Source organism: Callospermophilus lateralis, chromosome X (assembly GCF_048772815.1).
Source record: "Callospermophilus lateralis isolate mCalLat2 chromosome X, mCalLat2.hap1, whole genome shotgun sequence".
In the NCBI taxonomy this organism is placed as follows: Eukaryota; Metazoa; Chordata; class Mammalia; order Rodentia; family Sciuridae; genus Callospermophilus; species Callospermophilus lateralis.
The window spans coordinates 35,374,067-35,443,776 of NC_135325.1; the positions used below are offsets into that span (position 1 = coordinate 35,374,067).

Below are 69,710 nucleotides of genomic sequence, written 5' to 3' on the forward strand. Positions count from 1 at the left end.
TTCTGCTGTCATTTATTTAAAAAATCAATTAAAAAAATTTAAAAAGGTTCATAATCTGGCTGGGCGGGCACTCGCCTGGCATGTTCAAGGCCCTGGGTTTGATCCTCAACACCACATAAAAATAAATAAATATAGGTATTATGCCCAACTATAACTAAAAAAAAAAAAGATAATCTTTAAAAAACAGTTCATAATCTTTAAGATATAGTTATGAAGCTGGTTTTGCCTCTCAGTGGTAAAGTGCTTAGCACTTGCCTAATATATGAAAGACCCTGGGTTCCATCCTCAGCACCAAAAAACAAAGAAGGGGAAAAAAAGTGGGGGAGGGGGAACGATACTCATCCGGGAAGATAACAATTTATTTTGTAGTAAAAATATCCAGGACTAGTAAGCTGTTCGCCCAGTAAAAGGCTTGCAAAGCAGCCTCCACCTCATCCCAGATCATGTGTCCCTCCTTTGGGACTGAGGAAACTTTGCCCTTCAGGGGCTGAGGAAGAGGCAGATGTAGCAGATGCTAGCAGTCCCCACCCTGAGGATCCCCCACATCCAAGCTCTCCCTGGAAGAAGAAGCTGAGGAGTAAGAATGAGAAAGAAGAGAAGAAAAATGCTGAGAGCCATAGCCGAGTCGGAATGACGCATGGCATTTTGGCCAGAAGTAATGGTTGAGAGGCGAGCCATTAAGATGATGCTGGATTGATTCAATGGTATATTAGACCTTTACTGTCCGGTTTAGGATGGCTCTTGCTGCGTTGGTTGCCCGCTACTTTGGAGTTCCCCTTGAGTTCTCGCTGGGGTTCTGAGAGAGTGAGTGCGTGCGCAGCCCAGGGGAGGGATTTCCGGTGTGTGTGGTGTCCCGGGAGAATGGTGTCCCGGGAGAAGGCCGCGTGTGGGGTTCGAGGGAGTGCGGAGAATAAAGGAGTTCCTGTTTTGAACCTATAAGGCTGTGTGGCGGCTGGGTTATTTTGTGCCCAGCCAGACTGCGGCAGAAAAAGGTGTTTGAGGAAGTGAACAAGCACCTCCAAGATCTCTCATCCTCTCTGAGCCCCAAGTAGCACCAGGGCCAAGGCCACCAGAGCCAAGATGATGAGGTGGTCATAGTGGAGGGGCCTGTGCTTCCAGAGAGCCCCTGGCTCTTCCCATTCAAAATCTGGTCGGGGTGGGGGGCTGGGGTTGTGGATCAGTGGCAGAGTGCTTGCCTCACACCTGTGAGGCACTGTGTTTGATCCTCAGCACCACATAAAGATAGATAAACAAAATAAAAAATATTTTTAAAAAAATCCGGTGCTGGGCTGACCTGATCAGATTTGCATATCAGAATGACTGTGTGGTGCTAGCAAGTTCTTCAGAGGCCACAGAGACATCCCAACAGCTCTGTCTCAGGGTGCAGAGGAAAGAGAAACACCAGATGCTGGAGATCTCCTTGTCTCAAGATTCTCCTCTCAAGACCCTCATGTTACACTATGAGGAGGCCATGGGACTCTCTGGACACAAGCTGTCTTTCTTCTTTGATGGGACAAAGCTTTCAGGCAAGGAGCTGCCAGCTGATTTGGGCATGGAATCTGGGGACCTCATTGAGGTCTGGGGTTGAAACCCTGTTTGGATGCCTAGCCAAGACTTGGGGACAACATTTCCTGCTTTTTTGCCCTATCAGGGTTAGCAGAAGCTGAGGTAAAACTTATTTTTAAGCTGAGGCAAAACCAAAGAGTGACCTTTGACTCCATCTCCTGTTGACCCTGGTCTCAAGCTATTAGCTGCTTGGTTAGTTGTGTAGGGTTGTTGCTGCCCTGGGTGGCCTGTGGCTCAATGATAGGTCCTGCTGAATTTTGCAGCCCCTCAGGACATGGAGAAGGTGTCTCCCCATTCCCACCCTCTCACTTTCATCGCCTGTCTGTTACTCAAAATGTCCTGTGAACTCTTGCTCATATTCAAAAGTGAGTTGAAATATATGAGGGTTGGCTTATAGGTTTCCAGGCCTGGGACATGAGGCCTTACATCACATCAAGGACCAATAGTGGCCTTATCCTCATATGGGTGCTGGGAATGCAGTTTGCTGGAGGCACATTCTCTGGAATGGCTCTGTGGTGGGAAGGGAACTAAATGAGCAAGTGCATCTGGGCTGCAGCTTAAGCCTTGGCACACAAGGGGAATACTCTCCAAGAATGAAGGTACTAGAGTCTCATCCATGGCATCACCTCTCCCCAGGATCCTTTAGAGCCACCTTTCTGGTACATACTTCCTGGTGCACACATTGAAGGCATAACTGAACACAGCCATTTTATTTGGGATGTTGGGATTACGGTCCCATGCAAGATTCTCTGGTTTTGTGGTGTTTTTGCCTTTCTTCACACCATCCTGTCCCATTGGCACCCTGTTTGTTTATTGTATATCTTTGAATATCAGTGTATCCTTATAAGATACAGTGTTTTAGGAGTGAATATGCTTTTAATTTATGTGTGAGATTGTTGTGCAATAGATTTCACTCAATATATGTGAAGCTGTAGCCCTCTGCTCATTCTAGATCTGTCGTTGCTCTAAGCTGCCACATGGTACCCCATAGTGGCATAGACTGCATTTTACTCACACATTGCCATAAGTGGTAGACACCTGGGTGTCCCCAACTCCTCGGCACCACATTCCAGGCTACAATAAACATCCTTTTCAGTGTCCCTTCTGTGCTTGTGTGAACAGTTCTCTAGCATACATATGCAGGATGGGATTGCAGGTCACACAGGTTAATTTCTCTGGCTTTCCAGATTTTTCTTTAGAATGGAGAGTGACTCTCCCACTTGAGGCTTCCTTCCTCTTCATCCTTACCAGCACTTGGTACTGCCCAACTTTCTGATTTTTGCCAGTCTGTCCAAGGGGCATTTGTGTTTAATGTATTCCCATTTGATCACCAATAATTTGGGGGATTTTGTCGTATGCCTGTTGGCCTTGCTGGTTGCTCTATGAATTGCTCCTTTTCCCACAGGGCTTCCTTTTTGTGTGTTGTGTTTGTTCATTTTGAGGAGTCCCTTATATATTTCTGGGCAATTGTAAATATCTTGGAATGGCACTTTTTAAATCTAGGGGATCCTTCACCAAATACTTAAGGGGCTGGAGTAGTAGCTCAATTGGTAGAGTGCTTGTCTTGCAGGCACGAGGCCCTGGGTTCAATCACCAGTACCACAAAAATAAATAAATAAATAAATAAATAAATAAAATTAGTTAAGATATTTTCATTTTCTTGTTAGCTCATTTCTTTTCCTTTCACATTGAGGCCGATGAGTTCAGCTTGGTTCAGCTAGGACACTCTGGTATACTGGCTGGCCACTGTTCTGAGTGGTCAAGTGCTGGTTCTCACTGGTTAATGCCAGGCTCTACTGGTTGGTAAAGATTGAACATCACCTTTAAACTATTTGATATGTACCTTTGTATGTGAGACCAAGTTTTATTTTTTATCATATAATGAGCCATTTTTCTCAGCTTTGTCTGCTAAAAAAGCCATTACTAGAACTTGGGATATAGCTCAGTTGGTAGAATGCTTGCCTTGTATGCACAAGGCTCTGAGTTTGACCTCCAGCACCCCCCCCAACACACACAAAAAGCTATTATCCTTTCACTGATATGTGGTGTATTTTTTTCAAAAGTATGTCAGCTCCTTAAAAATGTTTTAGTTGGAATGTGGCGTTCCTTTGAATTTTATAACATGCAAATAATCCATGATATGTTATAGCTCTCCATTTTTTTGCAGAAATTTTGTATCCATTAATGTTTTAACATATTAAAATTATGTATTTCTTGGCTGGGGTTGTGGCTCAATGGTAGGTAGAGTGCTTGCCTAGCATGTGTCTAGCACTGGGTTCAATTCTCAGCATCACATATAAATAAATTTTAAAAAATCCATTCACAACTAAAAAAATATATTTTAAAAAAATACAAATTCTAACTTTACTCCATTGTACAATTATTTACATTATTTATCATAATAACTTTTAGTAGAGATTATTTTTTTCAGTGCTGGGAATTGAACCAGAGATTTGTACATCCCAAGCAAGAGCTCTGCCCTAGTAGAGAATTTATTAACATAATTGCAAATGTAGTTAGTGATACATATAAATATAAACATACACATAGGTAACAAGTCTAAAAGTTCTGACTACACTTTCAAAACATGAGCCCAGTGAGGTGGCCCACATCTGTAATTCCAGTGACTCTGGAGGCTGAAGTGGGAGGATTACAAAATTGCTAGCCCTGGGCACATTAGTGAGGCTTTGTCTCAAAAGAAAAAAATAAAAAGGACTGGTAGAGTACCCTGGTTTCCATCCCCAGTACCACAAACAACAAGAAAATACTTAATGTTAAAGAGTCTAGTTTCATGCGAAAAGATCTTCTTTGACCTTAGAATTAAGGACTTCCCTTTTTATTTCATCATGCTTCTAATGAAGGATATCTTTTTTCTTTTCTTTTCTTTCTTTCTTTCTTTTTTTTTTTTTTTTTTTTTTTTTTGGTACCAAGGATTGCACTCAGGGACACTTAAAAAAGGGGATGGGGATATGGTTTAGTGGTTAAGTGCCCCTTGGTTCAATCTCCTGTACAAAAGAAAGAAAGAAAGGTGGTTATGTTCCCTCTGAAAGGAAATGGGAGAAATTTTGGTTGCAGGAAAATAAAATTTAACTAAACATATACAAAAGGGTTCCCATAATTTTCTTATTAATTTCTGAAAGTACAAAGCTTTTATAATCTGTTTTTTTAACCTCTTGTCATTTCAGACATAAGCACATGTCATTTTCCAGCTTGGTATGTCTGTGAACTTACTGTATGAGATCTTTTCGTTAAACAGAAGTCATAATTTTTTGTTTGTTTTTAGGTGCATAATAGGAACAAAAAACAGAAATCATGAATTTTTTGCAATATTGGCAATTGAACAGAGTGTCCTCCTGTATGCTAGGTAAGTAAGCACTCTATCAATGTTCCCAGCCCACAAATCATAAATTTTGATGCATTGTCACCCACATTCTTTTTTTTTTTTTTTGGTACCAGGAATTGAATTCAGGTGTACTCAACCCTGAGCCACATCCCCATCCCTATTTTGTATTTTATTTAGAGACAGGGCCTCACTGCTTAGCACCTCACCATTGCTGAGGCTGGCTTTGAACTCAGGATCCTCCTGCCTCAGCCTCCTGAACCACTGGGATTACAGGTGTGTGCCACCATACCTGGCTTGTCACGGACATTCTTTTTGTGATTGCTGCTTTTAAAGTTTTGTTTGAGCCAGGCATGGTGACACATGCCTGTAATCCCAGAGGCCCCAGAGGCTAAGGCAGGAGAATTCTAAGTTCAAAGCCAGTCTTAGCAATTTACTGAGACCCTATCTCAAAAAATAAAAAATAAAACATTGTGGGGATGTGTCTCAGTGGTTAACTACCAAGAAAAAAAAAAGTTTTGTCTGAGAACTTCTTCCCCATTCTTAGATTACATAATATATTTTAGTCTATTGATTTGTATTTTTGTCCTTTTATATGAAGGGTACTTTTGGGGGAGAGGGAGGGTACCTGAGATTGAACTCAGGGATGGTTAACAACTGAGCCACATCCCGTGTCCCTGTTTTTGTATTTTTTTTAGACACAGGGTCTCACTGAGTTGCTTTGCCCCTTGCTTTGCTGAAGCTGGCTTTGAACTCTTGATCTTCTTATCTCAATCTCCTGAGCCACTGGGACTACAGGCATGTGCCACCACGCCTGGCTTACATTAAGGTCTTTAACTGACCTGGAGTTGTTTGTATATTATGTGAGGTAGGAATCAGCTTATTTCCCTCTACTTTTCCTAACATCTACCTTTTTAAAAAAATATTTTTTTTTAGTTGTAGATGGTCACAATATCTTTATTTATTTATTTTTATGTGGTGCCGAGTTTTGGAGCAAGGCAAGTGATCTACCACTGAGCTATAACCCAAATCCCAACATCTGCCTTTTTGATCCTGTAACATAAAGTAAAAAATCTACCTTTTTTCATAATTGAGTTAGCTATTCACATACCTTCATTCTTTTATGTACATGTATTTTTTTGTTCTTCACTTTAAACAAACTACACTTTAATAAGTGACATTTCAAAGATTTGTGTATAAAATATTAATGTAGTTGTATAAAATATTAATATATATACTCTTCCTATAATAGTCATAAAATATATACATCCACAGGAAATAAGAATTTAGTATAGATTTCTTATATCTGATTAATCATTACAGATAGTAAACAACAATCCATGTGTATGTTTATTCATTCAAAAATATTTATCTCCTAGTATGATTTGGGAATACAGCAATAATTACAACAGGCAAACATCTCTTCCCTTCCTAGCCATCCCTGTAAGAATTGTCACTGATGGGCTGGGGCTGGGGCTGGCTCAGCAATAGAGCATTTGCCTGGCATGTATGAGGCACTGGGTTTGATTCTCAGCACCATGTGTAAATAAATAAAGGTCTATCAACAACTAAAAACAATTAAAAAAAAAAGAATTGTCACTGAGGAAAATAATCTCTTTTAATTATTAGTGATATTTCCATTATAGCTTCCTGAGAAAAGTATTGTCATGAATGTATACACAGAACATTTCATTAGTCATAACAAGAAGTTGGAGACTTTATCTCTAAATATCCAGATAATAAACATTTAAAAAAATTTTTTTGGTTGTTGATGAACCTTTATTTATTTAATAATTTATATGTAGTGCTGAGAGTCAAACCCAGTGCTTTGCACATGCTAGGCAAGCACTCTGCCACTGAGTTACTGCCCCAGACCCCTACTAAACATTTTCTTAAGCTTTATAGGCCCTCTCCTTTTTTAAAATGGGCACAATATCTTTATTTTGTTTATTTATTTTTATGTGGTGCTGAGGATCGAACCCAGGGTCTCACAAGTGTGAGGGAGCACTCTACCACTGAGCCATAACCCCAGCCCCTAGGCCCTCTCTTTTCTGTTGAAACTACTCAACTTTGTTTTGTAGGATGAAAATAGCTATATACTGTCTTTGGATGGATGAACATGACTGTTTTCCAATATAAATTTATTTATGTATTTATTTATTTTTCCCTTTTTTATTTTTTAATTTCAAATTAATTAATTAATTAATTTTAATTAGATATATATGACAGTAGAATGCATTTTGATTCATCATATACAATTGCAGCACAACTTTTCATTTCTCTGGTTGTACACGATGTAGCATTGCACTATATATGTAGTCATACATGTACCTAGGGTAATGGTATTCATCTCATTCCATCTTTTCTGCCCTCATATCCCCTCCTGTCCCCTCCCTCCCCTTTGCCCAATCAAAGTTCCTCCATTTTTCCCATGCCCCCCATTATGGATCAGAATCCACTTATCAGAGAGAACATTTGGCCTTTGGTTTCTTGGGATTGACTTATTTCACTTATTAGACTTATATTCTCCAACTGGATGCATTTACCTGCAAATGCCATAATTTTATTCTTTTTTTATTGCTGTGTAATATTCAACCGTGTGTGTATATACCACAGTTTCTTTATCCATTCATCTATTGAAGGGCATTTAGGTTGGTTCCACAATTTAGCTATTGTGAATTGAGCTGCTATAAACAATGATGTGGCTGCATTACTATAGTATGCTAATTTTAAGTCCTTTGTGTATAGACTAAGGAGTGTGATAGCTGGGTTAAATGGTAGTTTTATGTATATATTTATGTAATTATTGAGATCTAAATAATCTACATAAAGTGCAACATTTTTTTTTTTTGTACCAGAGATTTAACCCAGGGATGTTTAACCACTGGGTAGCATTCCCAATGCTTTTTAATTTTTTTGTTTGATACAGGGTCTATTTTTTTGGGGGCGGGGGAAGTTACCAGGGATTGAACTCAGGGGCACTCAATCATTGAGCCACATCCCCAGCCCTATTTTGTATTTTATTTAGAGACAGGCTCTCACTGAATTGCTTAGGTTCTTGCTGACTTGCTGAGGCTGGCTTTGAACCTGTGGACCTCCTGCCTTAGCCTCCCAAGTCACTGGGATTATAGGTATATGCTACTGTGCCCAGATAAAGTTCAACATTTTAAAGTATGCAATATTATGGTTTTTAGCATATTTATGAAGTTGTACAGCTATCACCAGTATCTAACCAGAACATTTTCATCATCCCAAAACAACCCTGCGCTCATCAGCAGTCATTCTTCATTGAATTTCCCTCCCCTACCAAATCCTGGCAACCACTAATCAAATTTCTATCTCTGTGCATTTGGTTATTCTGGACATTTCACATAAATAGAATCATGCCATGTGTGGCTTTTTGTGTTTTCCTCCTCCTCCTCCTCCTCTTCCTCCTCCTCCTCCTCCTCCTCTTCCCCCTCCTCCTCCTCCTCCTTCTTTTTTGTACCAGAGATTGAACTCAGGGGCACTTGACCACTGAGCCACATCCCCAGCCCTATTTTGTATTTTATTTAGAGATACAGTCTCACTGAGTTGCTTAGCACCTCGCTTTTTGCTGAGGCCGGCTTTGAACACTCTAACCTCCTGCCTCAGCCTCTTGAACTGCTGGGATTACAGGCATATGCCACGGCACCTGACTGTGTTTGTCTTCTTTAAGTATGTTGCCAAGGACCATCCATGTTGTAGCATGTTTTTGTAATACTTGGAATTGAATTCAGGGTCTTAAGCATGCTAGGCATGAACTCTACTACTGAGCTACATCCCCAGCCCTTTTTGCTATTTTGTTTTAAGACAGTGTCTAAGTTGCTAAGACTCCCCTAGAACTTATGATTCTCCTGCCTCAGGCTCACAAGTTGCTGAAATTACAGACATGTGCCATTGTGCCCAGCCTCATTTTTTTCCATTTATTAATTCATGGATATTTGGGTTGTTTCCACTTTTTGGCTATTATTTATAGTGGTGCTTTGAACATCATGTAAAAACTTTTGTGTGGACTCATATATATTTTAAAATAAATTTTATTGACCTTAAAATATTCAGCAAACATTTAAATTGAGCATGTATTGAAGTTATATATTAATTTGAAAAGAAATTAAATCTTCATAATGTTATCAGGCACAGTTTTGTGTACCTATAGTTTTAGCTACTTGGGAGGCTGAAACAAGAAGAGTCCTTGAATTTGGGGCCAGCCTGGATAGCATATCATGACCTTGTCTCAAAATCTTTTTTTTTTTTTTTTTTTTGGTCCTAGGGATTAAACATAGGTATGCTTAACCACTGAGCCACATCCCCAGCCATTTTTATTTATTTATTTTTAAAAATTTGCCACAGGGTCTTTTTAAGTTGCTTAGGGCCTAGATAAGTTTCTGAGGCTGGCTTTGAAATTGCAATTCTCCTGACTCAGCCTCCGATTTGCTGGGATTATATATTCATATAGCAACATGCCCAGCCTCAATTTTTTTTCATAATATTTAATAGTCTTGAAATGTGTCTTCATTTATTCATATAATGTTTTATACATTTCAATGGAGTTTTAACCTTTTCTTCAGAGAGGATTATTTAGACTAGTTTTCGGTTGTTATATGACAATATTAACACAAATCCTAAAGCTTTAAACAACCTTTTTGGCTAGGATTTGGCTCAGTGGTAGAGTACTAGCATGCTGAAGGCCCTGGGTTATATCATCAGCATCACAAAATATACAGTACATACAACAAACATCTCAGTTTTTGTGGTCAGGAACCAAGGTATGAGTTAGCTGGATTTTCTGCTCAGGGTCTCAAAAGCTGAAATCAAGATGTTAACTAGGGCTCCTGTGTCATCTGAGGCTTGACTTGGGGAAGGATCCACTTAGAAGCAGCATTCAGTTTCTTGCAGTAATAGAATTGAGGGCTTCAGTCTAGGTGGATGTCAGCTGGAGGCCATCTCAGCTCCTAGAGGCCAGCCTCTAGTCTTTGCTATTCAGGTTTCCCGTAGTGGCCATGTGCTTTATCAAAGCCAGCAAGGGAGTATAAGTCCCCTTATTTTAACCTTATTTTTAATTTTATTTTTTTATTTTTTTATTTTTTTGGTATGGGGGATTGAACTCAGGGTTGCTTAACCACTGAGCCACATCCCCGGCCCTATTTTGTATTTTATTTAGAGACAGGGTCTCACTGAGTTGCTTAGTGCCTCGCAGTTGCTGAGGCTAGCTTTGAACTTTCGGTCCTCCTGTCTCAGCCTCCCAAGCCTCTGGGATTACAGGCTTGCACCACCACACACAGTCAGGGCCAGTAGTCTAGAGGAACATCTAATCCTTTCTTGATTTTTTAAATTTAATTTAATTTTACTTTTTTGTGGTGCTGGGGATTGAACCCAGGGCCTTGTGCATGCAAGGCAAGCACTCTACCAACTGAGCTATAATCCAGCCCTCAACCTTATTTTTAAATATAATCACCTCCATGTGAGCACATACAGTTAGTCACAATTGGTCATGCAAAGACATGATCACCAGAAGGTGGTGAGCATGGGAGCCACCATAAGTGTTTGTCCATTATACCATTCCTAGGTGTATAATCATCAGCTCCATAAAGGGATGTGGATAAGGATTTTCATTGTCTGTTGTTTGTGATACCCAAGACATGAAGACATGAATACAGAATCAATGGATTAGATAAATGTTCAATCATATGGCCACATCTTTCTCTTCTTTATTTATAATTTAAGCCATGTCATCATATTTTGTCTTAATTCCCAAACAAAAATATATTTATTGTTTTATCTAATTCTAACATTCATTGTAACATTCTTTTCAGAAAACAAAGCATAAAGGAGAAAATACAAATCATTGATTATCTCCCCACCCAGAAATAACTACTGCCAATATTCTCAACATTTTTTCTTATGGAATATACATATATTTTATTAAAATCTTATTTCCTTTTTAAAAAATGTTTTTAGGTGTCAATGGATCTTTTATTTAATTAATTAATTTTTATATGCAGTGCTGAGGATTGAACCCAGGGCCTCACAAATGCCAGGCAAGTGCTTACCACTGAGCCACAACTCCAGCCCTCATTTCTATTTTGTGCTGAGGATTGAACCCAGAGACTTGCACATGCTAACTAAGCACATGCCCCAACACTGAGCTAAACCCCCAGCCCCTGATGTATCATTTAAGTGGCTTGAAATTCTTTCTGAAACAATATATGGACACAAATTTATGTAGGCATCTATTTATAGAAAAACAAGCATATACTGACAGTAAATTAAGACAGAGGCAGGAGGATGTTGGAGAGATGAATACAGAAAATAGCCAGCTAAGGAGAGACAGATGGGGAGAGGAAGACAGCAATGGGAGCGTAAAGACAGAAAGAAATGCAGAGAGCCATGGAGAATTAAAAAAAAAATAACTGGTGAAGCGACAGGAAGAGGATGGAAAGGAGCATTTCTTGAGCTCCTACTGAATATCATTCTTATTAAACCTTAAAAGTCATCCTAATATTGGATTCACTAGAAACACTCTTATTGCAAGTCAGGGCTGAGCATGGAGAACTGAGCTGTCCAGGGTCACTCCACCTGGATGGAACCCATCTCTTTGTAAAAGGCCTGGCTCACAGGAGACAGCTCATAGCTGTTTACCCAGTAAACAAAATCCATCTCCCCAAGAAGGCAGAGGTGGGGACCAGCCCCCATTTCACTCCACTGAGTTAATTTTCCCTGTCTGCTAAGTCAACAGCATGGTCTGTTGCCCTAGCAACTGCCCTCCAACTGCCATGGTAACCGCCAGCACAGGCTCCAGCTCTCCACCTTGCCCCTTGGGTATTTCCATGGCGATGTGCGGGATACAGAAGCTGCCAGAGCCCTGAGAATGCGCGTGCGTAGAGTGTCAGGACCGGGTGGGCAGGAGGGGGCCTGGATCTTGGGCGTGCGCAGTCGCAGAGCACCGCAGCTGTGCCCCATTGCCCGGCGCTGCGCACTTGCCAGCCAGTTCGCCCGTCCGGAGCCCGGCTCGCAGGGGCAGCATGGCGGGGTCGCCACTGCTCCGCGGGCCGCGGGCCGGGGGCGTCGGCCTTTTGGTGCTGCTGCTGCTGGGCCTTCTTCTGTTGCCCCCCGCGCTTTGCGCGCGGCCGGTAAAGGTGCGACCCCAGTCCGGAGCGGGGTGGGGGTGGGGAGAAGGATGCTGCGGGCGATGGTCAGTGCCACATTCACATCCTTACTTGAGCCAGCTCTAGGGATGTGAGGAGATCGTCAAGGGTGGTCCAGGCTCCAGCCGCTGGTACATGGGAAGGCCAGGCTGATACACTAGAGACCAGATTGGGTCTCTGCGTGTGCGGGTGGCATTTTCCTGGGCTCTAGCAGCCGCGCCCTGCCCATCCCACCGCATAACAGGCCAGGCCTTGTGTTGTCCCGCCCTCAGAATGTGGCACTGGCATGCCACTAGGGAGAATTCTGGCAGGGTGTGCACGTATCGGCATGTCTGCATGAGATGTGATGACAGTGATGTGGGGGTGTTTTAATATGTGAATGTGTGTCCTTGGGTTTGACAGCTTCTGAGGATCCTGCTAAGTTGCGTGATTGTGTAGCATGTGTGATACTGGAATTGCTTCTGAGACTTTTTTTGTGGGTGTGTGGACCTGATTGCTTTCTCATTGACACCGTGTGTGTATGTATTTGTGATTCCTTATGTGTGATGGCATGGCTTATGGGCGTGGCTTTCTGTGTGCTTGAGTGTGTCTGCATGATTTTGTTATTTCAGAGGAGTGGGTCCTGCCTCTTGGTGTGCACATTCCATCTTGGTTCTATTGGATCGAGTGCCTGAGATTTTGTAGTGATGTTCGTGAGGCTGTTTCTTTCTGCTTCGTGGAGCTGTGTCATTGCGGAGAGAGGAGCCATGATGTCTCTGCTGCTTTGTGTCTTTAAGGGTGGTGCATGTCCTTGCACCTGTGTGGCTTGGAGAGTGTAACTGCATGAGCAAATGTAGATGTGAATGTGTGCTGTAATTTACATGTGGATGTAGCAGTGTTGGGTTGCAAATGTGACACCTCAAGGGTTGTCAGTTCATGGGGGGTGGGGGAGACTGTGATTACTGGTGAGTAATTCCCCTGGGGCTGAGGGGTGGTGGGCACCAACCAAGAGCTCTTGCAGCAGCTTCATCCTCTAGCTCTTTATGTCTGAATAAGGATGGAAGATTTTTAATATTTTTAATATTTTATATTCAACAATATAGCTAACATATATGTAAAATTGTAAAGAAAAATGATAAAATAACCCATTGCATACCAAGGACACAGCTTAAGAAATAGAGTATGACCAATAATAGAAGCCCCTATGTGTCCCTCCCCTGGTGTCTTTATCCCCCTCATTCATTATCATGTATTTTCTGTTCATTGATTCCTCATCACATATGTATATATCTCTAAACAATTTATTTTTTGGTTTTTCCTGCTTTGGTACATCATAAAAATGGAATAAAACTGGGCACCTGCCTCCTGGTAGTCACTAGGGGTCACTAGGAAGTCCTTGCATGCCTTGTATTCTCAGACAGTCTGCAGTGGGATTCTGGAACTTGCCTTTTTATTTTTTCTTTATTTTCTTTTTCTTTTTGGGTGCTAGGGGATTGAACTCAAGGCCTTGCACATGCTAGGCAAGCAGTATACCACTGAGCTACACCCCCAGCCAAAACTTGCCTCTTTAAAAAGTTGGCTCTACTTTGGTGGTGAGATTCATTGGTATCGAGGTGTGTAGTTGTAATCCACTTAGTTTTATTGCTGCATAATATTATATCCTATCATGCATCTATATGCATTCTCAATAAGTCCGTGGACAATTGAGTTGTTTCCAGGTCTTTTATTTCTCCTCCCTTTCCCCTCCCCCCTCTGAGGATTAAGCCCAGGGGAGCTCCACCACTGAGCAACATACCCAGCCCCCCCTTTTTTCTTTTTCTTTGTTCTACTATACCCAGCCCTTTTTGTTTTTTATTTTGAAATAGAATCTCACTAAGTTGCCTAGTCTCCACATTTATGCTATTACAAAGTGCTGTTGTCATCTTTCACAAACCCATGTCCAATAGTATTATGTGCAAAATGGGTCATAGCATATACACTTCTTTTTTGACGTTGCCAAATTGCTCTTCAAAATTATTTTGCCAATTTAATTCCCACTAGAAAAGTATGAGATCCGATCTCCAGCCGCCCCAAGGCAAGTTCTGAGAGTCAGGAAGGCAGAACTGGGAATGGGTCGAGGGGTCTGTGGTGGTCTTAAGTGTGTCTAGAGATATATGGTAGGTCTCTTGTGGCCTTGGAGGTGTTTGGGTATTTGGGAGGACTCGTGGCTTGGTGGATATTTAAGGGTCCACGGAGCCCCCATCCCACCCCCGGGTGGAAGTCCCAGGCCTGATGGACGCTAAACAATATCTTCTCCCCAATTCATCTTCCTGCAGGAGCCCCGCAGCCTGAGTGCAGCGTCGCCGCCGATGACTGAGGCTGGCACTCCCCGCCGCTTCCGTCGGTCCGTGCCCCGAGGAGAGGCGGCGGGTGCGGTGCAGGAGCTGGCGCGGGCGCTGGCGCACCTGCTGGAAGCGGAGCGTCAGGAGCGGGCTAGGGCCGAGGCCCAGGAGGCTGAGGATCAGCAGGCGCGAGTTCTGGCGCAGCTGCTGCGCGTCTGGGGCTCTCCCCGTTCCTCTGACCCCCCACTCGGCCTGGACGACGACCCCGACGCGCCCGCCGCGCAGCTTGCCCGCGCTTTGCTTCGCGCTCGCCTTGACCCTGCCGCCCTCGCAGCCCAGCTTGTCCCCGCGCCGGCACCCGCCGCTGCATTTCGTCCCCGGCCTCCAGTCTATGACGACGGCCCCACTGGCCCGGATGCCGAGGACACTGGAGAGGAGACACCTGACGTGGACCCGGAGCTACTGAGGTGCTGGGCAAAGGGAGGATTGGGATGGTCATCAGCCTCTTGGGAGAGCGGGGACTAGGAACTGTGGGGCCGCTTCATCCCGTGGAGGCGAGAACATCGAAATCCTGGGGATGGGCAAGGGTTCTGGTGTCCTAGGAGGGAGAACTGAGATCCTGAATGTGGGGCACAGATTGAATGGTAGGTTGACTTCGGGTCCTGGGGAGAGACCCTGATCGCCCGCTTTCTGCCAGAAGAGGGAGGCGGGAAGTCATAGTTTCTGGTACAGGAGGGGAGGACCTCTTGTCTCCTGAAAGCTCTGGGCTGGGGACCCTTGGGTGAGGAGGGATCTGGCAGTCTGAGGTTACAGGGTCCCGCTGTCCGGGATCCTGGCCACAGCAGTGACGATTGCGGACACAGGCTCACTGCATTCCTCTTGGTCCTTAAGGTACTTGCTGGGGCGGATCCTCACTGGAAGCCCAGAGCCCGAGGCTGCGGCTGCTGTCCCGCGCCGCCTCCGCCGTGCGGCAGACCAGGATCTGGGCCCAGAGGCGCCGCCTGAGGGTGTACTGGGGGCACTGCTGCGCGTGAAACGCCTGGAGAACCCCCAGCCCCAGGCGCCTGCGCGCCGCCTCCTGCCACCCTGAGCTCAGCCCACAACCTGTGTCTTGGAACCCAGGAGTGCCCCAGCCACCTGGACACAGGACTCACCCTGCCAGCACGTTGAGAGCAGCTTACTCCTCCAACCCCGAGATCCCCACCCTGGCCCTACAATAAACAGGATCTGAAGCAGTTGTTTTGTCTGTGACTGGCAGTTGCTAGGGGCTTCCCCCAGACAGGGCAGAGGGAAAGAGTTTTCCCTGGGTCCTGCACTTTAGAGATACTGCCTACTCAGTCTGTGCTTCTATGCACTGAACAGTGGCAGTGTATATACAAAGATGGTTTTCATGTGCATTGTTTGCACTGAGGTGCAATCAATGTACCCAAAGCAGGGCCTGGTACACAGAGGGCTCCCCCAAATTTCTTTTTTTTGGGGTACCAGGGATTGAACCCAGGGGCATTTAACCACTGAGCCACATCCCCAGCCCTTTTTTATATTTCACCTAGAGACAGGGTCTCACTGAGTTCCTTAAGTTGCTGAGCCTGGGTTTGAATTGATGATCCTCCTGTCTCAGCCAACCAAGCTGCTGGGATTACAGGCATGCGTCACCATGCCTGGCCTTCCCAAAATTTCTTGAATGAAAGAATTCCCATAATTCAAGTATCATTCTACCCAGTCTCACTCCCACCCACATAACACTTGGCATGGAAGCAGCTTTGAAACCTGAGAACATTTTAATTTTGCACAAAAATTTCTCAATTTGACATAACATAGCCAACATTAGAAACCCCCGTGTTGCCAAAAAAAACCCCCTCACCAAATGAAAGTTAAAGTGTGTCCATCTATGCCCATTACACCAACAGTGTCCATGATACTAGTTGATAGGGGGTGTCTCATATCAAAGGAATCATCACCCTGGCCTGTGGGAGAAGCCATCTTTCCAGACCTATATCTTCAGGCCACAGAGCAGCCACAGCTGCACATGGCCTTCTGGTGCCGGGACTTCTCCTCACGTGACACTGCCATGGCCTTCTGGACCCTTTGGATCTCTTGGATGAGCAGGGAAAAGGCTTCCTCCACACCTTGCCGGGTCTTAGCTGAGGTCTCCACGAATGGGGCCCCCCAGGTTTGAGCCAGGGCTACAGCAGCAGCATGAGCATCTCCAGTGGTGGTCACAAGGTCACACTTGTTGCCCACCAGGACTAGGGGCTGGGGGTGGCGAGGACTCCAGGTGGCCCATATCTGCTGCAGCTGGGTCAGAGATGAAGGATCATCGAGAGCAAAGACACCTAGCACGCCATCACCAACTGCCAAGCACTGGTCACGCAGGGCTCTGTGAGTTTCCTGCCCTGCAGTGTCTAGCACATTCAGAATATAGGCCCCACGGTCCAGGGCCACCTCCTTCCAGTAGGAATCTTGGATGGTGGGGTCGTGGTCTTCCACAAAGCACTGGTGGGTCATCTGGATGGTCAATGCACTCTTGCCTACGCCACTTGCACCCACCACCACCGCCTTATACTCAGGCAGTCGCTTGCCAACACCCTTGCGGTGTGACCAAGCCTCTCGACTCTCCTTTGAGCTGGGGTTCCATGTGCCCAGGCCCAGGTCAAAGACATCAGGCTTTGTTGGCAGTTCCATGCCCCAAAACAGGCAGCTCAGGGAAGAGAGAACAGCAGGCTCTGTCAAGTTGGAAGAAAGACAACAAGGGATATGAGGCACTGGGATATCTGGGTGTCACTGAATCAACATTTGGAGTGCCTACTGTGTGCTGATTACTTCCTAATATGCATACATTATTTATGTTGGTCTCCCCCCTTCTTTCTCAGAGAGAACCTCTGTGAAGGAAATATTTTTCCTTTTCTTTTGGGGGTGCTAGGATCAATCTCATGGCTTCACCTAGTACTGGGTTAACTCCTTAGTGCCAAGGCAGAATTTTCCAAACAGCTTTACTGAGGTACAATCTACATCCTGTGAAGTTCCCCCAGTTAAAATGTATAGTTCAATGGATTTATCATACTCACAGAATTGTGTGAAGTTTAGAACATTTTTGTTACCCAGAAAAGAATTTCCATACCCATCAACAGTCCCTACCCATTGCAGAGGGGGGGCAGGATTTTGTTTATTTGGGGTACCATTGAACCCCACCCCAGGTCAACACCTGTCAGGCAGTAGTCTGCTCGGAATATCCCCATCCTCAAGTGGTTTATGTTCTAAAAGGGCATTATTATCTAAAAGAGAATAAACCAAATAAGTGAGGGAAGTATGTAGCCTACTAACCATTTTCTTTAGAATTTTAGTCTTATTCTACATTGCTGTCTATAATTTCACACTGTTGTCTGACAACAATAAGATAAATAAGTAAAAAAAAAAAAAGTAAAATGTATTTCAGTAGTAGGTGATCACCATGCTGAAGGTACTGGATTAATGTTAGGCATTTTTATTATTATTCAATGTCCCATTGTCTAACTAATGGATTTTCCTCTATGTGAGGCACTGTGAAAAGGCACAGAACAAAACAACACCCAACTCCTGGCCCAGGGAGCATTAGACTCTAGCTGTGCAAGGCAATAAACATGATAAATAAGGAAACTGTCTTGCATATTAGAGGGGGATAGGCACACAGCAGGTGCTCAATTTGTGTTCCTATTAATAGCAAATCACCATTAACTCATTGAATGAACCTCCACTTCCGGTTTGGGAAGCTCCCTCAAAATGCACCATGATGGCTATTACCACAATTTTCTCTAAAAATCCGGGCAGAGTTTGGGGACGGTTGCTCCACGTTTCCCTGGGAGTTTTAGTGGAGTTCAGGATTTGGAGGGCGAGATGGGGGAGGGATGCAGAACGCCGAGAAAATGGTCGCTTGGAAGTGCTTGCACAGAAAGGGAGGGGGGCAGGATGAGAAAAACAAGTAGAAAATGGAGCTTTGGGGGTTCACACTGGGAAAAGAAAGAGGGAGAAAACCCATGAGGACAGATCGAGGGGAGGGAAGTAAACAGCAGCAGTGGGGAGGCTGGAGATGGTGGCAGTACCAGTGCAGGTAGGGAGGAGACGTCGGGTTTTGGTTTACTCTTGGGATGGAACTGACTTGTTTTTTACTTTTTCTTTCTTTCTTTCTTTCTTTTTTTTTTTTTTTGGTGCTGGGGATTGACCCCAGGGCCTTGTGCACTTGAGGCAAGCACTCTATCAACTGAGCTAAATGCCCAATCTGGAACTGACTTTCTTTTCTTTCTTTTTTTTTTTTTTAGAAAATTCAGAATTTATTTATGCATAGGGCCTATCTCCATCACACCCAAACAAAGATGTATTGTCCACTGAAAACCTCATTTGCCTTCAGTCCCTCCATCTATGACATTCTTGGAAGTTCAAAACAGTCAACCGTCTGGACCTGTGTGAGTGTGTGTGTGTGTGATATATATATATATATATATATATATATATATATATATATATATATATATATATATATATATATAAATTATATATATAATAGGTATGTGGTGGAACTGACTTTCTTAAGAGATTTAAAGGCAGGGGATCAGGCAAGGACGTCTCCGTCTCCAAGACTGGGGCCTGAGAAGCTGGAAATCTGGGGGTGCCACGGCCAGTGGTGGGGGAAGTGTGAGAAGAGCTTCTCCCTCTTAGAGATAGCGCTGGTGGCTTCGGTACTGACCCCTAAGTGCGACACTCAGTAGAGGCAGGGTGAGCCCAGAAGTGCCCACACTCATCTAGTCTTCGCGATGGGGGGAGGTCGAGCTTAGGGGTCACCCTACCCATCAAATCGATGAGGAAAAGAGAACTCATAGAAGGGAAGGGACAGGAACTGACCCCAGGTCACACAGACCCATGAGAGGTGCTACAGAATGGGTTTTCAGCCTTTGGCTTAAGTAACAGAGCCACTTGCAGTGGGGAATGCCATCGGAGTGTCCCCAAAGGGTCCTTGAGACCCTTGGAGCCACCTGCTTTGAGCTGCTCAGAAGCGCCGCCTGGCCTCGCCTTGCCTTGCTGCCCTAGGAGGGTGAGTGGAGGGGCTGTGCGTACTGGGTGAGGGAGACTGCTGGGGTACCAGGGCCCCCTTGCAGGACTAACCTGGACAACTAGCCCAACCATGCACTTTCCTTACTTCCTTCCTCCGAGTGAGGCGAGGTACAAAGCCCTGAGCAGGGACAGATGAGCCTAAAACTTTTTCCTCCCCGCATCTCTATTTTGGGCTCAGCTTGCACGGTGGCGCCCAGGTGCTCCCTTTCGTCCTATGCAGAGAAGAGGTCCTTGCTTTTGCAGCGCCAGAACCGGCACCCAGCGCCGGGAGCAAGAAGCTCACTCCCCCAGGAAAAAGAACCGCGGACCGGGAAGGGTCCCCTTTAACCTAGCGCTGGAAGACTCCAGCCCAGGCCAGAGTGAGGCTGTGGGTGGAGGCACAGACGGACGGACAGACGGCCGACTCACCTGTGTCCCGGAGAAGCGATGTGCAGGGAAGCTGCAAGCGGATCTGACAGGATGGTCTGGGGGCCAGGCTCCCAGACCCCCAGCAGCGAAGGGGCGGGGGCAGTGGGCATGCGCAGCTGCCCTCTCTCGACCCCCCTCCCACCCGCCCTCAACCCCTGCACCGCCCCCACTGCTGTGGCCACTGCCTGGGTCAAACCTCGGGCACCTGACACCTGGGCGTGAAGGCGGTTCTCCAGGGGTATGATGCGGGAGGCCAGGCCTCTCCAGGTCACCCCCACCCGCCACCACCACCACCACCACCAAGGGTCCCACCTCTCCATGGCCTCGCCTCCGTTTGGGATGAGTCTGTGTGTGCAGGGGAATGCCAGAGGTTGACCCTGAAGGTGGGATTTTGTATTTCTTTGGAGCCAGGTAGTCTGTGAAGTGGCTTTTTGGTAGCTCTGGAGGGGGCTGGGTCCTTCCCCCAAGGGAAAGACTTGTAGGGAAGGGGTTATTCTGTCTGGGTAGAAAGAACCCGATTTGAGATGGATGTGCAAGTTATAAATTTCCTAGACTCCCTTGCAGCTATGGCAATCATAAAACACAGTTCTGACCAATGAGATTGGTTTTGGGGATGGCATCCATTAATATTCTTACAAGGGTGTCGGCCCAAGCTGCTTGTCCTTGTTCTTGCTCTTTCCTCTTCTTTTTGCCTAATGGGCCTCTGGTGGTCATCTTGGGATCAGAAGATGACCATGAAGAGATGTCTAGAATCCTTGGCTAAAGCAATTCTTACCTTGGGTCAATGGCATACTTTCTGCCAGGGTGCTACCCATGACTACCACATCCAGTTAAACAGGAACCCATCCCCACACCCACCAATTAGACCAGTTAGACAGATGGGGAAACCTTGACTTGGTGAAGATACATCCTGAGAGTTATCTTCTCAACTGAAGGCATGGCTGGGACTGGCTGCGAGGCCTCTATTTCTAAGGCAGGCACCCATTTTCTCCTGTATTTAACCTCCAGTGGAGCCAGTCAAGTGTCTCCTCTATTTTATTTTTTTTGGGGGGAGCACTGGGGATTGAACCCAGGGGCTCTTTACCACTGAGCTACATCCCTAGCCATTTCTTTATTTCTTTTTTCTTTTTTGAAACAAACAAGTTGCTTAGGGGTTTGCTAAATTGCTGAGGCTGGCCTTCAACTTGTCATCGTCCTGTCTCAACCTCCTGAGTCACTGGGATTAAAGTTGTGCATCTTCAATTAGATTTCCTGGGGGCAATCAATGGCCAGGGGGTTGACTTGATGAAGACCCACTCCCTCATTACCCAATCCTTCATTACCATCAACCCTGCTGGCTAGGGATGTGGGGTTCTCAACATACTCAAAATTAAAAGGCTTTCTCCATGTTTTGTAATAACTTGCATTTTATTAAATATGCAATCCTGCCATAACTGCCACTTGCCCCCCCTCCAATGTTATCCTTTTGATTTCAGCTCTCTCGTGGAGCTGCTGAGCTGCCCCTCTCTCCTGGGGTAGAGTAGTGGTGCCCCTCAAATAGGCAGCAGGCAGGGGCAGGTCCATGACTGATCATCACAGTCCTCTTAAAAGTATTTAGTACATTTAAATAAGCACCCTTGGGCAACTTTCAAAGGATATTCAGGGTATGGCAGAGTAAGAGGCCACCCTCATCCAGGGTAAGGGGTGCAAAGAACTAAGGCTGGTCTGTCTTGGGCCTCAGAAAGGAGAGAAAAGGGAGCACATTCTGGGATTTAGTGTGGGTGGGGCATGTTCTCCCCAAACTTATATTGGTGGATGATGTTCTTCACATCTAGGAGAGCCTGAGGAGGAGGCAAGAACAGGGTAGGTGAGAGGAGTGAGGACAGTTCTACCTTAGCCAAGAGGTTGCCCTACTCCATCCCTCAACCACCCCCACCCCTAGACTATCTCATAGTCCCCATATCATACTAAATAATCAGGACGCAGCCTTTGGTAGGAGCTGCATTCTCTCTTTACCCAATCACAGAAGGGGATAGGGATGGGTTGGGGGGCAAGTATGTGTCAGGGGTTAAAGGGTCTGCCCAGGACCTACCTGGTGGTGGACATAGGCCTGACAGGGGTAACACCAGGTAGACAAATCAGTGTAGCTGAGGACCAGTGGGTGTCCAGAGGCTTCATGGTGTCGGACCATATGAGCATTGATGTAACGGCTGCAGTAAACCTAAGGTTGGAAAGTAAGTGTCAGGTGGGGCTCAGCACTCACATGCAGTTTGCTCCAAGGCCAACCTGCACCCAATTCCCTTCCTCTGGTCCATACCTGATAGCAAGACAGACACACCCAGTTTTCCTCGAGTGTCCCACAGTCCTCACAAGGTTGGGTTACATCCAGGCCTGCTACAGGAATGGGGCATACTGCCACCAAATGGGGACACCAGGACAGTGGTGTCACAGCATAAAATATGGCCTAGGGTGAATGGGTGAAACTGAGTAAGTTGGGGACCTCATCTCCAATTTTATGTTTCTACATCACATGCTCCTGACTGGGAGTCATGAATTGGCAAGAAAAAAGCCACAATCCTAGCCTCTCCCTGAACTTACCTGGTCCATGCCACTAAGATCCCCAGATCCCATTGTGAGCTTTGAGTCACCCACATCCTGACCTCCAGCCGCCTCTCCTAGTAGGCTCTCCTCTTCTGCAGTCTGAGCTTCTAGAGTTTTCTGGACACACAAAAGGAAATAAATTTACTTGAGAGGCCCAATTCTTACCCCTTCTCCCTGGGTTTGGTGACCTTACCTGAGCTTCACTGCCTAGTTCTAAGGTATTCACATTCTCCACCAGCTAGTTTAGGGACAGCTCTGCTGTGGGTACCTGCACGGGTGAGCCTGCTGGAGTCTTTTTCTCTGTGCGTGAGGTTAGAAGACTTTGGATCAGCTTAGTTCCTCCCATGGCCTCTTCAGCAGTGGTCTGGTCCAGCAAGTCTTCCCCCGTAGTTGCCTTTGAGGCTTCCCCCACAGTTTCTTCTGAGGTGGCCTGGTCCATTGTGGCCTCCCCAGTGGCTGCCTCTGAGGACTGGTCCTGAGTGAGCACCACCTTAGATGTCTCCGATTTAGTCTGGCTCAGAGTGGACTCTTCTGCAGACAATGCTGGGGTAGCTTTCCCCTTGCTTTCTTCTAGAACCTTCCCTTCTGGGGCTGTTATTCCCTTAGCAGATTCAGAATTGGCTGGTTGGGGCACCTTCTTGGTAAAGGACTTAGACTTGTAGGATCCCTCCTTGTCTTCTACCTCTGGAACCATGGAATGAGATCCTTGAGTATGGATTCTGTCCCCTTTCCTGCCTCTATTTCCCTGAGTACCCTCATTATAATTCCCCTGCCCCCTTCTTCCCTGAGTACCCTCATTATAATTCCCCGGCTTCACTCACTCATGACCCTCAAACTGCGCCAGTATTTCTGATGGACTTGGATGGTCTCGGAGATGGAGGCCAGAGCTCCTGGTTGTGGAGGCCGCGACAGGGTCAGCAGGGGTGGTGGGTCTCCAAGGAGGGAGTGGGTACAGGCAGCCATGGACTCTGAGATGGATGTCAGGTTGTAGCCACCCTTTGTTAAGGAAAAGGGGAAGGAATGATATAGAGGAGTTCTTCAGGGGATTTGAATAATTAGATGTCCTCCCTTCCCACTTCCTCTTCCTCTCGACTCCAGGGCCCTACAAGTCTGGAGTGGAGGGCTGGTACCAGGAATAAATGTGAGTGTGATTCACATTTGTAAGATGGGCAGCACTCAGTGAGGTGGTTGTTGCAGGAGGGTAAAACAAAATGCTGTCAAGTGCAAGATAATAATAGTGATAATAGAAATAATGATACTGATAATTGCATCAGTAATAATAATAAATGTCAGTAACTGACATTTATTAGGTGTATGCTGTGTGCCATACCCTATTTTAAATATTTCACGTAGACTAACATACTTAATTCTCACAACCACAGGTGCTCAACATATAAACCTCTGACCTGACCTTTATAAGATGCCTGCTGTGAACCCATATAAAAGGACCTGTCCTGATCTACTATAGAAATGACTTGTCTTACTCTCTACAAGATCCCCTATCTTGAATTTTTCTACATTGTACAGGAACTCTAGCCTCTACTCTTTTTACAGATAAGGAAGCTCAGAGTGGTTAGATGACTTGTCTGAGGTCACAACAGCTGAAGAGGTAGTGCTGGGGTTTGAACTTGAGACACCTGATAAAATAGTCCATGTTCTCAACCACTACCCTGCCCTGCTATAAGCAGTCCTGGACATATTGTAAGTGGGACTTTTTACAAGCCAGCTAATTTCTCAGTGGCTTGCTTCCCCATCTGTAAAATAGTGAAAATAATAGCATAAAAGTTTGCTGACATGGGACTGGGGTTGTAGCTCAGTAGTCTCTAATTAAAATACAAAGTAGGGCTGGGGATGTGAATCAGTGGTCTAGTTCCCCTGAGTTCAATCCCTGGTACCCCCCCAAAAAAAGTTTGCTGAGAGGATTAATGTCTGAATAATGCCTAACAGTAAAAAATCATACAGCAATTATTCAGTTCTTACCATATGCCAGACACTCTTCCATCCACAATTAGCCATCCCCATCTTACAGATAATGAAACTGAGGTATGAAGGCAGAGGCACTGAATCATTTACAAAAGGTCAATTTACTTTGCCCCAGGAGCCAGGCTGCTTGGGTTCAAGCCCCATTTGTGCCATTATTAAGTGTGACTACCTCCTCTGTGCCTCAGTTCCCCTGATCTTTTATTTGTGATACTGGGGAATAAATCTGGGGCCTCACATATGCTAGGCAAGTACTGAGATACATCTCTACCCCAGTTAAAAAAATATTTTGAGACAGGCTCTTGCTAAGTTGCCAAGGCTGGCCTTGAACTTGCAATCCTCCTGCCTTAGGCTCCTGGGTTACTGGGATTACACCCATGCACAACTATACCCAGCTCAGTTCTCTTGATCTTGAGAGAGGAAAATAATGAGGTAAACAGACCATACCTCATAAGGCTGCTTTGTCAGGCAAAGAAAATTAATAATAAATATGAAGTGCTGAGAAGAGAGCTTTGCATATAGTGAGTGCTCAGTTAAAGCTGTTAATGGGGGCTGGGGTTGTAGATCAGTGGTAGAGTGCTTGCCTAGCACGTGTGAGACACTGGGTTCGATTGTCAGCACCACATAAAAATAAATCAATAAAGTCCACAATAACTAATAAAATATTTTTAAAAAGCTGTTAATGCTGTTGTTATTGTCATTATTAATGTCAATTGTGTGCCAACAATCCCAGGTGGAGACACTCAAAGATTTTACGAAACTGCCCTGAGTAATGCAGTTGACTCTTCCAAACTGCCCCCACCATGGGAAGAAAGATTGAAAAAGAGTTACCTCTAGGATAAGGACAATGTGGCCACTGGCAAGGCCCATCAGCAGATGGGTGAGGTGGGCATAACCTTCAGGTGACACCTGGCAGCCCCCAAGTGGGTCCCCTCGTGCAGCATCAAAGCCAGCTGAGACCAGCACCAATTCTGGGTTAAACTGAGGCAAGAAGAAAAGAGAGACATGGGCATGAAGGGAAGGGTTTTGATAGGCAGTAACTGATGGAGACAAAGACAAGTGAAGACAGGGAGATGCAAGCCAGGCAGGAGTGGAGGCTCTGGACCTGGAGACCAGGAAGCCTGGATTTAGAGACCTGAAAAGAAGGAGCATCAGAGGGGAAAATATGAGAAACAGAAACTCAGAACTAGGAAAAAGACACAGACACCAGAGAAATTCAGGGATATTAAGAATGAATAGAAGGGGACATGAGAGAGTCATGAGACAGATGTGAGTTACACAGACATGGAGATTCAGATGTTAAGAGATGGTGTCACGAGAAATGGACAAATAGAGACATGTCCTCATACACATGCACCCCAAGGTCAAACATGGGACACACATGCACATGACACAGGTCATTATACACACAGTGCCAAGAGAGGCAAACATACTTCTGTCACAGAATATGTGACAGTGCAAGCACCACACACAATCACAAGTCCCACATGGACAAAAATGTACATCTGCACTAGTCGCATACACATACTCAATTTCTCAGAAGGAAGTTATTCACAGCTACCTTTGCAGTCATAATCATACCTATGCTTCCATGCCATCATCACCTAGTCACAATGTTCACACACATGCAGTTGCACCCACAGGAGGTGGTCACTTGCATACACAGTCATATACATTCACAGGATGGTTCCTGCCACCCATGTAGATCTAAAGGTGCAGAACCAGGCTTGCAGAGTAGTGTGCACATGCCTGCCCTCAGTCAGACACACACACACACACACACACACACAGCTCACACACATGGAAGGCAGCCACACCCACAGCACCCCCTAACCAGGGAAACATATACACAAATAACCAGGGCAGACAGACATAGAAATGGTGGTCCCACACGGCCTTCCACATCCAGAGGTCTCACAAGTCTGTCAAAGACATAGTAGCATCCAGTGACATACAGTATCACATCTATCACACAGAGAAAAGGGGATGACAAGTAACCACCTGTACAGAGTCATATACATATACCCATCCCCCAGCCCTCCACTGCATACACAGTTCTACAGAGCATTAGTCACAGCCATCCTCACACCCAGAGGATGACACTCACGATGGGAGAAATATAGGACACAGATCTAGTCAGGCCACACAGACTACCACTGCACATCCAAAAGATTCTCACGCAGAGCCACCACAAAAGGTCATCCCATGCAAAGCCAAGATAGTTGCTCACAAACATAATGTCACAAAGAGAGGGCAGTCAAGTGAACAGTCAAATACCCAAGACCATCCCAGCCACCCCTGCCCTAACAACCATCAGTATAGGCACCCATAGGGTGTCTCATGATCAGTCACCAGGCAGTCAGACACACAAAGTGAGGAGGCAGGCACCTGCTGCCACCCTCACAGGTTTGTCACACATATCTTAAGCCTTACCTCATAGGCAATGGGAAGCACCAGCCGATGCCAGGCAGCCAGGTAGTCAGCGTCACCCATGCGGGGCCCATTCCAGGCCACATTGACAGTGAAGCCCTCGCCTGCAGCCCGGCCTATCTGGCTGCTGGCGCCCTCATCCCCCATGGGGAAGAAGGTGCCGTGGTCATAGCGGTGCAGGGACACGTATAGCACACTGCCGGGGATGGGGTTTGGAGGGGGCCATGGCTGGTTAGGGGCCCCAAGCATGGCTTAGTCCCCTTCCTGACCACACCCTTGCCCCTAGCCCCAGCCCCTCACCTGGGATCGTCCTCAAATATGTGCTGAGTTCCATTACCATGATGGATGTCCCAGTCCACAATCAGAATCCTAGGGAGGGAATAGCTCCTCAGTAACCTGGGAAACTTGATCCCTGGGAGAAGGTACAGCTAGGTCCCTGGGAGCTACAGAGAAACTTATTGCTGGGTGGCAGGACCCTGGATCTCTTGGGAAAGTGCTGGGCATCAGGATGAAAGCCCGACTCTGGGTCCAATAAAGGGTTTTCTGTGGGCCTGAGAAAATGCTTGGGGCTGGGTCCCGGGCTCTTTTGGGGAAAATGCTAGTAACTGAGTTCAGGCCTGGGTGGCTAAGTCTTATGTGTATGATCCTGGGTCTTTTGGAGTAAGCACTGGGGGCCTGGGTCTGGGTTCTGTAGGGGTCAGAAAAAATGGGGCAGGACCCTGGATTCTGGTTTATAAGCCATGGGTGCCATGATCTGGGGGTCCTAACAGGGCAGATACTGAGAAGTCACCTCTTGGTCCTTTTCTGGGGAAGTAATGGGCAAGGAGACCCTTGCTTGTTTCTGGGAAAGTTGTGGGGCCTGTGCTATGGACCTGCTAAGTAAGCACTGGGCTGTGAGAGGGGTCTAGGATTTGCAAGGTTCAAGATTTGGAGGTCTTTAGGAAGCCCTTACCGCAGGGCACGTCCACTGATGGCCTGAGCATGACGAGCAGCAACTGCCACAGAATTGAAAAAGCAGAAACCACAGGCAGCATCCTGCTCAGCATGGTGTCCTGGGGGACGCACCACAGCAATGCCATTCAAAACCTGGGAGCAGGAGTGATGAGTTAAGATGGATCCCTGGCCCTCACTCACATTTGTTCTCCCCTTTCTTCTATTCTTCTTTCTCTCTTGTTCCTTCCATCAATTCACCAGCTGCAAGGGATCCCATTCCTGGGATTCCCCTCCCAGTGAGCAGGGAGGCTCCCCATTACCCATTTCCAAGGGCCTTGCTCAATTCCCTCAGGACCTCCTTAAGTGCAGGTGACCCTTTCCATTCTCCTAGGACTTCCTCTCTCTAGCCCAGTACCCATCCTGAAGTGGACACACCTCTCCTGAGAGCACAGCCTCCACCAGGCGACAGGCAGCACCTGTGGCAAGCTGTGCACAGGCAAAGGTGCTGGGGCAGATGTAGATGGAGTCAAAGTTGGCACCCTCACGGTGAAGGTCCCGGGTTTTCATCTTCTCCGTGGCCCGGAGACGCTCCACGTACTCAGAACTGGAGGCACAGAAAGGAGTCCCCAGGAGACAGTTAAGTGGCTTTGTCCCCTTCCTTGGCCTCATCCTGGAAATGACACTTGGGACTCTCTGGGTCCACAGCAGCTCCATACACCATGGAGGGGAGCTCTAGGCTCTGTCCCCCAAAGCCCATCCAGAACCCTATAGCCCACTCACACCACACGGGCCAGACCTGTGGCAGGTAAGCAGCTCAGTGTCGGTGGCAGGCCGCACTGGCAAAATGAGGCAGCGACTAGCAAGGCCCAGCTCCTCTAGGTGGCACATGATTCTCAAGATGCGCTGGGGTGTCTCAGGGTGGTGGCTAGTGGTAGGGGAAAACCAATGATAGGGGCTTAGTGCCTGGGAGGCAGTGACCCCCTACCCATTTATCCCAGCCCTCTGACTGCATACTTGTCCCATAGGTTACAGTGACTCATCATTCTTTGGTCATAGACTAGCCCGGTACGATCCTGTAGCACTGGCCATGTCAGAATAGGCAGCACAGGCTCCCAGGGTCCCTCATCCTCATTCTCCTCTGTATTTTCCTCCTCCAAGTTGTCCTCCTCCACGGTCTCAGCTACAAAGAAAGGTCATGTTCACCCTATTCTCCCAACCTGGATTCCCCTTAATACTCTGGAACATAAGTGGCCCAAACATAAAAAGGGGTGGAAGCCTTAAACCTGGGCCTGGTTTAAGAGAGAGGTCCTGACTCTCCCCCACCAAGGTTTCCCAGGAAAGTCAGAGTGGGTGAGTCTGCAATAGAATCTCCCCAACCCCCAACTTCTCATCCCATGCCCAACTCCCAGCAGGCCCACATCCAGCTTCCTACCTGATCTCACAAGGACCTCCCAGAAGGGCTCAAGGGCTTCTAGAGTGCAGGAGAGTGAAGTCTGGGCACTGAGGGCAGGGGACAGGCAAATAGGATGAAATAGCCACAGGTGGACAGGGAGGGGCCCCCTTCCCCTCTCCTTCACTTGGGCTCACCTTGGGCAGGGGGCACCAGGAGATTCCAGCATGGGACAAGGGTCTCCCAGAAGGGTATGGAGTGATGCACTAACTCCCTCAGCCAGGGAGCGGAGGTTGTAGCCACCCTGAGGAGGGGGATGTGAGGGAGATGAAGAAAGGACCAGATATCACATTCAGGGAAGAATAATGGTAATAATAACAATACTAGGGTGCACACTGCATGCCAAACAAGGTAATAACAGGTGACTGCATTCAATTCACTGGACAATGACATGAAGTGACTGCCATTATCTTTTTGTCTATCTGACCTATAGGAAACAGAGACACAAAGAAATGAAGTGCTCCCTGCAAGGTTGCCCAGTTAGTTAATGAAAATACTAGGCCAGGAACTGCTGATAGACTTAAAAACTCTGTTCTTTTATTGTCTTTTATTTTATTTTTTGGTGGTGTTGGGGATGGAACCCAGGGCCTTGAACATGCTAGCAAGTGCTCTACCAATGATTTATACTCCTAGCCTGAAAACTTTATTCTTAAACCCTCCAGAATCCACAGGTTGAGACAAAGGTGAGTTACTTACCTCCAGAGACAGGATCAGCTTTCCTCCGGCCAAACCCATGAGTAGGTGGGTTAACTGGGCAAACCCTGCTGGAGTAGCAGCCATCTCACCCTGGGGGGATGCAGAGGGTCAGTCTGGCTGTGTAGCTCCTTTGACCACCTATTGCCCTAGGAAGACTGCCTTACCTTGGGGTCCCCTTGGAGGGCATCAAATCCAGCAGCCACCAGGACCAGCTGAGGCTGGAACTGAGGGGGCAAAAGACTACATGAGGCTATCTGCCTTCATAGGCCATTCCTTCAATGTTGTCGCTCACCCCAACATTTCCCAGACTCCTCGAACCTCAAAGGCAACTGGCAGCAGAATGTGCAGGAAAGCAGCAATGTAGTCAGCATCCCGCATCCCCACCTGCCGACAGAGGCATGATGGGAGTCAGTCAGTCACTTGCCCCAAGATGGTGGAAGAGCAGGCCTTGGCCTCACTTTGGGGCACAGGGTGGGTAGACACTGACCTGGTTCCAAGGCACATTGATGGTGTATCCTTGGCCTTGGCCAAAACCTGTGGTGGACCAGTTAGAGGCCTTAAGGTGGGGCCAGAACCGACCTTGCTCATAGCGGTGGATGGAGAAGTAGAGGACACTAAAGGCAGAGGGAAAAAGAGGTGAGGGATTGCCTAATCTGCTTGAGGATCTGAGTTCCATCCTCAGTACCAAAAAAATGTAAGGGAGCTAGAGAAGGTCAATTCCCAGACACTTCCAAACCACAGTTATCACACTTTACTTACCCATTTGTTTTCCTGCTCAACCACTCATTCATTCTCTGCTTCATTAATTTCTCAATTCTTATATCCAATCTTCCGTTAATTTAACCTTCCACTCAGTCCCAGTTTATTGAACTTCCCATTTATTAATTCTTTCATTTATTTTCCCATTATCTTGCTTACTCATTCATTTGTCTCCTAGTAGAACCTCTCTATCAGTGAGTATCACTGGCCCCTCGATGCCCACCCAATTTTAGACTCAGGTCTAAGATCCCAAGAGCCGGCTCCTGACCCTGTGGAAGACTCTAGATCATGTCCTCATGACCAAGGTAGGAACAACAGGGCAAACCCTATGACAGTGGAGGCCCACTGGGGCCATGGGCTCTTAGCTACAGGGAGCCAGTTAAGGCTGAAAACACCCTCAGGCTAGGCTGGGAAGTCCAGTGATTCCTGTGAATGAAGTGGGAGGCCCAGGAGTGAGAAGGGTATGACATGGTTCTATGTGTGAAGCTGGAGTTGGGATGCTGACTAGGAATGCCAAAAGGCCAATCCCTTCTCCTCAGTGCCTTACAGGTTAACTCTACTACTTCTTAAGTAAGAAAGTGAGCACACATAGGAGTGAGAGGTACTAAAACAAAAAAAAATAGATAGGTTCTGACAGAAATTATGACACAGGGGTGGGGTTGTAGCTCAGTGGTAGAGCACTAGCCTAGCATATGAGAGGACTGGGTTCAATTCTCAGCAACACATAAAAAATAAAGTAAAAGTACTGTGTCCATCTATAACTAAAAAAAATATTTTGGTGGTAGTATTGGGTATTTACTCAGGGGTGCTTTACCACTGAGCTACACCTCCAGCCCAGAAGGGGATTTTAAAATACATTCAACCAGCTTCAAGTGGGATGGGAGACTAATAGCACAGGTTTTCCTCTTTGACTTCCTGACATACTAGTCAAAAGATGGTAAAGGAATATTTGTTTATTTATTTATTTAGGGGATTGAACCCAGGGCCTTGTACATTGTAAGTATATGCTTTACTACTGAGTTATACCCCAAGTCTAGTAAAATAATTTTAAAATAAGTGCCAACCTAGAAAGACAGAATGGGAAAAAGGATGCCATAAAATATGAGACTCTAACAAATCTCTGGAAAGTAGATTTTGAGACTCGGGGGGTCCCAGAGGGCCCTCTCCCATACTGAGTAGGAGCTTTGGGGGGACCTAAGATGACCTAAATTATCCCTTCTGCAAAAAAAAAAAAAAAAAAAAAAAAAAAAAGGTGCAGACTCAGGCCAATGCACAGAAAATCAATTCTGAATAGCCAAGTCACTGAATGACAAATTTGCCAAACTTGTTTCTTATAACTGCTTGGTTTAAAGTTTACCTGTTTGCCTTGTCTCCATTATAGTATTTTAAGGACTGTACAATTTGTTTCCCTGCTGCTCTAGTTAAGACTGAAAGATGAGGATTTAGGAGATCAAAGGGCATGGATAGCTTTTTTATTCATTTACAAATTCTTATAAGAAAGAATGTATTGAAGTGTTCACATTTATGCATATAATCAACAATGTATCCAAAAATAACACACTTAAAGCCTGTGATGCACTTTTTTAAAAACATTTTTTTTAGTTGTAGTTGGACACAATACCTGTATTTTATTTATTTATTTTATGTGGTGCTGAGGATTGAACCCAGTGCCTCGCATGTGCTAGGCGAGTGCTCTACTGCTGAGCCACAGCCACAGCCCCTGTGATACACTTTTTATTTTTTTTATTTTTTTGATGCTGGGGAATTGAAACCAGGGCTATGCACATGCTAGGCACACACTGTACCAATGAACTAATGCTCTAGCCTCTCGGATGCATTTAAGACATAAAAAATGTTTAATGATATTCAAGAATTCTTATTAATTTTGCAGGCAAGATAATGAAATAATGCTTTTTCTTTTCTTTTGCCAGTACTGGGGATGGAACCCAAGCCTTGTGCATGCTAAGCAAGTGGTCTATCATGGAGATACATGCCCTAGTCAGTAATGCTTTAAAAAGCACCCTTAAAAAAAGCACTCTTATGTTTTAAAGATGTATTCTGGAATTTTTGCAGAAGAAATTATATGATATCTGGTTTTAGCTCTAAAATAAATATGAGGAAGGCAGTGGTACAGACGTGAATGAAACAAGATTGACCAATGTGTTGAAAAATGTTGAAGCAGTCGATTCAAGAAGACAGTGTGAACAAAATAAAGAACATAGGAGGAAGAAGTTAGTAAGGATAAAAACAAAAAAATTAATGAAGAATTTAAAATACAATAAAACAGTGAGATGATAAAAAAGACAAAAAGTAGATTAGAAAAGATAAGTAAAATAGACTTATCTTTGGCAAGGCTGAAGGAAAAGAGATGCCATCTGGAAGAGGCTCTCTTATTTCTCACATTTGGCAAGATCCTATCTAATGTGTGGGTCCTTTTCCATAGTCCCTAAAGTTGAGACCTGTCAACAGACATTATCTGTCCCCATTCTAGGGAAAATGCTTTTTAGGAAAAAAGATCTACACACACCACAGCAGAGTAATCCCATGATGGCCCGTACAACAGTCCTTTAATTTCTGGTATAGATAGCCAAATAAGGATCATATTTGAGGAAAATCACCAGTATGAAAGAGAAGGGCCAAGAAAAAAATGACCTCAGAATGAAGAATAAAATTCAGAACAGAAGAAAATTTAAAGTGTCTAATCAGTACTTTATAAAAACAAGATCAGGAATGAGAAGGCATAGAAATGGAGAGGAAGAAAGTACTTGGGGAGACTAAAAGAATGTCTAAATACATAATTCAACAAAAGGACTTGCAGATAAATTTGAGGAAATTGCCTAAGACTGCAAACTGAAAAAGAGACAGAAAACGTAAGTTGAAAAAATAAGACGGGGTGGGTACTTGCCTAAAATGTGGGAGGCAATGGGTTCAATTCTCAGCACTGCATATAAATAAATAAAATAAAGGTCTATCAACAACCAAAAATATATATATTAAAAAAAGTATGACAAAAAAGATCAACCCAGAAACATCTAACATCTAAACAGTAGAAGTCCTAAAAAGGGAGAATAGAGAAAATGCAGTAGAAGAAATTATCAAAGATCTAATTGAAGAAAACTTCTAAGGATTGAAGAAAGATATGAGTCTTTAGATATATAATGTCAATTCACTGCTAAGTAGAATGAAGGAGCCAGTGTGAAACTTCAGAACACAGGGGATAAAGAAAAAAATGTAAAAGCTTACAGAGAGCAAATTAGATTACTCAGATAAGAATGAAAAGACACCTGTCAGCAACAGTGAATGCTGGGAAAACAATAAAGCAATGTCTATAGAACAAACATCCTAGATCAGACAAAAGGCCACAGGAACTCAGGATGTATGGGGGGCAAAGTGGATTCTAAGCAGTTGGCTAGATAGAAGGCTATTACTTAGTAAGGACTTGTTCATCAATCACTTTCTGTAGGAAGGGGTAAGCTGGGTACCCTTCTGTGGGAGGGGTGGGGGGTTTGGCAATGTACACCAGACCTTTTACAATATTGACCTGTCTGACCCAGAAAACCACTATTAGATAGTCATCCTACAAATATACTCAAGAGAAGTATGAAATCATATATTTATAAGAATTCACAGTAGAATTGCCTATTACAAAAACTGGGAAGTATTTTAAATACCCAGAATTAAATGATCAGAGGTACAGCCATACAATGGAATGCTCCGCAACCCTTACAAAGAATGAGATGCTTTGTGCTGGGGTTGTGGCTCAGTGGTAGAGTACTGGCCTAGCACATGTTAGGCACTGGCTTCAATCCTCAGCACCACATAAGAAAATAAATAAAATAAAGCTATTGTGTCCATCTACAACTAAAAATATTGAAAAAAAAGAATGAGATTCTTTTAGTTGCACTAACATGGGGGGGTTATCCCTGATATGCTATTACATGAAAACAGCAATTTGCCAAAGAACATGCAATTATCCCATTATGCAGTGTGCTGTTAATAATAATGAGAATTATGAATATTCATAAATCTGTAGGGAAAAGTTAGAATATTACCTAAACTGTGAAAAATATATTTTTTAAATTTTGGTGGTATAGGGGACCTAATCCAGGGTCTTACACATGCTAAGTATCTACCCCTGAACCTTTTTATTTTTTTCATTTTGAGATAGAGTCTCAATAAGTTGCTTAGGCTGACCTCAAATTTGGGATCCTTCTGCCGCAGTTTCTTGAGTAGCTGGGATATAGGTGTGCCTGGCTGTCAAAAGTTATTTTGGAGGTGATGGGAATGATAGGAAACTCTGCTTTAGACATTTTTTGATGTTGAGGATCAAACCCCATAAACATGCAAACATGCTAAGAAAATGCTCTCCCACTGAACTATATCTCCTATTCCATTTAATTTTTTTTTCATGGGGGGTGTGTGTACCAGGGATTGAACTCAGGGGCACTTGGCCACTGAGCCACATCCCCAGCCTATTTTGTATTTTACTTAGAAATACTTAGAGATAGGGTCTCACTGAGTTGCTTAGTGCTTCACCATTGCTGAGGCTGGCTTTGAACTCACGATCCTCCTGTCTCAGCCTGCTGAGATGCTGGGATTACAAGCATGCACCACGTGCCTGGCCTCCATTTAATTTTTTTTTTTTGTGTGTGTGTGTGTGATGCTAGGGATGGAACCCAGGGCTTTGTGCATGCTAGATAAGCACTCCACTACTGAAATATACCCCTAGCTCCAGCTACACCACAGCCCCTGTTTTAGTATTTTTTAGCAAATACTTTGTAGTATTGTTATAATCAGAAAATATTTAAATAGTAATTTGAATAGTTCACTCTAGCTCAAGGGTAAATTGATGAACAAAACCTCCAAATATTTGTGAGTCAAATTCTATCTCTCCCACTTCATTACTGTGTGACTTCTTAACCCATAAAGCTCAATCTCACCAAACTGTTAAATGGGAATTCAACAGTTTCTGCCTCAGAGTGAAGCTAGGAGACAGCAGACACCCAGGGGGCAGCACAGATTCTGGTTCCAGGTGGGCTCAAAGAATATGAATGTTTCCCCTCCCTCCAAACCCCTCACGGTGGGCCTGGAAGGGCTTGAGTTGGGGTGGCTGTGAATCTAGCACAATGGAACTTGTGGTGTACCTGGGGTCCTGGTCAAAGGTGAACTGTGTTCCTTGACCATGGTGTACATCCCAATCCACGATAAGGACCCTGTGAGTGTAAAAGAAGGGAGACTCTGTACAAAGGGATCAAGGGGAATCTGGAGGAAGAGCCCAGACCAGGATACCCCACCCCATGCTACTCTCATAATACCTGCCCTCTGCCACTGACCTCTGAATGTGGTGCTTCTTTTGAGCATAGCGGGCAGCCACAGCCACATGGTTGAACATGCAGTATCCATCCATAAGACTGTGCTGGGCATGGTGTCCAGGAGGCCTGAGCAGGACAGGGAAAGTCACAGATTGGAGGTCCTCCTCTGTAGAGATGGACTCTCCCCTGGTCCACCAACTTCTCCAGTGTTCATGCTGCAAATCTTCCAGGAACTGAGTAACTGGGTTCCTCAAACCCATACCTGTGCCCCAATCTTCTACTATTTCTCCAATGGAGATTTGAAAATGTTCATTAAAGTTATCTATGCATACATTCTCATAACCAGTCATTCTGCTCCAAGGACCTAGCCCGCAACCTACATAAGAAATAGTAAGTTTACAATTGTATCCCATATTTGCTGTGGTATATGCACGAAGAAGCAAATGTTTGGGGAGATCCAAAATGCTCATCGATAGAGGAGTACTTATAGTGCATTTGTACCATGGTATCTACTGAGGTCTACGCTACATATAATAGAGAAAGGTTTCCAGGACATGTAAGTAAAAATGCACAATCCAATGGGAGCGTGTCACTACTGGTGGTAAAAAAAAGGTGAGGGAGGACAAAGGCTCCATCTACTGCATCTCATCAATTCTGAGATGACAAAATGTTCCATGATTTTCCATGCCAACAATAGAATAAAAAATGTTCCTGATTAAGTTCTGATATGTCACTGTTAGATGAATGGAATTCAAGATGTTCCAGATATGAAAAAAAATGTGCATCTTAGAATCAATGGAATTTGATGCTTATCCCTTAAATAATATCATCTGTGGGAGGACGCAGGAGTCATCAGTTATAAAGATTGCCTCTAAGTACAGCAAGTAGTTTGTCTGGGTGACAAAGATGGGAGAAAGACTTCTTATTGTACCCACTTTGGCACCTGTTGACTTTGGATCACACAAAGAGAGTACACAGGCCAAAACATTCTTCATTCGGGGGAAGGACTTTTCAAATATGTAAGATATCAAATGCTGGAAGGTCCTACCTGATAACAGCCATACCATTCCGAATCTCAGCCCCCAGGACGGCATCCACCAGCCTGAGGACAGAGCCTGAGGCCAGGCAGGCACAGGTATATGAATTCTGTAGATAGTGGGTAGACAAAGAGGGAGTAAGAGAGAGAGCAGCCCTATCCATTTAGCTTCTTTTGCCAGGGTGCAGTGGGCATGGGGCCAGGGTATCCCAGGATTATCAGGATTCCTGACCCCACAATTCTCATCCATACCGGATGCAGATAAACTGAGTCATAGGTATCTGCTAGTACACGGAGTTCTCCCTCATTCATGTACTGGGTCGTCTCCATCAGATCAATGTATTCTAGGCTGAGAACACAGGAGATGAGATTCAGGGCTCTATCCTCTGTTCACTGAGAATCCTCCATATTACCAGACTTCTGGTCAAATCAGACCTCCCCCAACTGTAAAATCTGGGGGAACAGCCAGGATACAAGACGCATTCCCTGTTTACCCCCTAGCTCACCTCATTTCTAGTGATATCCTTTGCTTCCCTGCTCTAGCCACCCCAGATCCTACTTTCAGACTTTGGCCAGACTGTTCCAGCTGTTTGTTCCTCCCTTCCTTGCCCTCTTCTTCATCAGACTCACTCCTTTTCTCCCCTCACAGCTCAACTCAAATACCCACTCTGCCAAGCTAGCTTTCTTTGAGCCATACCACACCAGGCCTCTTATTTTGGGTTCCTGTAGCCCTCTGGGGGAACCCTCTGCTCACTTTGCCCACATATTCATCATCTATTGACATAACCAGATAATAATAACAGCAATAGCTCATCATGGGCTGATAGTGTGTTAGGCTCCATTCTAAGCACCTAACATACATCAAGCCCTTCTGAGGAACTTATGTTTATTAGCCCATTACAGGTGATGAGACTGATTCAGAAGGCTCAGGGACTTGTCCAAGGCTGGCCACAGAGTCCATGATATTCTTTCCCAAGGCATTCAGCTTGCCCTGGTTGGTCCAGGGCAGCCTCCTCCCCAGCCCTACCAGGATCCCAAGCTTTCACCTGTGAACCAGCATCAGTTCCTCCTTTTCTGCAAACCGGGCCTGAAGAAATGAGGAATAAAGAGCTAAGGCACAGGCTGTGCCCAGGTCCTGTCAGCTCCCTGCCCTCCATCCAATTGGGGGACTTACCTGAAAGGACACACAGCGATCCAGGAGGCCCTCCTGGATCAGCTGCTCCTTAATAGCGTGGAGCCGCTCAGGGCCTTCTGGAAAACTGGGGACAGAGATGCAGTTATACACACACACACAGAAATGAGAACACTGAGGAGCACCATGTCGGCTTTTGTCACATCTTTGCATTTACCTTTCCATAGCTGTTACCACAGTGGCATCTGCCCTGCCTCCTGTCACTCTCCAGAGTCAGATGCTCTCCACCACCATAATCTCCAGCCTGGGCTCTCACATTATCACCTCACTGGCCTCCCTGCTTTGGTCTTCACTACCCAAACAGTCTTTCCTGCACACATCAGCTGGTGTTTAAGATCCTAATCATAGCTGGGTGCGGTGGCACATGCTTGTAATCCTAGCAGTTTAGGAGACTGAGGCAGGAGGATGGAGAGTTCAAAACCAGCCTTAGCAACTTAGCAGAGCCATAAGCAACTCAGCAAGACCCTGTCTCTTAGTCAAATATAAAAAAGGGCTAAAGATGTGGCTCAGTAGTTAAGTACTCCTAGGTTCAATTCCCAGAACCAAACACAAAACAAAACAAAAACCTAATCAGAGTTGGGTACAGTGTGCCTGTATTTCCAATGAGTCAAGAGGCTGAGGCAGGAGGATTGCAAGTTTGAGGCCAGCCTCAGCAATTTAGCGAGATCCTGTCTCAAAAACTAAAAAATGGCCAGGGGTATAGCTCAGCAGTAGAATACTCCTGGGTTCAATCCTCAATACCACAATAAATAAATACATAAATCCTAATCAGATTATGTCTACCAACTACTCAAAGTCCTTTCATGGCTCCCATCCTATTCCTAGTAAAAGCCCCAATCTTCCCCATCCATGCCCAAAAGGCCCTAAACAAGCAGCCCATCATCACCTTTCTGAGTCCATCTCCCACCCACCAACCCCTCCCTCATTTTGCTTCACTTGCACTGGTCTCCTTGGTTCTCAAATGAACTATGTACCCTTCAGTCAGCCTCTGGGACTTGATCTAGCTGTCCTCCTGCCTAGAACATTGTTCTCCCAGATGGCTTCCAGGGCTCATTCCCTCATTCCCTTATGGTCCCCAGTCAAATCTCAGTGAGGCATTGCTTAACTATCCTATTTAAAATGGAAGCATCCCCTCCACTGTACTTTCTACTGCCAAGATACAAGACATATTCCCTGTTTATCCCCTAGTCCACCTCATTTCTAGTAATATCCTTTGTTCCCCTGCTCTAGCCACCCCAGATCCTACTTTCAGACTTTGGCCAGACTGTTCCAGCTGTCTGTCCCTCCCTTCCTTGCCTTCTTCTTCATTCAGCCTTAGTGCTTTTCCACAGTACAGCTCTCTCCAATACACTATACCATTCTCATCTTGTTTGTCTTTCCCCTCCCCAGAAGGCAGGGGGTCTTTGTTTTCTTTACTGCAGTACTTCTAACTCCTCAACAGATGGTAAATATGTATTCCACAGTTAAGGTCTTTTGTTGTCAAGAGTTAGTCTAAGGTCAGGACAGGGGAGGCAGCTATTCAACTGGTAAACACAGGAGTATAATAATTAACAATTGGCAGGGGCTAGGAAAATATCTAAGATCAGGTATCAGAGGGGGTAGTGACCAGGTAAAGCCCTCTCTGAGATTCTCATTGAAATGTAAAAGTTGGAAAAGGAATTGGCCAAGGGTAAAGACCCAAGGCAAGAGGGTGCCTGGCCTGTCAGAAAAACAGCAAGGGGACTGGTGTATGTGAACTGATGTGAAGTGAAGTGAAGTGAAGCAAAGCGAATGAGGGGGAGGATTGGCCAATGAGGTCACAAAGGTAATGTGAAGCTAGATCACGCGGAACTTTAAGAGGCCAGGATGAGGAATTCAGACTTTACCTTGAGAATAATGTTCTGCCCTTGAAGTTTTTGTTTTGCTTTGGTAACAGGGATTGAATACAGGGGTGCTTAACCACTGAGCCTCATCCCCAGCCCTTTTTGGTATTTTATTTTGAGATAGGGTCTCACTAAGTTCTTAGGACCTTGCCAAGTTGCTGAGTCTGGCTTTGAACTCTGGATCCTCCTGCCTCAACCTCCTGAGCCATTGGGATTACAGGCGAGTGCCACAGCATGCACATAGTCCTTGAAGTATTTTAAGAAAGGGAATCACCTCATACATATTTTTAGGTTGCTATGTGGAGGCTGGAAGCAGGGATCTAGTGTAGATAAGTCACAGATATTGAGTATATTTTGAATACAGAAATTACTTTGTAGAGTGGATGAGAGGTATAATCCTATTTCAGCATGAATATCCCTTCCTTGGGGAAGCCTCTTGGGAACCCTTGGATGCTAGTCCAATGTCCTCTATTAAATATTCCTGAATCTTCTAGGCTTATTACATCATTAACACCGCCTACTTTCACCAGCTGTTTTAACTGATCTGCCCTCCTATTCACTCATCAGCTCCCTGACAAGGAACCCTATCTATCTTCTTTGGCACATTTATATCACCAACTCTTGCAACATTGTAGACACTCAATAAATGTATGTTGGTTAAATGAGAAGAATCCTTTCAAGAATAAGCCCCACCCTCTTAAATTATCTGCTTCCAGTCTCCAGGCTGGTGTAAACAAGGATTCATTCTTGCTAAGGGGGCGGGGGTCCAAAGTGTGTGTGATTGTGTAGTTTGGGGACAGTCTGGAGGACCCAGCCTCACCTGTCATCCCAGAGGCAGTGGAATTCATTGAGCTGCTCATCAAACACCAAGCCAGTGCCAACCTGTGCCTTGGACTGCAGGTTTAAATCCTGCAGGAAAAAAGAGAGACACAGATCCATTCAAGTCCTGAATCAGAGGGAACATCCCGTACAGTCCAAGGTGGAGAATCTCAGGGTTCAGATTGTCACACAAGGCCAAATTAGAGCCAGGCCCCTCTCACCAGTCCTTGAAGCCCCACGACTAGGTCTTCTTCGGTTGCTTGGCTGAGCTTCTTCATTTTGCCTTTCTTCTTTACCTCCGCTAGATTTGGGCTTGAGCGAGATATGGCACCCTTCTTAACACTCCGCTTCTGCCAATAAGAGAGAACGGTCAGAGTTCAGATTCTGGGGCTTTGGCTGGCTTACTCTCCCTCCCCCTCATCAGGGCAGGTCTGGGGCCTCACCGAGGTGACGCTGGAGTCCTGAAGGGGCGACTGTGGGCTGTGCCTGCTCCTTCTCTGCCTGGTTGTATTGGAATCCTGCCCGGTGGAGGTCATTGTTGGGGAGCTTTGTCCTCTGACACAGTTCTGGAGGGCCAGAGACGGCTTTGAGCGGGTTGGAGTCCCTAAGGACCCCGCAACCCAGCTCTTTTCCGGGCCCCGCCCCCTATACTAGACTCCATCCCTTACGCTATCCCATTCCCCAGTGCCTTCTAAACCCGCCTTTCTGAAGGCCCTTTCCATCCACTGAGGTGTCCATTCCATCTGGTCCCGCCCGTTCCCCTGGACTGCACCTCTTTCACATGATTCTTTCTTCGGTCTTACCTTTTCACTGAGCAATTAACCCCCAGGCTTAGTCCGTTCGGGGCCTGCACTTTTCCAGCCAATCACCGCCCCTTCCACTCTACCAAGCCTCATTCCCAGGCCCTTTCATTCCTCTAAGACTCACCCAGTCTCTAAAACCGCATCCCTTCTTCACAAACCAGCCCTTTCCGGCCTATCTCCCGGGAAATCGCCCACCCTTTCACACAGTCAGACCCAGGCCTGGCCTCGACTCCACCCTTAACGATTCATTTAACTCCTCCCCTTATCGGGGTACCTTCCTCTCCATCAGATCCCGCCCCTATAGCGTTTCAACAAGCCCCGCTCCTCCGAGGACTGTCCCTTTCCTTTCACCCGACCCCACCCCCTGCCCACACCGGATCCCTAACGTTTCATCAAACGCCATCAGCCAGTCCCGAGACGCCTCCCGCCAGCCCCCGCCCTCTTCCCGCCTCAGCCATCTATGCCGGCCAATCCTTTGCGCTTCACTCACTAAACGCAGCCCCTTTCTCAAACTCCGCCCTCGGCCCACGCCGCCAAATTCCCGGCGACCTGTGGGGCCGCGGGCGCCGGATCCTCTTTTTTCCATTGGGTTAGGTCTGTCGCCTGCCCTCCCAAATCCCGCCCAGAGCAGGGATGGTGTCTTTGGAGCCGGCCACACCTCTCGCGAGCTCAAAAAAGAAAACCAAAAAAAAAAAAAAAAAAAAAAAAAAGTACCGCGCCTTATGGAACGACAAGAGTCGCATTGCGACTGCGTGAAGCGCGTGTCAGGGGTTCGAAACCGAGATCCAGCTGTAGCGCCCCTTCCCCCAGCTACCGTCCACTGTCGTCCTGGTTGCACTGACCGCCATCCCTCCCTCTCTGTCTGGAAACCGTAGATGCCCTTCAGACACACGCCAACTGTGTCGTGTAGTGTTTCCAGAGCAAGCAAGGAAATGAGGGCCTTGGGGAAAGTGGCGTCTTCTTCCCAGGGTTTCCTGCGTGGTGCATAGTGATGACATGGCGTGAGCAGGCTGGTGGCTGGGCTGAGAGCCGGGTTGACAAAGGACGATACCTGGTGTTAGAGAAAATGGGAGTTGTTATGATGATAAATATGAGAATGTTCCGACTTAATGTTCACTTACAGTGTTCCACAAGAAGCACCGAATGTTACTTGTGACATTTCTACTGTGGAAATGGGTGATGGGTGGAAGGAGTCTTAGTGGGGCCAAGTAACAGCAATACTAGCAAGTATTATGTGGCAGGCATTGTTGAAAACCACAGTTCTATGAGGTAGTTCCCAGTATTAAGGCTGTTTTACAGATAAGGAAACTGAGGTTATGAGACTTAGAGCCATGTGACTTTGGGCAAGTTACTGAACAGCTCTGTGCCCAGTTTCCTCATCTGGAAAATTGTGATAATATTAATTTCCACTGTCCAAGGCCAGCATGGTCTTGGGAACAGGAGTTTCTTATGGGTGGCAACTCTCCCTGTCTGCCCCCTCCATCAACTAACCACTGTTTTCAAGCTGTAGTAGAAAGCATGTATCTGGAGAATAAAGGGGGAGTTGTCTTGGGCCACCCACCCCAACCCTCCAACTCCCACTCTAATGTCTAAATTAATCAGCCCTGCTGAAGGCTGGTTTGTCCTCCTAATCTCCCCCTCTCATTCTCCACAATTTCCTACCAGGCTGTAGGCTGAGGCTCAGGAGATAAGCTGTCTGGGGTTCAGCATCACTAAATAACAGATTGACGGCCCTGCTGCCCAGTAGTCAGGCCCACTGACCCTTTTGAAAACATAACTTCTAGCCTCCTTTTCCTTCCACTCCTCCTGACTTTTGTCTTGATATAAGAGGATCACACACCTAAGACCTTTAAATCCTTATACACACAAAAGAAAATATGACCCACACTGAGGAACTTTCTGGGATTGTGATGATTGCAAAGGAATAGGTTAAGGAGTCTTTTTTTTTTTTAAAGAGAGAGTGAGGAGAGAATTTTAATATTTTATTTCTTAGTTTTTGGCAGACACAACATCTTTGTTTGTATGTGGTGCTGAGGATCGAATCCGGGCCGCACACATGCCAGACCGGCGCGCTACCACTTGAGCCACATCCCCAACCTGATTAAGGAGTCTTGTAAAGGGTCAAGGAACATTTTCATGTACAGAGAGAAGAGAGGTTCCTGTAGAGCAGGCGTCCGCAAACTTTTTTTCTATAAAGGGCCAGTGGGTAAATAGTTCAGGCTTTGTATGACACCTGTAAGTCTCAATGGCACATCCCTTCCCCCCCATCTCTCTCTCTATCTCTCTCTCTCTCTCTCTTCCTGTCCTACTTTCTCTTTTTCCAAGACAGATTTCACAGTGTTGCACAAATTGGCCTTGAACTCCTGGGCTCAAGATCAGAAATTCCTCCTGCCGCAGCCTCCCAACTGGCTAGGACTACTGGTACACACTACCATGCCCAGCTATTCTTTTCTTTCACTTTTTAAAGATATTTATTTATTTATTTATTTTTAATTGTAGGTGGACACAACACCTTAACTTTATTTTTATGTGGTGCTGAGCATTGAACCCAGGACCTCACGACTGCTAGGCAAGCACTCTACCTCTGAGCCACAACCCCAGCCCATCTTTTCTCTTACTTTTGAACAACCCCTTTAAATGTAAAACAGACCTCACTTTGGCTTTGTAGACTTTCAGTCCGTGATTTCCTTTATCTGGCTGGGATTTTTTTTTTTTTTTTTAACAGAGTTAAGGTAAGAGTTACATTTTTCCTGAGGAGAGGTATTCCATTTGTGCAGGTGTGAAGACAGGGATTCATTGACAGGGTCCCCTCTGCTGTTCCTCTACTGGACCAAGCAAATGTTCCTGGATACAGTGAAGACAGGAATTCTTCTAGTGTTGTTATTTACTGAATCAAGCAGAAGTTTATTACACTGGACAAGACCACAGTTTCTAGAGAGCTCCAGCTTATGGGTTCCTATGCAAGTTGAGTATGAGGCTTCTTAGACTGCATTATAACAGCTGCCTACCAGGTTAGCCTAGGTGTTTCTATACAAGTTCAGAGTTTGTGTTCACAGAGACATTAAGATCAGGTGTTCTGGGCTGGAGATATAGGCCAGTTGGTAGAATACTTGCCTTGCAGGCACGAGACCTTGGGTTCTAATCCCCAGCACCACACACACACACACACACACACACAAAATAAGAACAACAACAACAAAAAAAAAAAACCTCAGAAGATCAGGTGTTCAAGCCAGGCACTGTGGCACACACCTGTAATCCCAGCTGCTCAGGAGGCTGGGGCAGGAGGATCGTGAGTTCAAAGCCAGCCTCAGCAACTTAGTGAAGCTGTAAACAACTTAGTGAGACCCTGTCTCAAAAAATATAAAAAGTGTGGGGGTATGGTTCAGTGGTTAAGCACCCCTGGGTCACTCCTTGCTACCAATAAGAAAAATCAAGGGTTCAAGTGTGGCATTGTGGCACGGTGGCATATGCCTGTAATTCCAGCTACTCAGGAGGCTGAGGCAAGAGGGTTACAAATTTGAGTCCAGCTTCATTAATTCAGTAAGACTCTGTCTCAAAAATAAAGGACAGTGAGGTAGCTCAGTGGTAGAGTGTTCCTGGATTCAATCCTCCATACTGAAGGGAAAAAAGTCAGGTGTTCATGTTCAGATTCAGATTGAGAGAGTATTGTGAGTTAAACTAAATAAAATATGCTAGCTACTGTACCAAACAACCCAGAACTTCAGGAACTTAAATACATGTATATTGCTTGCTCATTCAAAATCCCATTGGAATATTTATTACTGGTCATTCATGGATCCAGGGAACTTCCATTTTGTGACTCTGCTGTCCTCTAGGTCCTTGCAGTTCTCACTGCTTAGTTGACAGAGAAAGAGAGGAAATGGAGAATTGCATGAGAGAGGTTCTTATGAACTGGGGCTGGAAATGGTGTGTCACTTCTGCCCACACTTTACTGGTCAAAACTCTATCACATCTACACGCAAGGGAGAGTCTGGCGGGGTGTAGCTCAGTGGTGGAGGGATTGCCTAGCAAGTACAAGACCCTGGGTTCCATTCCCAGCACCACAAAACAAAACAGGTTCCCCTACAATCTGGGTGATTTTATTCACTGGTTTATTCCTTGAATTTCTCTAAAGAGACAAATGTGTGTGTGTGTCGGGGGTTCCTGTTGATTTTAAGGACAGGCTTCTGTAGTAGTTCAAGGCATAGGTCCTTGTCAGGAGTCAGAGGGGAGTCCTGTGCAGAGTTACAACTGTGGTTCTTTCAGAGATTCAGGTTAGTGTTTCTTCTGTTAGGTCAGGACAGTGTTTCCTGTGAAGGGTGACAGAAGGACTGCCAGGGCAAGGTCAGGGCAAGGGCTATTACAGAGAATCCTATCAGCGTTTCCTGTTCAGGGTCAGGAGACTATTTCTAGAGAGTTAAGGTGGGGGTTCCTATAACAGATCAGATCAGAAATTCCAATGAAGGATTTGTGTTGAGGTTCTGGAAAGTTTTTCTAAAGAAAGTCAGCTCAGAGGTCCTAGTACAGTTGTAGGGTCAGGCTTTCTGTAAAACCTCAGCACATGAACGTCATGCAGTGGGCAGGGATCCCATGTCAGGGGAAGCCATAGGTGCCTATATAGGACAGATCAGGGCTCAAAGTAGAGGGTCAGCACAGGTATTCCTGCCATGTGGATCAGGAAAGGGTTTTCTATAAACATTCTTGACTGAGGTTCATATTTCAAGTTGGAATCCAAGTTTCTGCAGACACCACAGGGTAAGATGAAAGATATGGGATTGTTGTACAGGGTAACGTCAGGGTTCATTGCCAACAGTGAAGGCAAGGGCTTCCACATGCAGTCATATTTCCTGAAGGAATTGAGAGTAGGAACTTCTATAGAAAAAGATTAAGGGATGTGGTTCAGAAGTCAGTTTATTGTGAGCAAGGTGTATCTAAAATGCTTGCTGGGCACAGGTGCCTTCCTGTAATCCCTGTGGCTGGGAGGCTGAGACAGGAGGATCAAGAGTTCAAAGCCAGCCTCAGCAACAATGAGGTGCTAAGCAACTCAGTGAGACCCTGTCTCTAAATAAAATATGAAATTGGGCTGGGGATGAGGTTCAGTGTGTAAGTGCCCCTGAGTTCAATCCCTGGTACCAAAAATAAAATGCTTCCTGGAGGGAAGGGCTGCAGCCCAGCTCAAGGACAGGTATTCCTGCCAAAGGTCCATATAGGACTCCTAAGAGAGATTGGTGCTCATATAAAAGGCCAGGACAGGAGGTGTCCCTGCCAGGGTGGTGCAGAGGCTTCCACACAGTGTGCCTTCTGAGATTCCTAACTGGACTTAGGCAGGGGTTCCTCTACTGTAGGAAGATGGGGTTCTTCTCTACAAGGTGGGGACTGGTGTACCTGTCTAAGGTCAGGGTCCATTTTCTGTTGATAATTAGAGGTAGGTTTCCCTTAGAGTTTTTCAGAGAGCTTCCTAAACCAGGCTAGAGTAGTTGTTTCTATAAGGGATGAGGCTGGGGGACCCTGAGCAGAGTGGGACCAGAACCTGTTCAGCACCAGTTCTGAGTGGAGTTGCAGTGTGTGAGAGTTGGGTTTCTGTTGATGGCCTACCGGGCAGCTTTTATAGGGTCAGGGCCATTCTGTAGTTCCTGCAAGGTACATAGACTACTGTGATTCTGCAGTGGGCTACTCAGTGGCAATAGTGTGGCATCTAGCTGATGGTAGAGCTTCCTGGAGGACAACTGCTTCTCCATAATGTGCTTGGGATCTGTGGACCCCTGCATTTTTCGTTTCTGGGGCTCTAGGGGAGAAGCTATGGAGAAGTAGCTCAATCACATATTGAGAAACACTTGTAGGGTAGAGGTGGGGGCTGTGGGTCACCCCATCCAAATTCTACTCCTTAAACTTGGTACGGTCAGGGCAAGGTACTCATCAGTTAGTTCTGAACTTCACTTTTTCATTAGTAAAAATGAGTATGAATATCCTTTCTTCAAGGTATTTACCTTCAGGTAAATTATCTGAAGGTACCCAAGCCTCCCAGCCTGTTGCCTGACCCATGGTGAGCACTGTAGAAATGGTGCTGCTTGGCATGGGAAGTGGCTAGTTAGGAGAGAGGCTGAGACAGACTGTGGGACAGCCTCCTGGCTCAGCCCCTTGCCAAGCTTTGTGGTCTTGGGAGAGCCACTTTACCTATATGCCTTAGGATGTTCCCCAACTCAGAGTATGCACCTATGTGTTTTAAGATCAAAGAACAGATGTCACTTTGGGGAGAGCCATTCACCTGGGTGAGTAGGAGTGTTGGAGAGGGAGTTGGCACTATGTGGAGCTCCTCACCTACAGGGTCTAAATACTATATCCAACAGCTATTTTGTCCTCCTAATCTCCCCCTCATTCTCTTCCATTTTCCACAGGGCTGTAGCCAGTGCTGGACTGAGACAAGAGGTGACTGACAGGGAAACCAAGGACTACTTCAGGCTCTAGTATTGGTCTTCTGACCTTGGTAGCTACCATTCTGGCTCCACCCTTGTCCCCCTTTCCTTTCCTGAAGGCTGGGTGTTTTGTCCTCAGAAGAGGGTCCCTAACTTACACCATGGGAAACTATGCAAATGTATACAGAGCTGCTCACATTGTCAGCCACTCAGAGACACTGTGCTATGGCACATGCCACACAGTATGCACACTCATGCACACCCACACACAAGCTCAGAGACTGGCAGAGAAATACTGCCATTATCAAATCCAAAAAGACATTCAGACATATATATCCTCACAGTCACATGCCGTCCATATGCAGTTCTTGCTCAGTATTCCAAAGATCTTTGTTGATCAGATTCTGTGCCCGACATGTATGCTGTCACACTGTCTCAATTATCAAAGTCACACACAGCCACATTACCACAGCCCCACACACTTCCACATACTGTCATCCCATCCCCCATTGTCACACATGCCATCTCACACCATCTCATCCTACAGTTAGCTGGTCACATCATCTTACCATGATAGATGGAACCACCCACATAGATGCTGTCCACAAAGTCTCATATACACTGTTACATTTGTACATTATAACTTTCAGTTGTGAAGTATCACATGCCATCTCACCCAGGCTCACGTAGTCATACATGACGGCTGGACACTGTCATCAGAGAACCACAGACACCACACTTACCACTGATACTTATTCAGTTACAAACAGACTCACACTTCCAATTTCAGAACTTTAGTGGTTTTATTTTACAAAATATTTGAAAATCCAGGCAGGTAATGACTGGGGCCCAGAGGGTTGGGTTGTATAGAGTGCTGGCTGCAACAGGAGAGAGCCACCTCCCCGGTGAGGCCATGCTCTGTGCCCTCAAGAGCTGAGTGGAGCCACCACAGTGGTGCTGGTGGTGGGAGGCATGGGGCCTGTGGGGAAGGATCCTGTGGGTGAGCCCAGCAGGGGTCCAGGGAAAGGCATGAGGTGGCTAACAGGCCCTGACAGTACCACGGGGCCCAGGCCTTGGTAGAGATGAGCAGTGCCTGGAGGACCCAGTGTCAAGCCTGAGGCTACGTCTCCACAATTCCCACTACCACTGCTACCAGCCACCACCATGAAGCCACCAGCTGGTCCTTCAGCTGTTCCTGTTCCTCCTAGACTTGACCCCCGCTTCTTTTTCCCTTTTCCAGATGCCTTGCGGTTCCGAGTCTGAATACCATCCTTTCTCATGGTTAGTGGTCGGTTCACCTGCCAAAAGGAAGGTCACGGAGATTTTTCAGCTTCAATTCAGGTGTCTGGGATAGGGACATCCTCTCTACCTAGCTTTTTATTTTATTTTTTTGGTACTGAGGATTGAACCCAGGGGCACTTAACCACTGAGTCAGATCTCTAGTCCCTTTTATTTTTGAGACAGGGTCTTGATAAATTGCTTAGGACCTCACTAAATTGCTGAAGCAGATCTTGAACTTGTGATCATCTGCCTTCACCTCCTGAGAGGCTGGAATTACAGGCATGTGCCATGGTGCCCGGCTTTACCCAGCTTCTTTAAGAACAGGCAATTGTAGCCAGGTATAGTGGTGCACACCTGTAATCCCAGTGGCTCTGGAGGCTGAGGCAGGAGAGTCAGGAGTCCAAAGCTGGCCTCAGCAAATTAGCAAGGTACTCAGTAATTTATTGCGACCCTGTCTCAAAATAAAAAAAGTGCTGGGGATGTGGCTTAGTGGTAAAGTGCCCCTGGGTTCAATCCCCAGTACCAAAAGAAAAAAAAAAAAAAAAGGAAATTGGTTCAAGGACTAGGGAAGTGTGGCCCTGGGCTGGCAGATATATCATCCTAAGGAATCCTGAGGTTGTTAGACTCTTGAGCTTGGCAAAGCCTCCAGAATAGGGGCCTAGAATAGGGGTAGGGAAGTTAGCTTAAGACCAGAAGAAAGAGACTGGAGATCAAGGAGAGAGTGAAAGGGAAGGAGAAGAGTGAAGGAGGGAATGGAGAAGGCTAAAAGAAGGTATAAAAGTGGAGAGAAGAGAGAAGAAAGAAAGGGCAAGGAAGGAAAGGGGGAAGGCGGAGAAAGAAGGAAGAGAGATTAGATAGTGTTCTGAAGAGTAAAGAGGGCTCAGTGTAGAACAAGACTGCTTGAGACTGGGAAGCATGGTGTGAAGATGGGAGAACAGGAAAGGCTCTGAGGGGCATGGCATCACCTGGTGTAGCTTGTAGTAAAGGCCACAGGCATTGCACACAGGGTCTCCACTGGCATTTCTCCGCCACAGTGTTGTGGTTGTTGTCTGGCAGTTGGTGCACTGAGTACCTGCCCGTTTACTGACAATCTGGAGGACAAAAGAATGTGAGATCAATGTCCTGGGAGGTAGAAGAGGGAATCAGAGAATCAGGCATGGTGGTGCGCACCTATAATCCCAGCTATTCAGGAGGCTGAGGCAGAAAAATTGAAAATTCAAGGTCAACCTGGGCAACTTAGCGAGACCCCATCTCAAAATACAATAAAAGAAGAGCTAGGGCTATAACTCAGTGGTAGTTTAATCCTTAATACAAACTGAGAGAGAGAAGAGAGTGGGGTGAAGAAGGGGGATATTAGCAGGTAATGGTGGTACATGCTTAATTAATCCCAGTGACTCAGGAGGCAGAAGCAGGAGAATTGCGAGTTCAAGACCAACCTCAAGAACTTGGCAAGATCCTGTCTCAGAGTAAGTAAAAAGGGCTAGGATGCAGCTCAGTGGCTTCAATCCCTAGTACTGAAAAAAAGGTATCAGGGTCTCATAGGCCCTGTCAGGAGGATTAAAGAGTAGAGGACATATTGAGGCAGGAGTTCCTGTTCAGGATAAAACTTTTTTGTTTTGTATTCTGTAATGGACTATATTAATGTTTCTTAACTTTGGTTGCATATCAGAATCACTTGGGCAGTTAAAAATATTCTATGGCAGGAGATAGGTGTAGCTCAGTGGTAGAGCACTTGCCTATTCTTTGTTCCATCCCAACATTAACGCACACACCCAGGTAGCACCCTAGTTCAATGAAATCATGGAGACCCAGGACAGGGTTTCTGCTTTGAAGCCCCTATGGGGAGGTTGAGGATGGGAGGCCCTGTGCAGAGCTGAGTCCCTGTATAGGAAAGGGACAGAAGTTTCCAAATGGGGAAAGGATAGAGGGATTCCTATATAGGAAAAGGGCAAAGGTTTTATGTGGTGTTAGCACAGTGGTTCCTATGTAGGGTGGCAGGCAGTAGTTTCCTGTACATCTGAAGACATGGATTCCCACATGATGAGAGGATGTGGGTTCTTGTCCCAGGTGGGAACAAGCTCTTGCACAGGTAAGAGCAACAGCTCCTGTACAGGTGAGGCAGGCCTATATTCTTACCAGGCGCTTCTTGGGCCGAATGAGGGGCCTGTTTTGCCCATTCATCTTGTGATAGAGGCCACAAGCGTTGCATAGGTAGTGACCGGTCCTATCCCTACGCCACAGTGGAGTGGCTGTTGCTCCACAGTTCACACACTCTCTGGCCTCTGGGGAGAGCAAAAAGAGGGAAAGAGAGAGGCTCAGTTGGTTTGTCTTGGGCTACCCCCCGACCTACTTCATCCTCCCAGTCCCTTTTTGAGACCCTCACCACAAGGAGGTAGAGGAAGGCTTCCACGAAGCTTGGGGGAAGAATAAGCTGCTGAATTGAGGGGGCTCCCAGTGGGAGAAAAGAAGGGACCAGAAAAGTCAGGACCCCCATAAGCACTACTGGAGACAGGGATAGATGAAGGCAATGCAGGCCCCAGGGTCAAGAGGTCAGGACTCAGCCTCTCTGTTTTCAAGGTCTCCAGGAAGCTGGTGTTGCTCTTCCCATCTGGATCTTCCGGTGCTTGAGGAGGGGAGTCCTCACGACTGGGGCACACAGTTGAGGTAGGGTAGAGCCCCGCTTTGCCATAGGCCCAGCCAGCATAGGGTGAAGCCCCTGGGATCCCTTCCATACAGTTGAGCAGTGGGTACACCTGAAAGACTGTTATAGGGTGGGGAAGGAAAGGGAGGAGGTAAGAAGGATAGAGATCAAAGGTCATCCGACCTTTCAAGGTGCAATGTTGTCCAACAGTTCCAACATGATAGCTAGGATTCCAACCTTTCCATAGGCTACCAAAATAATTGCCAGCCATTGGGTGATTCTTGGATTGAGACCCACTGGTCACCACAGCAACATCAGTAACATCCAACCATTACCAAATGCATTTTGAAGACTGATGTTGGGATTTGGAGTCTCCTGGATCACTTGAGAGGTAGGGCAGCCATCACATTCTTCCAACCTACTTCTCCAAATGGCTGCCCCAATGTGGCAAGTTGAAGAGCATTGGAATTCCCAGGACTAAGTAGAGAGAAGTTTTAGCACATTCACATAGAAAGCTCCAGTCATTATTAAGATGACTTCTCAGTGGGATTCTGACCTAACTAAGGATCTCCATGGCAACCCCAACAGCATCTATCCAATGACAAGACAGACACCCAATGGAGTTACCTGGGGAGTGTCTGTAGGCCTCAGTGTCCCTGTAGTAGGCCAGTGTAGTCGCTGCAGCAGTGGCTGTGCTTGGGGCAGTGGAGGAAGCTGCTGCATCCAAGCCCTCAGGCCCAGAGGGGAAGAAGACCCCTGACTCTGGTGTAGAGGGCACCAAGGCAGGATCCACAAACTGAGGCATGGGTTCTGAGGTCCCCAGGGCCCCCAGGCCAGGGTATTCCATGGGGCCTCTGGAGTTTGACCTGCGAGGACAGAAAGGGTCCTTAGGCAGAAATTTTTCTCCCCTCTCCCCTTTCCACCTGCTCCTCTTCCCTTCTTTTCTTCTCCTCAACATCCATATACTTCCTTTCTACCTCCCAATTCCTTTCGTTCTCTTCCTCCTCTGCTTTTCCCACACTTTCATCTCTCTTGCCTTCCAATCCATCCTCACTTCTCATCCTCCCCTCCTTTCATCTTATTTCCCATTCTCTTCTTGCTCCATTTTTTGAAGTGTGAAAAATTAATATATTATTTATAATCTGTATTTCTTTGGTTACTTATAATGTATAATTATTCTTCAGGGCATAGATAAATGTCAAAAACAGTGTACTGTGAAGAACAAAGTTGAAGATATATGTTTAGATATAATGCCATTTATATTTAAGTGTAAACACAGGCAAACAACACATCATGCTTGTGTCTACACACATGTATGCTAATAATTTATGCATACTGAAGAACAGTTTCCATTTCTTTCCTCTCCTCCTCCTGTTCTCTCCTGCTCTCTTGTTTTCCTTCTCCTCTCCCTCCGCTTACCCTCCTCTTCTCTCCTTCCTTTCTCCCCCTCCATCTCTTCTTTCCCCAATTCTCCACTCTTTTTCCTTCTCTTCTTCTCCCCCTCTTCCTTCTCTTTCTACTCCTTCCTAATTCTCATCTTCTTTTCCTATTTGCCTTCTTCATTTTCTCTCCCTTGTATTTTCTTCTTTTTGTTCCTCAACAACTCTTCTCTCCTTTTTCATGCTCTCTCTCTCTCTTCCCCTTTCTATATCTCCTGTGCTCCTTTTTCCTCTCCTTCTCCCCTCCCTGCGTCTCTCCTCTTTCCTCTCCTTCCCTTTTCTTAATCCATTTTCTTTTCCTCTTCTTCCTTCAATCTTCTCTCCCACCTCTTTCCTTAGCTCCTCCTCTACTTCTTTTTCTTATTCACTCTGCTCCCCACCCTTCCTCCTCTCCTATTTTATAAAAGTTAGGGTGAGATAGGGAGCATAGCCAGGGGTCCCTTGAAGCCCTTGGTCACTTCCCCCAGGACCTTGGGGTTCATCCTCCTGTGCGCCCCAACTTCGTTCCTATCTGTTGCATCTTACCCTCTGACTTTCTCAGAAACACCATGGTTTCCGGCTTCACTCCCCCTCCCCCACCTCTGTTGGGTCTGCAGGCAGAGGGCCCCCTTAGTTCCTCCCTGCTCCATGGTGGGGGGGTCAGTACCCCGCACTGCTTATCTCTGCCATCCCCGCCCAACTTTTGAAATCACCCCAAGGCCACTGGCTTCCTCTGAGGAGGGTGACAGGTGGGAGGTACTGCCTCTCCCATACTCTCTCCCCTGGAGAGGCTCACCACAGTTCTGCTTTCAGGCACCTTCAAGTCCCACTATTCCCAGGCCTCATTTTCCCCATCTGCTATATTGGAGGTGGTGACAGGAGAAGACCCTGGAGATGGACCTTTGACTCCATCTTGTCTTATGTTTCTGTCTCTCTGTCTCTCTGCCTCCCTGAGTCTCTTTTTCCCTGACTCCATTCTCTTCAAGTCTGCTTCCCCTCAACTTTCTATGCCTCTATGATCCATCTTGCCCTCTCTGAGTGCTTCTATCAGTGTCTGACGTTTCCCTTCCCTTTTTCTGTCCCTCCATGTCTCTCAATGTCTCTTTACATCTCTTTGCCTCTTTCTCTCTCTCAGCTCTCCCCCAGGGTATCTGTTACTCTTGCTGTCTCCCTCTTTACTCATCTCTCTCTGAATGTCTCTGCATCTCTTCAACTATGTTTCTAGTTCTGTGTCCCCCACTGTCTCTTCCCCCTATTTCTCTCTGAGCCCTCTAACCTTATTTCCATGCCTCTTTTTCTATTCCCATAACCCTAAGCATATTTTGCCACATGCAGCCCAGGACAAGGATTTAGGAAACATGTCCCTGGCCCTGCCTGCTTAGTTCCCTATCTGTAGGCTGGAGTAACAGAGATGGAATGGAAAGCTATCTTCAAACTGTCCCCCTACTCCTAGATGTCTAAATGACCCATTGTGTAGATAGGCTAAGCATCAAAACAGAGCCCATGGATGTGTCCACCACCACCACCTCCTCTGCCCCAAGGTTCCCATCGTCTCTCCCTGGATAAAGTGCTTCCCCATCTCACCCTCCATCTCTTTCCTCTATGTCTCTAATTCTTTGTCTCTTTCTTTCCACAATTCTGTTTTTGGGTCCCTTTCTCTGCTCTCTGCGTTTCTGCTGCTGGTACTCTCTCTTTCTTCAGCTTTCCTTCTGTCTCTGTCTTACTATTTCTTTGAGTCTGTCACTTTTTCTGTTCCTCCATTATCTTGCTTCATGTCTCTCTTGTCTCTTGAGCTTTCTCTCTAGCTTGGTGTGTCTTTTTCCCCAGCTCCTTTTGTTTCTCCATCCCTTCTCTCTCTCCCTCTGTGTCACTGTGTGTGTCTCTCTCTGTCACCACTCTTCCCTCATTCCCTCATCTTCACCACCATAATCTTCCTCCAGGCCCACTGTGCCTCCTGCACCTTGCACCTTGGTGGGTCTAGGGCTGCCCACCCCTCCCCTAGCAAGGGCTGGCCCCCCCACCCCAGTTATCACTCTCCGGACAGAGATAAAGTTTATCTCGAGGCTGGGGGATATGAAAGCTCCTTATCAGCAGCCCCACTAGAGTAAGTGTTGCCCCAACGGCCACGGCGACAGGCAGCAGCCAGGCACCCTCAACTCTCCCTCGGCCCCAGCCCCTCTCCCCAGGTAACATCCCTATCCAGCCCTCAAGGGAGGGTCTCACAGGACCGACGGGAGCAGAGATAGGGTCCAAAGTGGGGGGCCAGATATAGCAGTTGGGGAGTCGGAGGTGGCGTATGAGGGGTAGCCATGGGGTTGAGGAGTCAGAGAAATCTGAGGTGTAACTATGGCATTTTGGGGAAGCAAATATTGGGTATGAGGAGAGACAAGCTTGGGAATTCAGAGACATTTTGGGTTCAAAAATATGCTGGGAAAACAGATGAAGTTGGGAAATCAGGTGAAGTTTGAGAATCAGAACTGAAAAGTTCAAGATGTAGTTTGGGGAGCAGATGGATTTTGAGGATCATAGAAAAATTTGAGGAGACCAAGGTTTTTATTGGAACAGAGAGAGAGAGTTTAGGAATCAGAAATCAACCTGGATGGATAGATTAGAGATAGATCATGGGAAGATTTTGAAAAGCAAAGATAGAATTGGGGTAGAGAAAGTTTGGGGCCAGAGACATTCAGGGAGTAAAAACGTGTTTTAGGGCTGGTGTAGGGTTTAGGGAAGGCAGATGTGAAGATTCATACAGCAGAACAGATTTTGGGGGGCTAGATTTAATATATGGAGTAACTAACACATTTTGGTGAGCAGGTAAGGGTTTGGGAGATAGAAATGATTTGGAGAGATCAGGGACAAGTCACAGGGAACAAACGTGGGGTTTGAGAATCTGAGATGGGGATAAGAGGATAAAGTTAGGGTTTGGTGGTTAGAGACAGGTTTGGGAAGCTGAGAGAATTTGGGGCAGAGACAAGGTTGTTATGGAACAGATAAGGGCATAGAAGCAGAAATAGCTTTGGGGGAGCAGAGGTGAAGTTTGTGGGGAGCATTCAGGGAGACAGACAAGTTTGGGTGATTGGAAGTCAGATTTGGGACAGAGATAGGATTTGGGGGGATGAAGGCATGTCTTGGGAGGACAGAGTTGATGTTTAGGGGAGGCAGATCTGGGGTTATGAACAGCAAAGGTAAGGGCTCAGGGAGACAGATATCTTGGAAAGAGTGAATGGAAGTCTGTGTGGAGAGAGGAGGGTTTGGGGGTAGATCTGGTATACAGACAGGGTTGGAAAGACAGAAATGGGTCTGAATTGCTATGAAGGGACTCAGGGGTGGCTGATACTCTAGAGACAAGCAGTGGGTAAGGAAGCCTGGAGTAGGCTAGGAGAGCAGCCGTGGGGTTAGGACAGCAGGATGGGGGTTTGCCCTGCTGGGGGCTCTTTGGGGGGTGAGACTGACCTGGGCAGGTTGGTGCAGAAGGTTCAGCCACCTTGGGGATGTGGTGAGCTCAGTGTGATCCCAAGGGGTGTCCTGGCTGGCCTTGGCCTTTGAGGCTCCCTCCCGCCCTCCCTCTGTCTCTTCTCCCTCCTCCCTCCTCCCCAGGGAGTGGCTGGTGCCCCAGTGGGTGGGGCAGTTCAGGGGAGGGGGCGTGCCCCCTGCTCATGGGGCATGTCTTGGGCACTGGGGGCCCTCATCCACCATACCTGCCCACTCTATGGCATTCTTGGACCCTGTTCAACTTGGGCTACTATGGACTTCAGTGTCCAGCCAAGTGACATGGGCTAAAGCCAAGATAAATAAAAACAGAGGATATAGTTTCATGACTCCACTGGGCTTTGCAGTGAGGAAAGCCCCCACTGTGTGCTGGGCCAGATCTGGGCTGGACCTTTATGTATGTGAGCCTTCCTGGCTGCGGGAAGAGGAGGGTTGTGACTGTACCCATTTTGCAGGTGAGAAGAATAAGGTTCAGACAACTTTGGTAGGATTGGAACCAAAGTCTATGGAATAACTTGATGACCCAGGCTGCGGGACTAGAACGGGGCTGGCGGCTGGCGGGAGGCAAGGGCACACTCACTTAGCGACTGGGGCTTACGCCAGTTCTGGCCTGCCCTGGGGCAGTAGATAAGTCTTATCAGATGGAGGCGACTGTGGCTGTTGGCGCAGCAGTAACAGGCTGTCTTGGGGTTGGGGGGCAGGGTGGGGGGACTCCCAGAGACAGTGGCCTTAACTTCTTGCCCGCCATACTGCCTTGAAGGCGGGAAACTGAAGTGACATCCAGGGTTGGTTCCCTGGGAGACTCCAGGAGTGGGATAGGGTGGGTAAGGGAAGGGAGAGAGACAGACAGGAACACAGATAAACAGAAAGAAATGGAAACCAGGAGACAGAGTGACAGAGATATATAGAAAGAGGAAGAGACGGAGAGGTGGAAGAAGGCAGAGAGAGGGCACAGAAAGAAAGGGAGACGAAGAGAGAGACATCCAGAAAGAGCCAGAGACGGTTAAATACAGATACACAGAGAAAGGCAAAGAGAGAATGAAAGACAGAGGTGGACAGAAAGTAGACACAAAACCCTGAAAATGATAGAGACCAAGGATAAGGATAGAGAGACCCAGCAGGGAGATAAAGACCGTGTAGAGAGGGGCATAGAGACAGAGAGAGTCAGAGACAGAGTCTGAGACCCAGGTGGCAATCCGGGTAAGCCCTGCTGGGGTGTGTGGACCAGGGGGATGTGAAATGATGTGGATTTATGCGGCTCTGCCCTTAACCTGCTCCGAGGGACCCCTAGAAGGTCACTTGGCCCTTGTAACCCATTCCCCACCCTCCTCCCCAGCCCCATATCCCACAAACATTAACAATGACAACCACAGTGACTCACATGGACAGGTCTGTGTATTAAGTAATCCATATTAAATCATCTGACACACATAGAAACAGTAAGTGTTCAACTTGGGTCCCAATAGGGCAAGGAATAGGACTCCTTTATCATGGCTCTGGAACTCTGTAGGACAGGGAGCTCTCCTAGACACCCATTCTATAGATAGGGAGACTGAGGTCCACAGAGAGCAAAGAGCAAGGAGTCAGTGGGTCCACTTCCCTCCCTGTCCATTGCTGGCGCACCAGCCCACCCCAGAGACAGTCGACCATTCGTATCTTACCTCTCTGGGTCTGTGTCCTCACATGCAAAGTTGGAGGTTTCAGGAGACAAGAAGGCCATGTTTGTCATTTGTTGATCTGCTGTGTGATGCCTCTGTGCAAGCCCTTACTGTAGATGGTAAGGAGGAAAACAAGGACAAAGAACTCCTATGATGGTGTGTCAGAATATGGACGCTGGAGCCAGCCCACCCTCCTTCTTTCTTTCTTTTGTTTTGGTACTGGGGAACCCAGGGGTGCTTAGCCACTGAGCCACATCCCCAGCCCTTTTAAAAAATATTTTATTTAGAGACAAGGTCTTGCTGAGTTGCTTAGGGCCTCACTAAATTGCTGAGGCTGGCTTTGAACTCACGATCCTCCTGCCTTAGCCTCCCTAATCTCTGGGATTACAGGTGTGTGCCACCATGTCAAGCTGAATATGAAATCTTAATGTAAAAAAAATAAAGTTTACTTTAAATGATTTTTTAAAATATTCTTATTTACTTATTGAGAACCTACTGTATGCAAGGAATAGTACTGGATCCTTTCTAACCATTTCTAACTTACACTGCTACTAATTCTAGTTCTAATGTTAATATTGTGCTGACACCAATAGTAACACTGTTAGTAATAGTATTCCAATAGTAATATTAATTCTAATATTGATACTAATACTAATAATGTCAATAGTAACAGTACTAACCCAATGTTAATTCTTATCTAATGCTAATATTGTTATTAATACTAATTCTAAAACTGGTTATAATTCATTTTAAGAATAATAACAATGATAGCACTAATTCTGATACTAATGTTTTACTAGCAAGCAGTAAGACAATATCAAGAGCCACTTTAATTGCTGAGAAAATACAGGCACGGTGCTAAGCACTTCCCAGGCATAATTTTATCCCAATCTCACCAGGTCCTCGTGGAGTAACTGTGTATAATCGTACCTTTCTTCAAAACTGGGAGTAGATGCACAGAAATGAGGCTGTTTACGGCCGGAGGTTCTTGTCTCAGCTCTCATACCGATTTGCTTCCTGATTTCTGGGCAAACCTTCCCCTCTAAGCCTCAGTTGCTTCACCTGGAAAGTGGATATCATTGCAGACCCCCCCAACCCCTAAATTAAATGTAACCACTCAGAACACAGGCCTGCCGGCCCTGCCACAGACCCTGTGCTCTGCAAATTTTAATTCTCATCATTGTTATTGTTAGATACAAAAGTTGCAAGTTTGGGGGCAAGGTAGGGTCATCTGTCCTATGGGGAAGGGCAGACTGGAGGCATGCCTAAGACAAGGGTTTGATGCCGAACTCACACCACATTTTTTTTTCATTCTTGGATGGGATGAAGGGCTCAGGAAAGGAAGTAAAGGGTGGGGAGTGGGGTGCCTCTGAGACCAGGCCTCACCCCATTCCCTCCCCCATCCCTGTGGAGGGGGTGCAGGCCCAGAAGTCTGAGGGCAACAGTTCAACCAGCAGGGAGGCAGCTGGGAGTGGGCAGATAAGGGAATCAGCAAGGGCCAGGCCAGACTTTGGGGAGCCAAGGGTGGGGGCAGGGGTGGGGTGTCCGGGTCATCACGTGCTCTCTGTCAGACTTCCATTTCAGACTGGCTCTAGTGTTCTCTCTTCCTAGAAGACTTCACTGACTGGTTCCCTCCCTCCTGGAATCTGGGATTCTAGAGCACCTGCATGGTCTAAGTCCATGGCATTTTAAAATTTATATCCCTTAGAACTGGAGTCCACCAAGGTGATGGGGGGGTCGGGGGCTGACTCTTCATAGTGTCATGGACATGAGAAAGACATCAACCAAAGTCTGGCTAATGAGTCATAGTTTGACCTCAGAACCAAATTGTCGATCACTTTTTTAAGCATTATTTTTAATTGAGACATAATATACATATTTGTGGGATACAGCATGATAATTTGATACATGTACACAATGTGGAATGATCCCATCAGAATAATTGGTATTTTCATCTTAAACATGTATAATGTTTTGGAAGCTAATATATTTGATCTCAATACCAGCTACTAGGGAGGCTGAGACAGGAGGATTCTAAGTTCAGGGACAACCTGGACAACCTAGTGAGATCACAACCCAAAATAAATAAAAGTTAAAAGAGCTGAGCATGTAGCTCAGTGGTAGAGGGTCCCTGGTTCCATCCCCAGAACTATGTGCTCTCATGTACACACAAGAGATGATCTCATAAATTAACAGTGGTTGCTAGGGGCTGAGAAAGCTAGGGAGATACACTTCAGATAATGGTTACCAAAACCCAGTTAGGATGAATAAACACTTTCCAGTGTTCTATAGCATAATAGGGTGACTACAGTTTACAATAATTGACTATATATATATTATATATGTATATATATATATACACAATAATATACAATATGTACAATAATACAATATATACAATGATTGGCCATATATAGTCTATAATTGACTATATATTTTTAAAAATATTTCTCAGTTTATTTAAAACATTTTTTAAGTTGTAGATGGACACAATGCCTTTATTTTCTTTATTTATTTTTATGTAGGGCTGAGGATCAAACCCAGTGCCTCATACATGCCAGGCAGGCGCTCTACCACTGAGCCCCAGTGCAAGCCCTGAATATAAATATATATATATATATATATATATATATATATATATAGAGAGAGAGAGAGAGAGAGAGACTATATATATAGTCTATATAATAATTGACTGTGATAACACACATACACACAAAAGCTGGTTACAAATAGTAGGCAGAGAATGACTTTAATTTGGACAAAAAATTAAAATGTATAAACATGCATACAGAAAACTAAAAGGGTTGGGAATGTAGCTCAGTGAAAGAGCAAGCACTCAGAAAGTATGTTTGAGGCCCTGGGTTCTATCCCCAGCACCACAACACAATAGACCAAAAATCCCTTTAATTTTATATACCAAAATATCAACATATTACTTCTGTTCAGTAATTAGATGTGCTTCCCTTTGCTTTTGTGTATTTTTGAAATACAAGTATTCTTAAAACAAACAAACAAAAGGTTCTGAAGAGAGAAGCAGTTATTAAAAGCCAGGAGTTAGGAATCCAAGAAGGCAAGCCAGGTGCCCTGTAGTTAAAGTCTGAAACACAAAAGAGGTCCAGTCAGGGTGACTGGACATTGTTCTTTTCCTATGGGAATGGTATGTACTGGACTGTTTCCTCCATATTTGATTTTCTCTGTATAATTGCATTTCATGGAACTCTATGATAGCAACTTTGGTTTTGAACTGCTTCAAAATCTGCTTTGTAGTTGAATATCACACAAAACACACTAGAAATCAAATACTACTATAAGAAAAAACTCATCTGCTCAAGTCAGTGACTGCTGTTTTTTTCTGACCTCTGTTTATTTTCAATTTGCATTGCAAATTCAATATTTTTTGTCTCATGAATTTGCAAGAGGTAATTTTTTTAAATTGTGGATCAGATTCAGGACCTCACACAAACTAGGCAAACACTCTACCACTGAACTACACCCTAGGCCTTTTAAATATTTTTTTGAGACAATGTCTAAGTTTCCCAGGCTGACCTCCAGGATCTTGTGATCCTCTTGCCTCAACCTCCTAAACAGCTGGAATTACAGGCATGCACAAAAAACTGACATTAATATATGCTGAGCATTGTCTCATGATTGGGTTTTAAGTCTGTGGATAGTTAGCCTTTACTTCTTTTTAAAAATTTTTAAATTTGTTCTAATTAGTTATCATGATGGTAAAATGCATTTAACACATCAAACATAAGTGGAATATAACTCCACATTCTTCTGGTTGTACATGATGTAGAGTTACACAGGTCATGTAATCTTATATGCATGATAGTTAGCCTTTACCTTTAAGTACTGCAGTACTCTGCAGAGTTGGAAGGACGTTACCAAACTCCATACCACTTTGCAATAAATCTAAATGAGAAATCTCACCATTCTTTGTCTTTTTTATTTTTGCCTTGCTTTCTTTGTTTTGAGAGAGGAGGTTTCACTATGTTGCCCGCGTTGGCCTTGAACTCCTAGGCTCAAGCAATCCTCCTGCCTCATACTCCCCAGTAGCTGGGACTATGGAAACAGCTGGACTCCATGCCCCATTTCTTTAATTTTTAAAAAGTTTTTTACTAAATTACTACATGGAGAACAGCAGAATATTACACTTAGCTGGGTATGGTGGCATACATCTGTAATCCTTGCAATTCAGGAGGCTAAGGCAGGAATATCACAAATTTGAGGCCAGCTGGGCAACTTAGTCTCTGTGTCAAAATAGAACAAAAAAGGGTTGGGGACGTAGCTCAGTGGTAGAGTACTTTCATGGCATGTAGTGAGGCTCTAGGTTCCATCTCAGCACCTCTCCAAAAAAAAAACAAAAACAAAAACAAAAACAAAAACAAAAAACCCTGTCATCAGAAAGAGGCATATCACTTTCTTTGTTAACTAAATTACCTATATCTTGCTGCAAGTAGGTTGTTGGGGGGATTTTGGTTTTGGTACCAGGTAATAAACTCAATGGCACTGAACCACTGAGCCATGTCCCCAGCCCTTTTTTATTTTAAGACAGGGTCTCCCTAAAGTGCTGAGGCTGGCTTTGAACTTGTGATCCTCCTGCCTCAGCCTCCCAAGCCACTGGGATACTGGTGTGCACTACTGCACCTGGCTGGAGTGCTTCTTTTGGAGTGCTCCTTAAAACAGCACAACTATTTTTTTTGAGGTATTTTGATTGAACCCAGGACCTGGCACATGCTAGGCAAGTGCTCTACTACTAAGCTATACCACAACCTTGCTATATATTTTTTTTTCATAATTTTATAGATTTTGTGGGCTTAAAATGCTTTTATTAGTGTTTATAGTTATACATGATAGTGGGGTTCTTTTTAATATATTCATAAATGTATATAACATAGTTTGTTCTGTTTCAATCCACAGTACTTCCTTATTCCTTCCCCTCCTCCATTCTGCTGATCTTCCTTCTTTACTCTATTGATCATTTCCCCCTATATTTTTTTAATTTACCATAGATCTGTCATATTTATTCACATTTTTCTTAATTTCTACAAGCTACAAATTTAGCTCAGCCAATATAGGACCTAAGAATAAGATTATGCTTAATCCAATAATATCTCTTATTTTTCAATTTTAGTACCAGGGATTGAACCCAAGGGTGCTTAGCCACTGAGCCACATCCCCAGTCCCATTTTTTATTTTTTATTTAGAGACAGGGTCTCACTAGGTTGCTTAGGGCCTCATTAAGTTGCTGAGTCTGGCTTTGAACTTGTGATCTTCCTGCCTTGGACTCCCTGGGATCACAGGCATGCTCTGCCTCGTCCATGTTATGATTAAGTTTTTGTATGATCTTGTCTCATACAAAACCTTGTATCTTGCCTCATACAAAATCTTGTCTCTTGCACCCTTGCTGGGTTTAAATACTAATGGAGTTCTACTGGTTTTGTTGTATTCCTTAAGATTTTCAAAGTACAAAATCATGTCCTCTCAAATAGAGATAGTTTTAATTACTTCTTTTCAAATCTGGATGTCTTTGATTTATATAGCTATATACTGTTTGTTTTTTTAGTTGATGAACCTTTATTTTATGTCTTTATTCATATGTGGTGTTGAGGATTGAACCCAGTGCCTCACACATGATAGGCAAGTGCTCTGCTGCTGAACCACTACCCCAGCCTGTGGATGTCTTTGATTTCTTCTTCTTGCCTAATTGCCCTGGCTAGAACCTCTAGTTTAATGTTGAATAGAAGTGGTGATCAGGGACCTCCTTGTGTAGTTCCTGATCTTCCGGGGGAAGGTTTCAGTCTTTCATTATGGAGTGTGATGTTAGTTGTGGGTTTTCTGTAGATACCCTTTATCATGTTGAGGAAGTTCTCTTCTATTTCTGGTTGTTGAGTGTGTTTATATCATGGAGGGGTTTTTGTCATGTGCTGTTTGTCCTTTATTCTATTAATATGGTGACCCAACTTTGCATTTATGGGATAAGTTCTACTTGATTATGATGGATAATCTTTTTATATGTTGCTGGATTCTATTTATTTGTAATTGTTGAGGATTTTGCACCTATATTTAAAAGAGATATCAGGCTATAGTTTTCTTGTCATGTCTTTGATTTTCTTATTTAAAAAAATATTTTTTAGTTATAGATGAATGCAATATGTTTATTTTGTTTATTTATTTTTATGTGGTGCTGAGTATCAAACCCAGTGCCTCACATGTGTGAGGCAAGTGCTCTGCCACTGAGCCACAGTCTCAGCCCATGTCTTTGATTTTCTTATCAGAATAATGTTGGCCTCTTAAGCTCATTCTATTTTATTGTTAAGTAATAATTCATTGACTTAATATACCACACTTCATTTAATCCATTTTTTATAGTTTGTGTCTAGAGTGTCCCCCAAAGTTAAAAGCAACCAAGCTTTTTTTTTTTTTTTTCGGTACCAGAGATTGAACCCAGGGACACTTAACCACTGAGCCACATCCCCAGCCCTTTTTAAAAATTTTTTTTTATTGTAGTTGGACACAATATCTTTATTTTATATATTTATTTTTATGTGGTGCTGAGGTTTGAACCCAGCACCTTGCACATGCTAGGCAAGTGCTCTACCACTGAGCCACAGCCACAGCCCCTCCCCAGCCCCTTTTTACATTTTATTTTGAGACAAGTCTCTTTGAGTTGCTTAGGGCTTCACTGAGTTGTGGAGGCTGGCTTTGAACTGATGATCCTGCCTCAGCCTCCCGAGATGCTGGAATTACAGATGTATGCCACCACACCTGGCCTAAAAGCAACCAAGCTTTTAACAGCTGGGACCATTTGAAGGTTGTGGAATCTTTATGAGGTGGGGCCTAATGGTCACTGGGGGTCTGCCCTTGAAGGAGATATTGGCCCCTTCCTCTCCGTCTTTTGCTTCCCAGTCATGAAGTAAACAGTTTTCCTCCACCACATGCTCCTGCCAGGATGTTCTATGCTGCCATAGGCCCAAAGCAACCAGGACAAATGACCATGGACTGAAACCTCTAAAACTGTGATCCACAATAAATCTTTCCTCCTTTTAATACCTGATTTATCTCAGGTATTTGTCACAGCAATAGAAATCTAACAGTACCCATCTCTACCCAACTATCCATCTCCTTTTCCACCCATGCATTCATCCATCCACCCATTTGCCCATTCATTCTCCTTTTCCTCCCTCTCTCCCTCTTCCCTTCTCTTCCTTCTGTAAATCATTTATCTCCAGGCTTATAATTTTTGGATCCAAGGCAAGCTGTCTTTTAAAATTGGACAGGAAACAGTTTTTGGCAAAGCCCTTTATGTGCCAAAGCTTCCATCCTCACATTTCCATTCTTTATAGCATTTTGGGGGGCGGGGTCCCTGGGAGTTCACTCATAGGATCCAGCTAGAGAGTATTTCGAGACCAGAGTTCACAAGATTAAGGGCCTCTTTCCTTCAAGAGACTCTCACACATGTTCTTTCATCCATCATATATATTCATTCAGGAATCCATCTGTATACTTCCCCTTCCTCCTTGCCTGAACCTCATCTTGTTTCAAACCTCTAAAGGTGCTCAGGCTTCTTTAGCTGACATTTTTGCTTGATGAACTCATTCAGTCCCTATTTTCAAATTATTGCCAGAGTCTAACCACCTTTTTTTTCACCTACTCTGCCACCACCTTCATGGCTCACAAGGACCACTGTGGTGGCCTCCTCCTCCTTGGCACCCCTGCTTCTGCCCTTCCCTGACAGTCTAGTTTCCATATAGTAGCCTGTAGGAGCCGGTTAAACCTGGATCAGATAACTTCCCTCTGCTCAGGACCCTCCGGTGGCTCCACTCAGAATAAAAGCCAAAGTCTTCACCTTGGTCCACGAGGCCCTACCCAAACTTTCTCTCTCACTCCTCCTACTGTGCCCCTCTCTAGCTGTTCCTCACATGCACACCACATCCATTCCTGCCTCAGGGCCTTTGTACTGCCTATTCAGCTTGGTGCATTCTTCCTCTTGGTAGCTGTGTGGTTTATCCCTCAAGTCTTCAGGTCTGTGTTCAAATGTCTCTTCAGTCAGGCTTTCCTGGACAATCCCATTAAACATTGTAAACTGCTCCAGCAATGTTTATCAACATTCCCTCTTTTCGGTGTTTTCTTTTAGTGCTAGAGAAGAAATCCAGGGCCTTGTATGTGCTCAGCATTCACTCTACCTCTGAACTATACTGCTAACCTCCATGTTTTCTTTTTCTCCAAAGTATTTATCAGTCTCTAGCATATCTAATATTTTAGTTATTTTTCTCTTTCTTTTCAATTAACTAAAATTTCTTAGAAATCAACAGAATAATTATACATATTGATGAGATACAGTATGACATTTCAAGTCATGTACACAATGTGTAATGATCAGATCAGGGCAATTGGCATGCCTATTAGCCCAGACGTAGATCATTTCTATATGTTGAGAACATTCAAAATCCCCTCTATTAGCTAGATGAAAAAATTCAATTAATTGTTGCCAAACATACTGTGCTATAGAAACTTAGAAGTTGGGGCTGAGATTGTGGCTCAGTGGTAGAGTGCTTGCCAAACACGTGTGGGGTGCTGGGATTGATCCTCAGCACCACATAAAAATAAATAAATAAAATAAAGGCATTGTTCCAACTACAACTAAAATAACAAAATATTTTTAAAAAACTTAGAAGTTGTTCCTCTTATATAACTGCATCTCTATACTCATTAACCATCCTTTCTCTAGTCCTCCCTTCCAAACGCCCTTTTTAAAAAATATTTTTTAGATGTCAGTGGACCTTTATTTTATTGATTATTTATTTATTTATATGTGGTGCTGAGAATCCCATCCTGTGCCCCACATATGCTAAGCAAACGCTCTACCAAAGATCTATAGCCCCAGCCCACCAACACCTTTTTAATTTTACTGATTTTCTCTCTCTCCCACTTGAATGGCAGCACCACAAGCATAGATATACTTATCCTTTTTGTTCAATACCATCTCTCTAATGCCTAAGACAGGACCCACCACACAATAGATGCTCAATATATGTGTTTTAGTTGACTAAATGAGTAAAAGGTGTGGCAGTGGTGGGGAGACAGAAACAGAAGAAACTTGACCTTATTCCATATACTCAGTCAGTGGCTGAGTCTTAATAAGGGAGAAAGTGCTAGATGCCCTAAGAATGAGACCAAAGAAGTCTCTCCAGGAGAAGGTGCATCATCTAGGCTGGTCCTGGAAGATCTCATAGGAATTATATAGATCTGGAGGTTCAGTGAGGCCCATAGGGTGAAGGGAAACAAAAATTCAGAGGAATGAGGCAAGTCAGATAAGGAGGAAGAAGGATGGATCAGACAAGTAGAAATCTGTCAGAGGTTTTGAATCCCAAGGAAAAGACCTGCATTTGGTCCTCAGAGATGTCTTAACCAGTCATGGACCTCTAAAGAGTTTAGAAAACTCATATCCTAGACAAACCCCAGGTGAAGTGGTGAGACAAAAAGAACAATGAGCTACTGTGGTGGGATTATCCTTTTTTTTTTTTTTGGCACAGCTCGAATGAAGATCATCCAGACATGTAGGTTTGGTCCCACACCTGTCTCACATGCCCTCAACAGGATGTGTGAACTGCTGAAGTCCTCAGTCCATGAAGGTCTCTGGGCCTGGGCAAGGATTTTTGGGAAGGAAGGGAGAAGGTAACATGGAGGGAAACAAAATGGCTGAGGACCAGTATCAATCACAAGGAGACATAGTTGGACACCTCAATTAGATTTCTGTCTGGGTCTCGGAAGTAGACAGACATAATAGGCCCCTTTGCTCCTGTTCTGGGGACTGGCCCCTCCTCAATGGGGACATCACAAGCCTAAAGTGGGAAGAGAAGACAAAGTTCATATGTCATAGTCAATGTGAAAAACTAAAATTCAATTCCTAATACTACCTTAGAAGCATATAGAACACCTCTGTATTTTCTCACCTCATTTTCTGCCATTCTTCATTCATTAACCCTGTTAAGTTGTATGGCCTTGGGTAGAGCAACTAATTGACCTGTATGTCAGTTTTCTCATCTGTAAAATGGGGACAATAATGGTACCTAGTATGGCCAGGCATGGTGGCACAATTCTGTAATACGAGCAACTCCAGAGGCTGAGGCAGGAGGATCAGCCTGGGCAACTTAGCAAGACCCTGTCTCAAAACAAAAATAAACTAGCTGGATATGGTTATGCACACCTGTAATCCCAGTGGCTCAGAAGGCTGAGGCAGGAGAATCAAGAGTTCAAAACCAGCCTCATCAAAAGTGAAGCACTAAGCAACTCAGTGAGACCCTGTCTGTAAATAAAATACAAAATAGGGCTGGGTACATGGCTCAGTAGTCGACTGCCCCTGAGTTCAATCCCTGGTAATCCCCCCAAATAAAAATAAAAGTAAAATAAAATAAAAAGGACTAAAGGCATAGTTCAGTGGTAAAGTACCTACCCCTGGGTTCAATCCCAAGTACAAAAAGGAAAAAAAAGTATCTAGTATGATCTAATAAGTAACAGAGCCAGAATTCATACCTAGGCAGTCTAGGCAAGAGTGTCTGTCTGTCTGTCTGTCTGTCTGTCTCTCTCCCTCTCCCTCTCTTTCTCAGTGCTGGGGATGGAACTCAGGGCTAGGAACGTGTCATGCCACTGAGCCACACTCCTAGCCCTATAGCTGTTGGCTTTTACAATTACTTTCCCTTTATACCTACATATAATGGATTTTTCATGTAGTTGGTAGAACATTTTCTTTTTATGTAAATGTATTTACGTAAAATAACTCAGATATACATTTAATTTTTTTTAGTTGTAGATAGACCTTTACTTATTTATTTATTTACTTATTTTTATGTGGTGCTGAGGATCAAACCCAGTGCCTCACACATGTTAGGCAAGTGCTCCACCAGAGAGCCACAGCCCCAGTCTCAGATATATATATACACTTACAAATGGTAATATGAAATTTCATTTAAAAAATATTTTTTAGTTGTAGATGGACACAATACCTTTATTTATTTGTTTATTTTTATGTGATGCTGAGGATCGAACTCAGTGCCTCACGCATGCTAGGCAAGTGCTCTACCACTCAG

General features: G+C 45.3%; 5 protein-coding genes and 1 pseudogene across 7 annotated transcripts in view; 2 read left to right on the top strand and 4 right to left on the bottom strand.

The window, feature by feature from the left end:
* Positions 1-210: 210 nt before the first annotated feature.
* LOC143638499 (NFATC2-interacting protein-like) lies at positions 211-1,588 on the top strand (annotated as a pseudogene).
* A 10,344-nt stretch (positions 1,589-11,932) lies between these two features.
* Positions 11,933-15,589, top strand: Pcsk1n (proprotein convertase subtilisin/kexin type 1 inhibitor). Its single transcript, XM_077107368.1, has 3 exons — positions 11,933-12,063; positions 14,367-14,839; positions 15,264-15,589. The coding sequence occupies exons 1-3, from the start codon at positions 11,950-11,952 to the stop codon at positions 15,460-15,462; spliced, it is 786 nt and encodes a 261-aa protein (XP_076963483.1). The 5' UTR covers positions 11,933-11,949; the 3' UTR covers positions 15,463-15,589.
* Positions 15,590-16,370: 781 nt separating this feature from the next.
* Eras (ES cell expressed Ras) lies at positions 16,371-17,054 on the bottom strand. The gene has a single exon (XM_077106296.1). It carries the CDS (start codon positions 17,052-17,054, stop codon positions 16,371-16,373), a length of 684 nt encoding a protein of 227 aa, XP_076962411.1.
* A 4,194-nt stretch (positions 17,055-21,248) lies between these two features.
* On the bottom strand, positions 21,249-42,064 carry Hdac6 (histone deacetylase 6). 3 transcript variants are annotated; one of them, XM_077106605.1, is made up of 29 exons: positions 41,839-42,064; positions 41,355-41,477; positions 41,133-41,261; positions 40,913-41,001; positions 38,213-38,297; positions 38,085-38,125; positions 37,291-37,387; positions 37,051-37,148; positions 36,024-36,128; positions 35,835-35,903; positions 30,419-30,545; positions 30,250-30,315; positions 30,096-30,155; positions 29,932-30,021; positions 29,373-29,479; positions 29,218-29,285; positions 28,800-28,965; positions 28,582-28,710; positions 28,221-28,389; positions 27,805-27,938; positions 27,153-27,221; positions 26,856-27,048; positions 25,254-25,403; positions 23,264-23,438; positions 22,711-23,126; positions 22,440-22,559; positions 22,159-22,305; positions 21,934-22,062; positions 21,249-21,682 (listed from the first exon to the last, which is right to left on the bottom strand). In XM_077106605.1, the coding sequence occupies exons 2-29, from the start codon at positions 41,445-41,447 to the stop codon at positions 21,614-21,616; spliced, it is 3,390 nt and encodes a 1,129-aa protein (XP_076962720.1). In that variant the 5' UTR covers positions 41,448-41,477; positions 41,839-42,064; the 3' UTR covers positions 21,249-21,613. The 3 variants fall into 3 exon arrangements, with proteins under 3 accessions (XP_076962720.1, XP_076962719.1, XP_076962721.1); XM_077106604.1 differs by having other exon boundaries at positions 41,989-42,054; XM_077106606.1 differs by lacking the exon at positions 41,839-42,064 and adding an exon at positions 41,715-41,827.
* A 6,992-nt stretch (positions 42,065-49,056) lies between these two features.
* Positions 49,057-52,899, bottom strand: Gata1 (GATA binding protein 1). Its single transcript, XM_077107605.1, has 5 exons — positions 52,680-52,899; positions 51,795-52,172; positions 51,548-51,693; positions 50,377-50,502; positions 49,057-49,428 (listed from the first exon to the last, which is right to left on the bottom strand). The coding sequence occupies exons 1-5, from the start codon at positions 52,897-52,899 to the stop codon at positions 49,057-49,059; spliced, it is 1,242 nt and encodes a 413-aa protein (XP_076963720.1).
* A 15,375-nt stretch (positions 52,900-68,274) lies between these two features.
* Positions 68,275-69,710, bottom strand: part of Glod5 (glyoxalase domain containing 5) — a 12,762-nt gene continuing 11,326 nt past the window's right edge. The window contains exon 4 of the mRNA XM_077107436.1: positions 68,275-68,465. Coding sequence (XP_076963551.1) covers positions 68,340-68,465 — 126 coding nt within the window. The 3' untranslated portion in view covers positions 68,275-68,339. The remainder of the gene's footprint in view (positions 68,466-69,710) is intronic.

What these genes read in the sequence shown, in the direction of transcription:
- Pcsk1n (XM_077107368.1), top strand. Translation starts at nt 11,950, where the DNA reads ATGGCGGGGTCGCCACTGCTCCGCGGGCCGCGGGCCGGGGGCGTCGGC. An exon ending in TTTGCGCGCGGCCGGTAAAG is followed by an intron (nt 12,064 to 14,366) that starts GTGCGACCCCAG and finishes ATCTTCCTGCAG; the next exon opens with GAGCCCCGCAGCCTGAGTGC. An exon ending in GTGGACCCGGAGCTACTGAG is followed by an intron (nt 14,840 to 15,263) that starts GTGCTGGGCAAA and finishes TTGGTCCTTAAG; the next exon opens with GTACTTGCTGGGGCGGATCC.
- Eras (XM_077106296.1), bottom strand. Translation starts at nt 17,054, where the DNA reads ATGGAACTGCCAACAAAGCCTGATGTCTTTGACCTGGGCCTGGGCACA.
- Gata1 (XM_077107605.1), bottom strand. Translation starts at nt 52,899, where the DNA reads ATGGAATACCCTGGCCTGGGGGCCCTGGGGACCTCAGAACCCATGCCT. An exon ending in GGCCTACAGACACTCCCCAG is followed by an intron (nt 52,173 to 52,679) that starts GTAACTCCATTG and finishes ACCCTATAACAG; the next exon opens with TCTTTCAGGTGTACCCACTG. An exon ending in TTCGGCCCAAGAAGCGCCTG is followed by an intron (nt 50,503 to 51,547) that starts GTAAGAATATAG and finishes TTTGTCCTCCAG; the next exon opens with ATTGTCAGTAAACGGGCAGG.
- Hdac6 (XM_077106604.1), bottom strand. An exon ending in ACTCAGTTTATCTGCATCCG is followed by an intron (nt 37,149 to 37,290) that starts GTATGGATGAGA and finishes CACTATCTACAG; the next exon opens with AATTCATATACCTGTGCCTG. An exon ending in AGGCCTATGTCCACCACCAG is followed by an intron (nt 21,683 to 21,933) that starts GTAGGTCCTGGG and finishes CCTCCTCCTCAG; the next exon opens with GCTCTCCTAGATGTGAAGAA.